The sequence below is a fragment of the Petromyzon marinus genome, unplaced genomic scaffold (genome assembly GCF_048934315.1).
Source record: "Petromyzon marinus isolate PM22_M1 ecotype Great Lakes invasive population unplaced genomic scaffold, UKy_Petmar_22M1.pri1.0 PM_Scaffold_2, whole genome shotgun sequence".
Taxonomy (NCBI): Eukaryota; Metazoa; Chordata; class Hyperoartia; order Petromyzontiformes; family Petromyzontidae; genus Petromyzon; species Petromyzon marinus.
The window spans coordinates 310,070-382,158 of NW_027423168.1; positions in this window are offsets into that span (position 1 = coordinate 310,070).

Consider the following 72,089-nt stretch of genomic DNA (forward strand, 5'->3'; position numbering starts at 1 on the left):
TAGTTTCACATATGTCCCATTAGTTGCACAGATGTCCCCATAGTTTCACAGATGTCCCAATAGTTTCACAGATGTCCCAATAGTTTCACAGATGTCCCAATAAGTTCACATATGTCCCACTAGTGTCACAGATCACCCAGTCGTTTCACAGATGCCCCAATAGTTTCACATATGTCCCATTAGTTTCACAGATGTCCCCATAGTTTTACAGATGTCCCAATAATTTAACAGATGTACCAGTAGTTTAACATATGTCCCAATAGTTTAACAGATGTCCCAGTTGTTTCACAGATGTCTCAATAGTTTCACAGATGTCCCAATAGATTCACATATGTCCCAGTAGTTTTACAGATGTCCCAGTAGATTCACAGATGTCCCAATAGTTTCACAGATGTCCCAATAGGTTCACATATGTCCCAGTAGTTTAACAGATGCCCCAGGAATTTTACAGATATTCCAGTAGGTTAACAGATGTCCCCATAGTTTCACAGATGTCCCAATAGTTTCAAAGATGTCCCAGTAGTTTTACAGATGTCCCAGTAGTTTCACAGATGATCCCAGTAGTTTCACAGATGCCCCAATAGTTTCACATATGTCCCATTAGTTGCACATGTCCCCATAGTTTCACAAATGTCCCAATAGTTTCACAGATGTCCCAATAGTTTCACAGATGTCCCAATAAGTTCACATATGTCCCACTAGTGTCACAGATCACCCAGTCCTTTCACAGATGCCCCAATAGTTTCACATATGTCCCATTAGTTTCACAGATGTCCCCATAGTTTTACAGATGTCCCAATAATTTAACAGATGTACCAGTAGTTTCACAGATGTCCCAATAGTTTCACATATGTCCCATTAGTTTCACAGATGTCCCCATAGTTTCACAGATGTCCCAATAGTTTCACAGATGTCCCAATAGTCTCACAGATGTCCCAATAAGTTCACATATGTCCCAGTAGTTTCACAGATCACCCAGTCGTTTCACAGATGCCCCAATAGTTTCACATTTGTCCCATTAGTTTCACAGATGTCCCCATAGTTTCACAGATGTCCCAATAATTTAACAGATGTATCAGTAGTTTCACAGATGTCCCAATAGTTTAACAGATGTCCCAAATAGTTTCACAGATGTCCCAATAGTTTCACAGATGTCCCAGTTGTTTCACAGATGTCTCAATAGTTTCACAGATGTCCCAATAGTTTCACAGATGTCCCAATAGATTCACATATGTCCCAGTAGTTTTACAGATGTCCCAGTAGATTCACAGATGTCCCAATAGTTCAACAGATGTCCCAGTAGTTTAACAGATGTCCCAGTAGTTTCACAGATGTCCCAGTAGGTAAACAGATGTCCCCATAGTTTCACAGATGTCCCAAAAGTTTCACAGATGTCCCAATAGGTTCACATATGTCCCAGTAGTTTCACAGATGCCCCAATAGTTTCACATATTTCCCATTAGTTTCACAGATGTCCCCATAGTTTCACAGATGTCCCAATAATTTCACAGATGTACCAGTAGTTTCACAGATGTCCCAATAGTTTAACAGATGTCCCAAATAGTTTCACAGATGTCCCAATAGATTCACAGATGTCCCAATAGTTTCACAGATTTCCCAATAGTTTCACAGATGTCCCAATAGTTTCACAGATTTCCCAGAAGTTTTACAGATATTCCAGTAGGTTAACAGATGTCCCCATAGTTTCACAGATGTTCCAATAGTTTCAAAGATGTCCCAGTAGTTTTACAGATGTCCCGCTAGTTTCACAGATGATCCCAGTAGTTTCACAGATGCCCCAATAGTTTCACATATGTCCCATTAGTTGCACAGATGTCCCCATAGTTTCACAGATGTCCCAATAGTTTCACAGATGTCCCAATAGTTTCACAGATGTCCCAATAAGTTCACATATGTCCCACTAGTGTCACAGATCACCCAGTCGTTTCACAGATGCCCCAATAGTTTCACATATGTCCCATTAGTTTCACAGATGTCCCCATAGTTTTACAGATGTCCCAATAATTTAACAGATGTACCAGTAGTTTAACAGATGTCCCAATAGTTTAACAGATGTCCCAGTTGTTTCACAGATCTCTCAATAGTTTCAAAGATGTCCCAATAGATTCACATATGTCCCAGTAGTTTTACAGATGTCCCAGTAGATTCACAGATGTCCCAATAGTTTCACAGATGTCCCAATAGGTTCACATATGTCCCAGTAGTTTCACAGATGCCCCAATAGTTTCACATATGTCCCATTAGTTTCACAGATGTCCCCATAGTTTCACAGATGTCCCAATAATTTCACAGATGTACCAGTAGTTTCACAGATGTCCCAATAGTTTCACAGATGTCCCAATAGTTTCACAGATGTCCCAGAAGTTTTACAGATATTCCAGTAGGTTAACAGATGTCCCCATAGTTTCACAGATGTCCCAATAGTTTCACAGATGTCCCAGTAAGTTCACATATGTCCCAGTAGTTTCACAGATCACCCAGTCGTTTCACAGATGCCCCAATAGTTTCACATATGTCCCATTAGTTTCACAGATGTCCCCATAGTTTCACAGATGTCCCAATAATTTCACAGATGTACCAGTAGTTTCACAGATGTCCCAATAGTTTCACAGATGTCCCAATAGTTTCACAGATGTCCCAGGAGTTTTACAGATATTACAGTAGGTTAACAGATGTCCCCATAGTTTCACAGATGTTCCAATAGTTTCAAAGATGTCCCAGTAGTTTTACAGATGTCCCGCTAGTTTCACAGATGATCCCAGTAGTTTCACAGATGCCCCAATAGTTTCACATATGTCCCATTAGTTGCACAGATGTCCCCATAGTTTCACAGATGTCCCAATAGTTTCACAGATGTCCCAATAGTTTCACATATGTCCCATTAGTTTCACAGAAGTCCCCATAGTTTTACAGATGTCCCAATAATTTAACAGATGTACCAGTAGTTTAACAGATGTCCCAATAGTTTAACAGATGTCCCAGTTGTTTCACAGATGTTTCAATAGTTTCACAGATGTCCCAATAGTTTCACAGATGTCCCAGGAGTTTTACAGATATTCCAGTAGGTTAACAGATGTCCCCATAGTTTCACAGATGTTCCAATAGTTTCAAAGATGTCCCAGTAGTTTTACAGATGTCCCGCTAGTTTCACAGATGATCCCAGTAGTTTCACAGATGCCCCAATAGTTTCACATATGTCCCATTAGTTGCACAGATGTCCCCATAGTTTCACAGATGTCCCAATAGTTTCACAGATGTCCCAATAGTTTCACATATGTCCCATTAGTTTCACAGATGTCCCCATAGTTTTACAGATGTCCCAATAATTTAACAGATGTACCAGTAGTTTAACAGATGTCCCAATAGTTTAACAGATGTCCCAGTTGTTTCACAGATGTTTCAATAGTTTCACAGATGTCCCAATAGATTCACATATGTCCCAGTAGTTTTACAGATGTCCCAGTAGATTCACAGATGTCCCAATAGTTTCACAGATGTCCCAATAGGTTCACATATGTCCCAGTAGTTTCACAGATGCCCCAATAGTTTCACATATGTCCCATTAGTTGCACATGTCCCCATAGTTTCACAGATGTCCCAATAGTTTCACAGATGTCCCAATAGTTTCACAGATGTCCCAATAAGTTCACATATGTCCCACTAGTGTCACAGATCACCCAGTCGTTTCACAGATGCCCCAATAGTTTCACATATGTCCCATTAGTTTCACAGATGTCCCCATAGTTTTACAGATGTCCCAATAATTTAACAGATGTACCAGTAGTTTCACAGATGTCCCAATAGTTTCACATATGTCCCATTAGTTTCACAGATGTCCCCATAGTTTCACAGATGTCCCAATAGTTTCACAGATGTCCCAATAGTCTCACAGATGTCCCAATAAGTTCACATATGTCCCAGTAGTTTCACAGATCACCCAGTCGTTTCACAGATGCCCCAATAGTTCCACATATGTCCCATTAGTTTCACAGATGTCCCCATAGTTTCACAGATGTCCCAATAATTTACAGATGTATCAGTAGTTTCACAGATGTCCCAATAGTTTAACAGATGTCCCAAATAGTTTCACAGATGTCCCAATAGTTTCACAGATGTCCCAGTTGTTTCACAGATGTCTCAATAGTTTCACAGATGTCCCAATAGTTTCACAGATGTCCCAATAGATTCACATATGTCCCAGTAGTTTTACAGATGTCCCAGTAGATTCACAGATGTCCCAATAGTTCAACAGATGTCCCAGTAGTTTAACAGATGTCCCAGTAGTTTCACAGATGTCCCAGTAGGTTAACAGATGTCCCCATAGTTTCACAGATGTCCCAAAAGTTTCACAGATGTCCCAATAGGTTCACATATGTCCCAGTAGTTTCACAGATGCCCCAATAGTTTCACATATGTCCCATTAGTTTCACAGATGTCCCCATAGTTTCACAGATGTCCCAATAATTTCACAGATGTACCAGTAGTTTCACAGATGTCCCAATAGTTTAACAGATGTCCCAAATAGTTTCACAGATGTCCCAATAGATTCACAGATGTCCCAATAGTTTCACAGATTTCCCAATAGTTTCACAGATGTCCCAATAGTTTCACAGATTTCCCAGAAGTTTTACAGATATTCCAGTAGGTTAACAGATGTCCCCATAGTTTCACAGATGTTCCAATAGTTTCAAAGATGTCCCAGTAGTTTTACAGATGTCCCGCTAGTTTCACAGATGATCCCAGTAGTTTCACAGATGCCCCAATAGTTTCACATATGTCCCATTAGTTGCACAGATGTCCCCATAGTTTCACAGATGTCCCAATAGTTTCACAGATGTCCCAATAGTTTCACAGATGTCCCAATAGTTTCACAGATGTCCCAATAAGTTCACATATGTCCCACTAGTGTCACAGATCACCCAGTCGTTTCACAGATGCCCCAATAGTTTCACATATGTCCCATTAGTTTCACAGATGTCCCCATAGTTTCACAGATGTACCAATAATTTCACAGATGTACCAGTAGTTTCACAGATGTCCCAATAGTTTCACAGATGTCCCAATAGTTTCACAGATGTCCCAGGAGTTTTACAGATATTCCAGTAGGTTAACAGATGTCCCCATAGTTTCACAGATGTTCCAATAGTTTCAAAGATGTCCCAGTAGTTTTACAGATGTCCCGCTAGTTTCACAGATGATCCCAGTAGTTTCACAGATGCCCCAATAGTTTCACATATGTCCCATTAGTTGCACAGATGTCCCCATAGTTTCACAGATGTCCCAATAGTTTCACAGATGTCCCAATAGTTTCACAGATGTCCCAATAAGTTCACATATGTCCCACTAGTGTCACAGATCACCCAGTCGTTTCACAGTTGCCCCAATAGTTTCACATATGTCCCATTAGTTTCACAGATGTCCCCATAGTTTTACAGATGTCCCAATAATTTAACAGATGTACCAGTAGTTTAACAGATGTCCCAATAGTTTAACAGATGTCCCAGTTGTTTCACAGATGTCTCAATAGTTTCACAGATGTCCCAATAGATTCACATATGTCCCAGTAGTTTTACAGATGTCCCAGTAGATTCACAGATGTCCCAATAGTTTCACAGATGTCCCAATAGGTTCACATATGTCCCAGTAGTTTCACAGATGCCCCAATAGTTTCACATATGTCCCATTAGTTGCACATGTCCCCATAGTTTCACAGATGTCCCAATAGTTTCACAGATGTCCCAATAGTTTCACAGATGTCCCAATAAGTTCACATATGTCCCACTAGTGTCACAGATCACCCAGTCGTTTCACAGATGCCCCAATAGTTTCACATATGTCCCATTAGTTTCACAGATGTCCCCATAGTTTTACAGATGTCCCAATAATTTAACAGATGTACCAGTAGTTTCACAGATGTCCCAATAGTTTCACATATGTCCCATTAGTTTCACAGATGTCCCCATAGTTTCACAGATGTCCCAATAGTTTCACAGATGTCCCAATAGTCTCACAGATGTCCCAATAAGTTCACATATGTCCCAGTAGTTTCACAGATCACCCAGTCGTTTCACAGATGCCCCAATAGTTTCACATATGTCCCATTAGTTTCACAGATGTCCCCATAGTTTCACAGATGTCCCAATAATTTAACAGATGTATCAGTAGTTTCACAGATGTCCCAATAGTTTAACAGATGTCCCAAATAGTTTCACAGATGTCCCAATAGTTTCACAGATGTCCCAGTTGTTTCACAGATGTCTCAATAGTTTCACAGATGTCCCAATAGTTTCACAGATGTCCCAATAGATTCACATATGTCCCAGTAGTTTTACAGATGTCCCAGTAGATTCACAGATGTCCCAATAGTTCAACAGATGTCCCAGTAGTTTAACAGATGTCCCAGTAGTTTCACAGATGTCCCAGTAGGTTAACAGATGTCCCCATAGTTTCACAGATGTCCCAAAAGTTTCACAGATGTCCCAATAGGTTCACATATGTCCCAGTAGTTTCACAGATGCCCCAATAGTTTCACATATGTCCCATTAGTTTCACAGATGTCCCCATAGTTTCACAGATGTCCCAATAATTTCACAGATGTACCAGTAGTTCCACAGATGTCCCAATAGTTTAACAGATGTCCCAAATAGTTTCACAGATGTCCCAATAGATTCACAGATGTCCCAATAGTTTCACAGATTTCCCAATAGTTTCACAGATGTCCCAATAGTTTCACAGATTTCCCAAAGTTTTACAGATATTCCAGTAGGTTAACAGATGTCCCCATAGTTTCACAGATGTTCCAATAGTTTCAAAGATGTCCCAGTAGTTTTACAGATGTCCCGCTAGTTTCACAGATGATCCCAGTAGTTTCACAGATGCCCCAATAGTTTCACATATGTCCCATTAGTTGCACAGATGTCCCCATAGTTTCACAGATGTCCCAATAGTTTCACAGATGTCCCAATAGTTTCACAGATGTCCCAATAAGTTCACATATGTCCCACTAGTGTCACAGATCACCCAGTCGTTTCACAGATGCCCCAATAGTTTCACATATGTCCCATTAGTTTCACAGATGTCCCAATAGTTTTACAGATGTCCCAATAATTTAACAGATGTACCAGTAGTTTAACAGATGTCCCAATAGTTTAACAGATGTCCCAGTTGTTTCACAGATGTCTCAATAGTTTCACAGATGTCCCAATAGATTCACATATGTCCCAGTAGTTTTACAGATGTCCCAGTAGATTCACAGATGTCCCAATAGTTTCACAGATGTCCCAATAGGTTCACATATGTCCCAGTAGTTTCACAGATGCCCCAATAGTTTCACATATGTCCCATTAGTTGCACATGTCCCCATAGTTTCACAGATGTCCCAATAGTTTCACAGATGTCCCAATAGTTTCACAGATGTCCCAATAAGTTCACATATGTCCCACTAGTGTCACAGATCACCCAGTCGTTTCACAGATGCCCCAATAGTTTCACATATGTCCCATTAGTTTCACAGATGTCCCCATAGTTTTACAGATGTCCCAATAATTTAACAGATGTACCAGTAGTTTCACAGATGTCCCAATAGTTTCACATATGTCCCATTAGTTTCACAGATGTCCCCATAGTTTCACAGATGTCCCAATAGTTTCACAGATGTCCCAATAGTCTCACAGATGTCCCAATAAGTTCATATATGTCCCAGTAGTTTCACAGATCACCCAGTCGTTTCACAGATGCCCCAATAGTTTCACATATGTCCCATTAGTTTCACAGATGTCCCCATAGTTTCACAGATGTCCCAATAATTTAACAGATGTATCAGTAGTTTCACAGATGTCCCAATAGTTTAACAGATGTCCCAAATAGTTTCACAGATGTCCCAATAGTTTCACAGATGTCCCAGTTGTTTCACAGATGTCTCAATAGTTTCACAGATGTCCCAATAGTTTCACAGATGTCCCAATAGATTCACATATGTCCCAGTAGTTTTACGGATGTCCCAGTAGATTCACAGATGTCCCAATAGTTCAACAGATGTCCCAGTAGTTTAACAGATGTCCCAGTAGTTTCACAGATGTCCCAGTAGGTTAACAGATGTCCCCATAGTTTCACAGATGTCCCAAAAGTTTCACAGATGTCCCAATAGGTTCACATATGTCCCAGTAGTTTCACAGATGCCCCAATAGTTTCACATATGTCCCATTAGTTTCACAGATGTCCCCATAGTTTCACAGATGTCCCAATAATTTCACAGATGTACCAGTAGTTTCACAGATGTCCCAATAGTTTAACAGATGTCCCAAATAGTTTCACAGATGTCCCAATAGATTCACAGATGTCCCAATAGTTTCACAGATTTCCCAATAGTTTCACAGATGTCCCAATAGTTTCACAGATTTCCCAGATGTTTTACAGATATTCCAGTAGGTTAACAGATGTCCCCATAGTTTCACAGATGTTCCAATAGTTTCAAAGATGTCCCAGTAGTTTTACAGATGTCCCGCTAGTTTCACAGATGATCCCAGTAGTTTCACAGATGCCCCAATAGTTTCACATATGTCCCATTAGTTGCACAGATGTCCCCATAGTTTCACAGATGTCCCAATAGTTTCACAGATGTCCCAATAGTTTCACAGATGTCCCAATAAGTTCACATATGTCCCACTAGTGTCACAGATCACCCAGTCGTTTCACAGATGCCCCAATAGTTTCACATATGTCCCATTAGTTTCACAGATGTCCCCATAGTTTTACAGATGTCCCAATAATTTAACAGATGTACCAGTAGTTTAACAGATGTCCCAATAGTTTAACAGATGTCCCAGTTGTTTCACAGATGTCTCAATAGTTTCACAGATGTCCCAATAGATTCACATATGTCCCAGTAGTTTTACAGATGTCCCAGTAGATTCACAGATGTCCCAATAGTTTCACAGATGTCCCAATAGGTTCACATATGTCCCAGTAGTTTCACAGATGCCCCAATAGTTTCACATATGTCCCATTAGTTTCACAGATGTCCCCATAGTTTCACAGATGTCCCCATAGTTTCACAGATGTCCCAATAGTTTCACAGATGTCCCAATAAGTTCACATATGTCCCAGTAGTTTCACAGATCACCCAGTCGTTTCACAGATGCCCCAATAGTTTCACATATGTCCCATTAGTTTCACAGATGTCCCCATAGTTTCACAGATGTCCCAATAATTTCACAGATGTACCAGTAGTTTAACAGATGTCCCAATAGTTTCACAGATGTCCCAATAGTTTCACAGATGTCCCAGGAGTTTTACAGATATTCCAGTAGGTTAACAGATGTCCCCATAGTTTCACAGATGTCCCAATAGTTTCACAGATGTCCCAATAGTTTCACAGATGTCCCAATAAGTTCACATATGTCCCACTAGTGTCAAAGATCACCCAGTCGTTTCACAGATGCCCCAATAGTTTCACATATGTCCCATTAGTTGCACAGATGTCCCCATAGTTTCACAGATGTCCCAATAGTTTCACAGATGTCCCAATAGTTTCACAGATGTCCCAATAGTTTCACAGATGTCCCAATAGGTTCACATATGTCCCAGTAGTTTCACAGATGCCCCAATAGTTTCACATATGTCCCATTAGTTTCACAGATGTCCCCATAGTTTCACAGATGTCCCAATAATTTCACAGATGTACCAGTAGTTTCACAGATGTCCCAATAGTTTCACAGATGTCCCAATAGTTTCACAGATGTCCCAGAAGTTTTACAGATATTCCAGTAGGTTAACAGATGTCCCCATAGTTTCACAGATGTCCCAATAGTTTCACAGATGTCCCAATAAGTTCACATATGTCCCAGTAGTTTCACAGATCACCCAGTCGTTTCACAGATGCCCCAATAGTTTCACATATGTCCCATTAGTTTCACAGATGTCCCCATAGTTTCACAGATGTCCCAATAATTTCACGGATGTACCAGTAGTTTCACAGATGTCCCAATAGTTTCACAGATGTCCCAATAGTTTCACAGATGTCCCAGGAGTTTTACAGATATTCCAGTAGGTTAACAGATGTCCCCATAGTTTCACAGATGTTCCAATAGTTTCAAAGATGTCCCAGTAGTTTTACAGATGTCCCGCTAGTTTCACAGATGATCCCAGTAGTTTCACAGATGCCCCAATAGTTTCACATATGTCCCATTAGTTGCACAGATGTCCCCATAGTTTCACAGATGTCCCAATAGTTTCACAGATGTCCCAATAGTTTCACAGATGTCCCAATAAGTTCACATATGTCCCACTAGTGTCACAGATCACCCAGTCGTTTCACAGATGCCCCAATAGTTTCACATATGTCCCATTAGTTTCACAGATGTCCCCATAGTTTTACAGATGTCCCAATAATTTAACAGATGTACCAGTAGTTTAACAGATGTCCCAATAGTTTAACAGATGTCCCAGTTGTTTCACAGATGTCTCAATAGTTTCACAGATGTCCCAATAGATTCACATATGTCCCAGTAGTTTTACAGATGTCCCAGTAGATTCACAGATGTCCCAATAGTTTCACAGATGTCCCAATAGGTTCACATATGTCCCAGTAGTTTCACAGATGCCCCAATAGTTTCACATATGTCCCATTAGTTTCACAGATTTCCCCATAGTTTCACAGATGTCCCAATAATTTCACAGATGTACCAGTAGTTTCACAGATGTCCCAATAGTTTCACAGATGTCCCAATAGTTTCACAGATGTCCCAGAAGTTTTACAGATATTCCAGTAGGTTAACAGATGTCCCCATAGTTTCACAGATGTCCCAATAGTTTCACAGATGTCCCAATAAGTTCACATATGTCCCAGTAGTTTCACAGATCACCCAGTCGTTTCACAGATGCCCCAATAGTTTCACATATGTCCCATTAGTTTCACAGATGTCCCCATAGTTTCACAGATGTCCCAATAATTTCACAGATGTACCAGTAGTTTCACAGATGTCCCAATAGTTTCACAGATGTCCCAATAGTTTCACAGATGTCCCAGGAGTTTTACAGATATTCCAGTAGGTTAACAGATGTCCCCATAGTTTCACAGATGTCCCAATAGTTTCAAAGATGTCCCAGTAGTTTTACAGATGTCCCAGTAGTTTCACAGATGATCCCAGTAGTTTCACAGATGCCCCAATAGTTTCACATATGTCCCATTAGTTGCACAGATGTCCCCATAGTTTCACAGATGTCCCAATAGTTTCACAGATGTCCCAATAGTCTCACAGATGTCCCAATAAGTTCACATATGTCCCAGTAGTTTCACAGATCACCCAGTCGTTTCACAGATGCCCGAATAGTTTCACATATGTCCCATTGGTTTCACAGATGTCCCCATAGTTTCACAGATGTCCCAATAATTTAACAGATGTATCAGTAGTTTCACAGATGTCCCAATAGTTTAACAGATGTCCCAAATAGTTTCACAGATGTCCCAATAGTTTCACAGATGTCCCAGTTGTTTCACAGATGTCTCAATAGTTTCACAGATGTCCCAATAGTTTCACAAATGTCCCAATAGATTCACATATGTCCCAGTAGTTTTACAGATGTCCCAGTAGATTCACAGATGTCCCAATAGTTCAACAGATGTCCCAGTAGTTTAACAGATGTCCCAGTAGTTTCACAGATGTCCCAGTAGGTTAACAGATGTCCCCATAGTTTCACAGATGTCCCAAAAGTTTCACAGATGTCCCAATAGGTTCACATATCTCCCAGTAGTTTCACAGATGCCCCAATAGTTTCACATATGTCCCATTAGTTTCATAGATGTCCCCATAGTTTCACAGATGTCCCAATAATTTCACAGATGTACCAGTAGTTTCACAGATGTCCCAATAGTTTAACAGATGTCCCAAATAGTTTCACAGATGTCCCAATAGATTCACAGATGTCCCAATAGTTTCACAGATTTCCCAATAGTTTCACAGATGTCCCAATAGTTTCACAGATGTCCCAGAAGTTTTACAGATATTCCAGTAGGTTAACAGATGTCCCCATAGTTTCACAGATGTTCCAATAGTTTCAAAGATGTCCCAGTAGTTTTACAGATGTCCCGCTAGTTTCACAGATGATCCCAGTAGTTTCACAGATGCCCCAATAGTTTCACATATGTCCCATTAGTTTCACAGATGTCCCCATAGTTTCACCGATGTCCCAATAGTTTCACAGATGTCCCAATAGTTTCACAGATGTCCCAATAAGTTCACATATGTCCCAGTAGTTTCACAGATCACCCAGTCGTTTCACAGATGCCCCAATAGTTTCACATATGTCCCATTAGTTTCACAGATGGCCCCATAGTTTCACAGATGTCCCAATAATTTAACAGATGTACCAGTAGTTTCACAGATGTCCCAATACTTTAACAGATGTCCCAAATAGTTTCACAGATGTCCCAATAGTTTCACAGATGTCCCAGAAGTTTAACAGATGTCCCAATAGTTTCACAGATGTCCCAATAGTTTCAAAGATGTCCCAGTACTTTTACAGATGTCCCAGTAGTTTCGCATATGTCCCAGTAGTTTCACAGATGCCCCAATATTTTCACATATGTCCCATTAGTTTCACAGATGTCTCCATAGTTTCACAGATGTCCCAATAATTTCACAGATGTACCAGTAGTTTCACAGATGTCCCAATAGTTTCACAGATGTCCCAATAATTTCACAGATGTCCCAGAAGTTTTACAGATATTCCAGTAGGTTAACAGATGTCCCCATAGTTTCACAGATGTCCCAATAGTTTCAAAGATTTCCCAGTAGTTTTACAGATGTCCCAGTAGTTTCACAGATGATCCCAGTAGTTTCACAGATGCCCCAATAGTTTCACATATGTCCCATTAGTTGCACAGATGTCCCCATAGTTTCACAGATGTCCCAATAGTTTCACAGATGTCCCAATAGTTTCACAGATGTCCCAATAAGTTCACATATGTCCCACTAGTGTCACAGATCACACAGTCATTTCACAGATGCCCCAATAGTTTCACATATGTCCCATTAGTTTCACAGATGTCCCCATAGTTTTACAGATGTCCCAATAATTTAACAGATGTACCAGTAGTTTCACAGATGTCCCAATAGTTTCACATATGTCCCATTAGTTTCACAGATGTCCCCATAGCTTCACAGATGTCCCAATAGTTTCACAGATGTCACAATAGTTTCACAGATGTCCCAATAAGTTCACATATGTCCCAGTAGTTTGACAGATCACCCAGTCGTTTCACAGATGCCCCAATAGTTTCACATATGTCCCATTAGTTTCACAGATGTCCCCATAGTTTCACAGATGTCCCAATAATTTCACAGATGTACCAGTAGTTTCACAGATGTCCCAATAGTTTCACAGATGTCCCAATAGTTTCACAGATATCCCAGGAGTTTTACTGATATTCCAGTAGGTTAACAGATGTCCCCATAGTTTCACAGATGTCCCAATAGTTTCAAAGATGTCCCAGTAGTTTTACAGATGTCCCAGTAGTTTCACAGATGATCCCAGTAGTTTCACAGATGACCCAATAGTTTCACATATGTCCCATTAGTTGCACAGATGTCCCCATAGTTTCACAGATGTCCCAATAGTTTCACAGATGTCCCAATAGTTTCACAGATGTCCCAGAAGTTTTACAGATATTCCAGTAGGTTAACAGATGTCCCCATAGTTTCACAGATGTCCCAATAGTTTCACAGATGTCCCAATAAGTTCACATATGTCCCAGTAGTTTCACAGATCACCCAGTCGTTTCACAGATGCCCCAATAGTTTCACATATGTCCCATTAGTTTCACAGATGTCCCCATAGTTTCACAGATGTCCCAATAATTTCACAGATGTACCAGTAGTTTCACAGATGTCCCAATAGTTTCACAGATGTCCCAATAGTTTCACAGATGTCCCAGGAGTTTTACAGATATTCCAGTAGGTTAACAGATGTCCCCATAGTTTCACAGATGTCCCAATAGTTTCAAAGATGTCCCAGTAGTTTTACAGATGTCCCAGTAGTTTCACAGATGATCCCAGTAGTTTCACAGATGCCCCAATAGTTTCACATATGTCCCATTAGTTGCACAGATGTCCCCATAGTTTCACAGATGTCCCAATAGTTTCACAGATGTCCCAATAGTCTCACAGATGTCCCAATAAGTTCACATATGTCCCAGTAGTTTCACAGATCACCCAGTCGTTTCACAGATGCCCGAATAGTTTCACATATGTCCCATTAGTTTCACAGATGTCCCCATAGTTTCACAGATGTCCCAATAATTTAACAGATGTATCAGTAGTTTCACAGATGTCCCAATAGTTTAACAGATGTCCCAAATAGTTTCACAGATGTCCCAATAGTTTCACAGATGTCCCAGTTGTTTCACAGATGTCTCAATAGTTTCACAGATGTCCCAATAGTTTCACAAATGTCCCAATAGATTCACATATGTCCCAGTAGTTTTACAGATGTCCCAGTAGATTCACAGATGTCCCAATAGTTCAACAGATGTCCCAGTAGTTTAACAGATGTCCCAGTAGTTTCACAGATGTCCCAGTAGGTTAACAGATGTCCCCATAGTTTCACAGATGTCCCAAAAGTTTCACAGATGTCCCAATAGGTTCACATATCTCCCAGTAGTTTCACAGATGCCCCAATAGTTTCACATATGTCCCATTAGTTTCATAGATGTCCCCATAGTTTCACAGATGTCCCAATAATTTCACAGATGTACCAGTAGTTTCACAGATGTCCCAATAGTTTAACAGATGTCCCAAATAGTTTCACAGATGTCCCAATAGATTCACAGATGTCCCAATAGTTTCACAGATTTCCCAATAGTTTCACAGATGTCCCAATAGTTTCACAGATGTCCCAGAAGTTTTACAGATATTCCAGTAGGTTAACAGATGTCCCCATAGTTTCACAGATGTTCCAATAGTTTCAAAGATGTCCCAGTAGTTTTACAGATGTCCCGCTAGTTTCACAGATGATCCCAGTAGTTTCACAGATGCCCCAATAGTTTCACATATGTCCCATTAGTTTCACAGATGTCCCCATAGTTTCACCGATGTCCCAATAGTTTCACAGATGTCCCAATAGTTTCACAGATGTCCCAATAAGTTCACATATGTCCCAGTAGTTTCACAGATCACCCAGTCGTTTCACAGATGCCCCAATAGTTTCACATATGTCCCATTAGTTTCACAGATGTCCCCATAGTTTCACAGATGTCCCAATAATTTAACAGATGTACCAGTAGTTTCACAGATGTCCCAATACTTTAACAGATGTCCCAAATAGTTTCACAGATGTCCCAATAGTTTCACAGATGTCCCAGAAGTTTAACAGATGTCCCAATAGTTTCACAGATGTCCCAATAGTTTCAAAGATGTCCCAGTACTTTTACAGATGTCCCAGTAGTTTCGCATATGTCCCAGTAGTTTCACAGATGCCCCAATATTTTCACATATGTCCCATTAGTTTCACAGATGTCTCCATAGTTTCACAGATGTCCCAATAATTTCACAGATGTACCAGTAGTTTCACAGATGTCCCAATAGTTTCACAGATGTCCCAATAATTTCACAGATGTCCCAGAAGTTTTACAGATATTCCAGTAGGTTAACAGATGTCCCCATAGTTTCACAGATGTCCCAATAGTTTCAAAGATGTCCCAGTAGTTTTACAGATGTCCCAGTAGTTTCACAGATGATCCCAGTAGTTTCACAGATGCCCCAATAGTTTCACATATGTCCCATTAGTTGCACAGATGTCCCCATAGTTTCACAGATGTCCCAATAGTTTCACAGATGTCCCAATAGTTTCACAGATGTCCCAATAAGTTCACATATGTCCCACTAGTGTCACAGATCACACAGTCATTTCACAGATGCCCCAATAGTTTCACATATGTCCCATTAGTTTCACAGATGTCCCCATAGTTTTACAGATGTCCCAATAATTTAACAGATGTACCAGTAGTTTCACAGATGTCCCAATAGTTTCACATATGTCCCATTAGTTTCACAGATGTCCCCATAGCTTCACAGATGTCCCAATAGTTTCACAGATGTCACAATAGTTTCACAGATGTCCCAATAAGTTCACATATGTCCCAGTAGTTTGACAGATCACCCAGTCGTTTCACAGATGCCCCAATAGTTTCACATATGTCCCATTAGTTTCACAGATGTCCCCATAGTTTCACAGATGTCCCAATAATTTCACAGATGTACCAGTAGTTTCACAGATGTCCCAATAGTTTCACAGATGTCCCAATAGTTTCACAGATATCCCAGGAGTTTTACTGATATTCCAGTAGGTTAACAGATGTCCCCATAGTTTCACAGATGTCCCAATAGTTTCAAAGATGTCCCAGTAGTTTTACAGATGTCCCAGTAGTTTCACAGATGATCCCAGTAGTTTCACAGATGACCCAATAGTTTCACATATGTCCCATTAGTTGCACAGATGTCCCCATAGTTTCACAGATGTCCCAATAATTTCACAGATGTCCCAGAAGTTTTACAGATATTCCAGTAGGTTAACAGATGTCTCCATAGTTTCACAGATGTCCCAATAGTTTCAAAGATGTCCCAGTAGTTTTACAGATGTCCCAGTAGTTTCACAGATGATCCCAGTAGTTTCACAGATGCCCCAATAGTTTCACATATGTCCCATTAGTTGCACAGATGTCCCCATAGTTTCACAGATGTCCCAATAGTTTCACAGATGTCCCAATAGTTTCACAGATGTCCCAATAAGTTCACATATGTCCCACTAGTGTCACAGATCACACAGTCATTTCACAGATGCCCCAATAGTTTCACATATGTCCCATTAGTTTCACAGATGTCCCCATAGTTTTACAGATGTCCCAATAATTTAACAGATGTACCAGTAGTTTCACAGATGTCCCAATAGTTTCACATATGTCCCATTAGTTTCACAGATGTCCCCATAGCTTCACAGATGTCCCAATAGTTTCACAGATGTCACAATAGTTTCACAGATGTCCCAATAAGTTCACATATGTCCCAGTAGTTTGACAGATCACCCAGTCGTTTCACAGATGCCCCAATAGTTTCACATATGTCCCATTAGTTTCACAGATGTCCCCATAGTTTCACAGATGTCCCAATAATTTCACAGATGTACCAGTAGTTTCACAGATGTCCCAATAGTTTCACAGATGTCCCAATAGTTTCACAGATATCCCAGGAGTTTTACTGATATTCCAGTAGGTTAACAGATGTCCCCATAGTTTCACAGATGTCCCAATAGTTTCAAAGATGTCCCAGTAGTTTTACAGATGTCCCAGTAGTTTCACAGATGATCCCAGTAGTTTCACAGATGACCCAATAGTTTCACATATGTCCCATTAGTTGCACAGATGTCCCCATAGTTTCACAGATGTCCCAATAGTTTCACAGATGTCCCAATAGTTTCACAGATGTCCCAATAAGGTCACATATGTCCCACAAGTGTCACAGATCACCCAGTCGTTTCACAGATGCCCCAATAGTTTCACATATGTCCCATTAGTTTCACAGATGTCCCCATAGTTTTACAGATGTCCCAATAATTTAACAGATGTACCAGTAGTTTAACAGATGTCCCAATAGTTTAACAGATGTCCGAGTTGTTTCACAGATGTCTCAATAGTTTCACAGATGTCCCAATAAATTCACATATGTCCCAGTAGTTTTACAGATGTCCCAGTAGATTCACAGATGTCCCAATAGGTTCACATATGTCCCAGTAGTTTCACAGATGCCCCAATAGTTTCACATATGTCCCATTAGTTTCACAGATGTCCCAATAATTTCACAGATGTACCAGTAGTTTCACAGATGTCCCAATAGTTTCACAGATGTCCCAATAGTTTCACAGATGTCCCAGAAGTTTTACAGATATTCCAGTAGGTTAACAGATGTCCCCATAGTTTCACAGATGTCCCAATAGTTTCAAAGATGTCCCAGTAGTTTTACAGATGTCCCAATAGTTTCACAGATGATCCCAGTAGTTTCACAGATGCCCCAATAGTTTCACATATGTCCCATTAGTTGCACAGATGTCCCCATAGTTTCACAGATGTCCCAATAGTTTCACAGATGTCCCAATAGTTTCACAGATGTCCCAATAAGTTCACATATGTCCCACTAGTGTCACAGATCACCCAGTCGTTTCACAGATGCCCCAATAGTTTCACATATGTCCCATTAGTTTCACAGATGTCCCCATAGTTTTACAGATGTCCCAATAATTTAACAGATGTACCAGTAGTTTAACAGATGTCCCAATAGTTTAACAGATGTCCCAGTTGTTTCACAGATGTCTCAATAGTTTCACAGATGTCCCAATAGATTCACATATGTCCCAGTAGTTTTACAGATGTCCCAGTAGATTCACAGATGTCCCAATAGGTTCACATATGTCCCAGTAGTTTCACAGATGCCCCAATAGTTTCACATATGTCCCATTAGTTTCACAGATGTCCCCATAGTTTCACAGATGTCCCAATAATTTCACAGATGTACCAGTAGTTTCACAGATGTCCCAATAGTTTCACAGATGTCTCAATAGTTTCACAGATGTCCCAGAAGTTTTACAGATATTCCAGTAGGTTAACAGATGTCCCCATAGTTTCACAGATGTCCCAATAGTTTCAAAGATGTCCCAGTAGTTTTACAGATGTCCCAGTAGTTTCACAGATGATCCCAGTAGTTTCACAGATGCCCCAATAGTTTCACATATGTCCCATTAGTTGCACAGATGACCCCATAGTTTCACAGATGTCCCAATAGTTTCACAGATGTCCCAATAGTTTCACAGATGTCCCAATAAGTTCACATATGTCCCACTAGTGTCACAGATCACCCAGTCGTTTCACAGATGCCCCAATAGTTTAACATATGTCCCATTAGTTTCACAGATGTCCCCATAGTTTTACAGATGTCCCAATAATTTAACATGTACCAGTAGTTTCACAGATGTCCTAATAGTTTCACATATGTCCCATTAGTTTCACAGATGTCCCCATAGCTTCACAGATGTCCCAATAGTTTCACAGATGTCCCAATAGTTTCACAGATGTCCCAATAAGTTCACATATGTCCCAGTAGTTTCACAGATCACCCAGTCGTTTCACAGATGCCCCAATAGTTTCACATATGTCCCATTAGTTTCACAGATGTCCCCATAGTTTCACAGATGTCCCAATAATTTAACAGATGTACCAGTAGTTTCACAGATGTCCCAATACTTTAACAGATGTCTCAAATAGTTTCACAGATGTCCCAATAGTTTCACAGATGTCCCAGAAGTTTAACAGATGTCCCAATAGTTTCACAGATGTCCCAATAGTTTCAAAGATGTCCCAGTAGTTTTACAGATGTCCCAGTAGTTTCACATATGTCCAATTAGTTTCACAGATGTCCCCATAGTTTCACAGATGTCCCAATAGTTTCACAGATGTCCCAATAAGTTCACATATGTCCCACTAGTGTCACAGATCACCCAGTCGTTTCACAGATGCCCCAATAGTTTCACATATGTCCCATTAGTTTCACAGATGTCCCCATAGTTTTACAGATGTCCCAATAATTTAACAGATGTACCAGTAGTTTAACAGATGTCCCAATAGTTTAACAGATGTCCCAGTTGTTTCACAGATGTCTCAATAGTTTCACAGATGTCCCAATAGATTCACATATGTCCCAGTAGTTTTACAGATGTCCCAGTAGATTCACAGATGTCCCAATAGTTTCACAGATGTCCCAATAGGTTCACATATGTCCCAGTAGTTTCACAGATGCCCCAATAGTTTCACATATGTCCCATTAGTTGCACATGTCCCCATAGTTTCACAGATGTCCCAATAGTTTCACAGATGTCCCAATAGTTTCACAGATGTCCCAATAAGTTCACATATGTCCCACTAGTGTCACAGATCACCCAGTCGTTTCACAGATGCCCCAATAGTTTCACATATGTCCCATTAGTTTCACAGATGTCCCCATAGTTTTACAGATGTCCCAATAATTTAACAGATGTACCAGTAGTTTCACAGATGTCCCAATAGTTTCACATATGTCCCATTAGTTTCACAGATGTCCCCATAGTTTCACAGATGTCCCAATAGTTTCACAGATGTCCCAATAGTCTCACAGATGTCCCAATAAGTTCACATATGTCCCAGTAGTTTCACAGATCACCCAGTCGTTTCACAGATGCCCCAATAGTTTCACATATGTCCCATTAGTTTCACAGATGTCCCCATAGTTTCACAGATGTCCCAATAATTTAACAGATGTATCAGTAGTTTCACAGATGTCCCAATAGTTTAACAGATGTCCCAAATAGTTTCACAGATGTCCCAATAGTTTCACAGATGTCCCAGTTGTTTCACAGATGTCTCAATAGTTTCACAGATGTCCCAATAGTTTCACAGATGTCCCAATAGATTCACATATGTCCCAGTAGTTTTACAGATGTCCCAGTAGATTCACAGATGTCCCAATAGTTCAACAGATGTCCCAGTAGTTTAACAGATGTCCCAGTAGTTTCACAGATGTCCCAGTAGGTTTACAGATGTCCCCATAGTTTCACAGATGTCCCAAAAGTTTCACAGATGTCCCAATAGGTTCACATATGTCCCAGTAGTTTCACAGATGCCCCAATAGTTTCACATATGTCCCATTAGTTTCACAGATGTCCCCATAGTTTCACAGATGTCCCAATAATTTCACAGATGTACCAGTAGTTTCACAGATGTCCCAATAGTTTAACAGATGTCCCAAATAGTTTCACAGATGTCCCAATAGATTCACAGATGTCCCAAAAGTTTCACAGATTTCCCAATAGTTTCACAGATGTCCCAATAGTTTCACAGATTTCCCAGATGTTTTACAGATATTCCAGTAGGTTAACAGATGTCCCCATAGTTTCACAGATGTTCCAATAGTTTCAAAGATGTCCCAGTAGTTTTACAGATGTCCCGCTAGTTTCACAGATGATCCCAGTAGTTTCACAGATGCCCCAATAGTTTCACATATGTCCCATTAGTTGCACAGATGTCCCCATAGTTTCACAGATGTCCCAATAGTTTCACAGATGTCCCAATAGTTTCACAGATGTCCCAATAAGTTCACATATGTCCCACTAGTGTCACAGATCACCCAGTCGTTTCACAGATGCCCCAATAGTTTCACATATGTCCCATTAGTTTCACAGATGTCCCCATAGTTTTACAGATGTCCCAATAATTTAACAGATGTACCAGTAGTTTAACAGATGTCCCAATAGTTTAACAGATGTCCCAGTTGTTTCACAGATGTCTCAATAGTTTCACAGATGTCCCAATAGATTCACATATGTCCCAGTAGTTTTACAGATGTCCCAGTAGATTCACAGATGTTCCAATAGTTTCACAGATGTCCCAATAGGTTCACATATGTCCCAGTAGTTTCACAGATGCCCCAATAGTTTCACATATGTCCCATTAGTTTCACAGATGTCCCCATAGTTTCACAGATGTCCCAATAATTTAACAGATGTACCAGTAGTTTCACAGATGTCCCAATAGTTTCACAGATGTCCCAATAAGTTCACATATGTCCCAGTAGTTTCACAGATCACCCAGTCGTTTCACAGATGCCCCAATAGTTTCACATATGTCCCATTAGTTTCACAGATGTCCCCATAGTTTCACAGATGTCCCAATAATTTCACAGATGTCCCCATAGTTTCACAGATGTCCCAATAGTTTCACAGATGTCCCAATAGTTTCACAGATGTCCCAATAAGTTCACATATGTCCCACTAGTGTCACAGATCACCCAGTCGTTTCACAGATGCCCCAATAGTTTCACATATGTCCCATTAGTTTCACAGATGTCCCCATAGTTTTACAGATGTCCCAATAATTTAACAGATGTACCAGTAGTTTAACAGATGTCCCAATAGTTTAACAGATGTCCCAGTTGTTTCACAGATGTCTCAATAGTTTCACAGATGTCCCAATAGATTCACATATGTCCCAGTAGTTTTACAGATGTCCCAGTAGATTCACAGATGTTCCAATAGTTTCACAGATGTCCCAATAGGTTCACATATGTCCCAGTAGTTTCACAGATGCCCCAATAGTTTCACATATGTCCCATTAGTTTCACAGATGTCCCCATAGTTTCACAGATGTCCCAATAATTTAACAGATGTACCAGTAGTTTCACAGATGTCCCAATAGTTTCACAGATGTCCCAATAAGTTCACATATGTCCCAGTAGTTTCACAGATCACCCAGTCGTTTCACAGATGCCCCAATAGTTTCACATATGTCCCATTAGTTTCACAGATGTCCCCATAGTTTCACAGATGTCCCAATAATTTCACAGATGTCCCCATAGTTTCACAGATGTCCCAATAGTTTCACAGATGTCCCAATAGTTTCACAGATGTCCCAATAAGTTCACATATGTCCCACTAGTGTCACAGATCACCCAGTCGTTTCACAGATGCCCCAATAGTTTCACATATGTCCCATTAGTTGCACAGATGTCCCCATAGTTTCACAGATGTCCCAATAGTTTCACAGATGTCCCAATAGTTTCACAGATGTCCCAATAGTTTCACAGATGTCCCAATAGGTTCACATATGTCCCAGTAGTTTGACAGATGCCCCAATAGTTTCACATATGTCCCATTAGTTTCACAGATGTCCCCATAGTTTCACAGATGTCCCAATAATTTCACAGATGTACCAGTAGTTTCACAGATGTCCCAATAGTTTCAAAGATGTCCCAATAGTTTCACAGATGTCCCAGAAGTTTTACAGATATTCCAGTAGGTTAACAGATGTCCCCATAGTTTCACAGATGTCCCAATAGTTTCACAGATGTCCCAATAAGTTCACATATGTCCCAGTAGTTTCACAGATCACCCAGTCGTTTCACAGATGCCCCAATAGTTTCACATATGTCCCATTAGTTTCACAGATGTCCCCATAGTTTCACAGATGTCCCAATAATTTCACAGATGTACCAGTAGTTTCACAGATGTCCCAATAGTTTCACAGATGTCCCAATAGTTTCACAGATGTCCCAGGAGTTTTACAGATATTCCAGTAGGTTAACAGATGTCCCCATAGTTTCACAGATGTTCCAATAGTTTCAAAGATGTCCCAGTAGTTTTACAGATGTCCCGCTAGTTTCACAGATGATCCCAGTAGTTTCACAGATGCCCCAATAGTTTCACATATGTCCCATTAGTTGCACAGATGTCCCCATAGTTTCACAGATGTCCCAATAGTTTCACAGATGTCCCAATAGTTTCACAGATGTCCCAATAAGTTCACATATGTCCCACTAGTGTCACAGATCACCCACTCGTTTCACAGATGCCCCAATAGTTTCACATATGTCCCATTAGTTTCACAGATGTCCCCATAGTTTTACAGATGTCCCAATAATTTAACAGATGTACCAGTAGTTTAACAGATGTCCCAATAGTTTAACAGATGTCCCAGTTGTTTCACAGATGTCTCAATAGTTTCACAGATGTCCCAATAGATTCACATATGTCCCAGTAGTTTTACAGATGTCCCAGTAGATTCACAGATGTCCCAATAGTTTCACAGATGTCCCAATAGGTTCACATATGTCCCAGTAGTTTCACAGATGCCCCAATAGTTTCACATATGTCCCATTAGTTTCACAGATGTCCCCATAGTTTCACAGATGTCCCAATAATTTCACAGATGTACCAGTAGTTTCTCAGATGTCCCAATAGTTTCACAGATGTCCCAATAGTTTCACAGATGTCCCAGAAGTTTTACAGATATTCCAGTAGGTTAACAGATGTCCCCATAGTTTCACAGATGTCCCAATAGTTTCACAGATGTCCCAATAAGTTCACATATGTCCCAGTAGTTTCACAGATCACCCAGTCGTTTCACAGATGCCCCAATAGTTTCACATATGTCCCATTAGTTTCACAGATGTCCCCATAGTTTCACAGATGTCCCAATAATTTCACAGATGTACCAGTAGTTTCACAGATGTCCCAATAGTTTCACAGATGTCCCAATAGTTTCACAGATGTCCCAGGAGTTTTACAGATATTCCAGTAGGTTAACAGATGTCCCCATAGTTTCACAGATGTCCCAATAGTTTCAAAGATGTCCCAGTAGTTTTACAGATGTCCCAGTAGTTTCACAGATGATCCCAGTAGTTTCACAGATGCCCCAATAGTTTCACATATGTCCCATTAGTTGCACAGATGTCCCCATAGTTTCACAGATGTCCCAATAGTTTCACAGATGTCCCAATAGTCTCACAGATGTCCCAATAAGTTCACATATGTCCCAGTAGTTTCACAGATCACCCAGTCGTTTCACAGATGCCCGAATAGTTTCACATATGTCCCATTAGTTTCACAGATGTCCCCATAGTTTCACAGATGTCCCAATAATTTAACAGATGTATCAGTAGTTTCACAGATGTCCCAATAGTTTAACAGATGTCCCAAATAGTTTCACAGATGTCCCAATAGTTTCACAGATGTCCCAGTTGTTTCACAGATGTCTCAATAGTTTCACAGATGTCCCAATAGTTTCACAAATGTCCCAATAGATTCACATATGTCCCAGTAGTTTTACAGATGTCCCAGTAGATTCACAGATGTCCCAATAGTTCAACAGATGTCCCAGTAGTTTAACAGATGTCCCAGTAGTTTCACAGATGTCCCAGTAGGTTAACAGATGTCCCCATAGTTTCACAGATGTCCCAAAAGTTTCACAGATGTCCCAATAGGTTCACATATCTCCCAGTAGTTTCACAGATGCCCCAATAGTTTCACATATGTCCCATTAGTTTCACAGATGTCCCCATAGTTTCACAGATGTCCCAATAATTTCACAGATGTACCAGTAGTTTCACAGATGTCCCAATAGTTTAACAGATGTCCCAAATAGTTTCACAGATGTCCCAATAGATTCACAGATGTCCCAATAGTTTCACAGATTTCCCAATAGTTTCACAGATGTCCCAATAGTTTCACAGATGTCCCAGAAGTTTTACAGATATTCCAGTAGGTTAACAGATGTCCCCATAGTTTCACAGATGTTCCAATAGTTTCAAAGATGTCCCAGTAGTTTTACAGATGTCCCGCTAGTTTCACAGATGATCCCAGTAGTTTCACAGATGCCCCAATAGTTTCACATATGTCCCATTAGTTTCACAGATGTCCCCATAGTTTCACCGATGTCCCAATAGTTTCACAGATGTCCCAATAGTTTCACAGATGTCCCAATAAGTTCACATATGTCCCAGTAGTTTCACAGATCACCCAGTCGTTTCACAGATGCCCCAATAGTTTCACATATGTCCCATTAGTTTCACAGATGTCCCCATAGTTTCACAGATGTCCCAATAATTTAACAGATGTACCAGTAGTTTCACAGATGTCCCAATACTTTAACAGATGTCCCAAATAGTTTCACAGATGTCCCAATAGTTTCACAGATGTCCCAGAAGTTTAACAGATGTCCCAATAGTTTCACAGATGTCCCAATAGTTTCAAAGATGTCCCAGTACTTTTACAGATGTCCCAGTAGTTTCGCATATGTCCCAGTAGTTTCACAGATGCCCCAATATTTTCACATATGTCCCATTAGTTTCACAGATGTCTCCATAGTTTCACAGATGTCCCAATAATTTCACAGATGTACCAGTAGTTTCACAGATGTCCCAATAGTTTCACAGATGTCCCAATAATTTCACAGATGTCCCAGAAGTTTTACAGATATTCCAGTAGGTTAACAGATGTCCCCATAGTTTCACAGATGTCCCAATAGTTTCAAAGATGTCCCAGTAGTTTTACAGATGTCCCAGTAGTTTCACAGATGATCCCAGTAGTTTCACAGATGCCCTAATAGTTTCACATATGTCCCATTAGTTGCACAGATGTCCCCATAGTTTCACAGATGTCCCAATAGTTTCACAGATGTCACAATAGTTTCACAGATGTCCCAATAAGTTCACATATGTCCCAGTAGTTTGACAGATCACCCAGTCGTTTCACAGATGCCCCAATAGTTTCACATATGTCCCATTAGTTTCACAGATGTCCCCATAGTTTCACAGATGTCCCAATAATTTCACAGATGTACCAGTAGTTTCACAGATGTCCCAATAGTTTCACAGATGTCCCAATAGTTTCACAGATATCCCAGGAGTTTTACTGATATTCCAGTAGGTTAACAGATGTCCCCATAGTTTCACAGATGTCCCAATAGTTTCAAAGATGTCCCAGTAGTTTTACAGATGTCCCAGTAGTTTCACAGATGATCCCAGTAGTTTCACAGATGCCCCAATAGTTTCACATATGTCCCATTAGTTGCACAGATGTCCCCATAGTTTCACAGATGTCCCAAAAGTTTCACAGATGTCCCAATAGTTTCACAGATGTCCCAATAAGGTCACATATGTCCCACTATTGTCACAGATCACCCAGTCGTTTCACAGATGCCCCAATAGTTTCACATATGTCCCATTAGTTTCACAGATGTCCCCATAGTTTTACAGATGTCCCAATAATTTAACAGATGTACCAGTAGTTTAACAGATGTCCCAATAGTTTAACAGATGTCCGAGTTGTTTCACAGATGTCTCAATAGTTTCACAGATGTCCCAATAGATTCACATATGTCCCAGTAGTTTTACAGATGTCCCAGTAGATTCACAGATGTCCCAATAGGTTCACATATGTCCCAGTAGTTTCACAGATGCCCCAATAGTTTCACATATGTCCCATTAGTTTCACAGATGTCCCAATAATTTCACAGATGTACCAGTAGTTTCACAGATGTCCCAATAGTTTCACAGATGTCCCAATAGTTTCACAGATGTCCCAGAAGTTTTACAGAAATTCCAGTAGGTTAACAGATGTCCCCATAGTTTCACAGATGTCCCAATAGTTTCAAAGATGTCCCAGTAGTTTTACAGATGTCCCAGTAGTTTCACAGATGATCCCAGTAGTTTCACAGATGCCCCAATAGTTTCACATATGTCCCATTAGTTGCACAGATGTCCCCATAGTTTCACAGATGTCCCAATAGTTTCACAGATGTCCCAATAGTTTCACAGATGTCCCAATAAGTTCACATATGTCCCACTAGTGTCACAGATCACCCAGTCGTTTCACAGATGCCCCAATAGTTTCACATATGTCCCATTAGTTTCACAGATGTCCCCATAGTTTTACAGATGTCCCAATAATTTAACAGATGTACCAGTAGTTTAACAGATGTCCCAATAGTTTAACAGATGTCCCAGTTGTTTCACAGATGTCTCAATAGTTTCACAGATGTCCCAATAGATTCACATATGTCCCAGTAGTTTTACAGATGTCCCAGTAGATTCACAGATGTCCCAATAGGTTCACATATGTCCCAGTAGTTTCACAGATGCCCCAATAGTTTCACATATGTCCCATTAGTTTCACAGATGTCCCCATAGTTTCACAGATGTCCCAATAATTTCACAGATGTACCAGTAGTTTCACAGATGTCCCAATAGTTTCACAGATGTCCCAATAGTTTCACAGATGTCCCAGAAGTTTTACAGATATTCCAGTAGGTTAACAGATGTCCCCATAGTTTCACAGATGTCCCAATAGTTTCAAAGATGTCCCAGTAGTTTTACAGATGTCCCAGTAGTTTCACAGATGATCCCAGTAGTTTCACAGATGCCCCAATAGTTTCACATATGTCCCATTAGTTGCACAGATGACCCCATAGTTTCACAGATGTCCCAATAGTTTCACAGATGTCCCAATAGTTTCACAGATGTCCCAATAAGTTCACATATGTCCCACTAGTGTCACAGATCACCCAGTCGTTTCACAGATGCCCCAATAGTTTAACATATGTCCCATTAGTTTCAAAGATGTCCCCATAGTTTCACAGATGTCCCAATAGTTTCACAGATGTCCCAATAGTTTCACAGATGTCCCAGAAGTTTTACAGATATTCCAGTAGGTTAACAGATGTCCCCATAGTTTCACAGATGTCCCAATAGTTTCAAAGATGTCCCAGTAGTTTTACAGATGTCCCAGTAGTTTCACAGATGATCCCAGTAGTTTCACAGATGCCCCAATAGTTTCACATATGTCCCATTAGTTGCACAGATGTCCCCATAGTTTCACAGATGTCCCAATAGTTTCACAGATGTCCCAATAGTTTCACAGATGTCCCAATAAGTTCACATATGTCCCACTAGTGTCACAGATCACCCAGTCGTTTCACAGATGCCCCAATAGTTTCACATATGTCCCATTAGTTTCACAGATGTCCCCATAGTTTTACAGATGTCCCAATAATTTAACAGATGTACCAGTAGTTTAACAGATGTCCCAATAGTTTAACAGATGTCCCAGTTGTTTCACAGATGTCTCAATAGTTTCACAGATGTCCCAATAGATTCACATATGTCCCAGTAGTTTTACAGATGTCCCAGTAGATTCACAGATGTCCCAATAGGTTCACATATGTCCCAGTAGTTTCACAGATGCCCCAATAGTTTCACATATGTCCCATTAGTTTCACAGATGTCCCCATAGTTTCACAGATGTCCCAATAATTTCACAGATGTACCAGTAGTTTCACAGATGTCCCAATAGTTTCACAGATGTCCCAATAGTTTCACAGATGTCCCAGAAGTTTTACAGATATTCCAGTAGGTTAACAGATGTCCCCATAGTTTCACAGATGTCCCAATAGTTTCAAAGATGTCCCAGTAGTTTTACAGATGTCCCAGTAGTTTCACAGATGATCCCAGTAGTTTCACAGATGCCCCAATAGTTTCACATATGTCCCATTAGTTGCACAGATGACCCCATAGTTTCACAGATGTCCCAATAGTTTCACAGATGTCCCAATAGTTTCACAGATGTCCCAATAAGTTCACATATGTCCCACTAGTGTCACAGATCACCCAGTCGTTTCACAGATGCCCCAATAGTTTAACATATGTCCCATTAGTTTCACAGATGTCCCCATAGTTTTACAGATGTCCCAATAATTTAACATGTACCAGTAGTTTCACAGATGTCCTAATAGTTTCACATATGTCCCATTAGTTTCACAGATGTCCCCATAGCTTCACAGATGTGCCAATAGTTTCACAGATGTCCCAATAGTTTCACAGATGTCACAATAAGTTCACATATGTCCCAGTAGTTTCACAGATCACCCAGTCGTTTCACAGATGCCCCAATAGTTTCACATATGTCCCATTAGTTTCACAGATGTCCCCATAGTTTCACAGATGTCCCAATAATTTAACAGATGTACCAGTAGTTTCACAGATGTCCCAATACTTTAACAGATGTCCCAAATAGTTTCACAGATGTCCCAATAGTTTCACAGATGTCCCAGAAGTTTAACAGATGTCCCAATAGTTTCACAGATGTCCCAATAGTTTCAAAGATGTCTCAGTAGTTTTACAGATGTCCCAGAAGTTTTACAGATATTCCAGTAGGTTAACAGATGTCCCCATAGTTTCACAGATGTCCCAATAGTTTCAAAGATGTCCCAGTAGTTTTACAGATGTCCCAGTAGTTTCACAGATGATCCCAGTAGTTTCACAGATGCCCCAATAGTTTCACATATGTCCCATTAGTTGCACAGATGACCCCATAGTTTCACAGATGTCCCAATAGTTTCACAGATGTCCCAATAGTTTCACAGATGTCCCAATAAGTTCACATATGTCCCACTAGTGTCACAGATCACCCAGTCGTTTCACAGATGCCCCAATAGTTTAACATATGTCCCATTAGTTTCAAAGATGTCCCCATAGTTTCACAGATGTCCCAATAGTTTCACAGATGTCCCAATAGTTTCACAGATGTCCCAGAAGTTTTACAGATATTCCAGTAGGTTAACAGATGTCCCCATAGTTTCACAGATGTCCCAATAGTTTCAAAGATGTCCCAGTAGTTTTACAGATGTCCCAGTAGTTTCACAGATGATCCCAGTAGTTTCACAGATGCCCCAATAGTTTCACATATGTCCCATTAGTTGCACAGATGTCCCCATAGTTTCACAGATGTCCCAATAGTTTCACAGATGTCCCAATAGTTTCACAGATGTCCCAATAAGTTCACATATGTCCCACTAGTGTCACAGATCACCCAGTCGTTTCACAGATGCCCCAATAGTTTCACATATGTCCCATTAGTTTCACAGATGTCCCCATAGTTTTACAGATGTCCCAATAATTTAACAGATGTACCAGTAGTTTAACAGATGTCCCAATAGTTTAACAGATGTCCCAGTTGTTTCACAGATGTCTCAATAGTTTCACAGATGTCCCAATAGATTCACATATGTCCCAGTAGTTTTACAGATGTCCCAGTAGATTCACAGATGTCCCAATAGGTTCACATATGTCCCAGTAGTTTCACAGATGCCCCAATAGTTTCACATATGTCCCATTAGTTTCACAGATGTCCCCATAGTTTCACAGATGTCCCAATAATTTCACAGATGTACCAGTAGTTTCACAGATGTCCCAATAGTTTCACAGATGTCCCAATAGTTTCACAGATGTCCCAGAAGTTTTACAGATATTCCAGTAGGTTAACAGATGTCCCCATAGTTTCACAGATGTCCCAATAGTTTCAAAGATGTCCCAGTAGTTTTACAGATGTCCCAGTAGTTTCACAGATGATCCCAGTAGTTTCACAGATGCCCCAATAGTTTCACATATGTCCCATTAGTTGCACAGATGACCCCATAGTTTCACAGATGTCCCAATAGTTTCACAGATGTCCCAATAGTTTCACAGATGTCCCAATAAGTTCACATATGTCCCACTAGTGTCACAGATCACCCAGTCGTTTCACAGATGCCCCAATAGTTTAACATATGTCCCATTAGTTTCACAGATGTCCCCATAGTTTTACAGATGTCCCAATAATTTAACATGTACCAGTAGTTTCACAGATGTCCTAATAGTTTCACATATGTCCCATTAGTTTCACAGATGTCCCCATAGCTTCACAGATGTGCCAATAGTTTCACAGATGTCCCAATAGTTTCACAGATGTCACAATAAGTTCACATATGTCCCAGTAGTTTCACAGATCACCCAGTCGTTTCACAGATGCCCCAATAGTTTCACATATGTCCCATTAGTTTCACAGATGTCCCCATAGTTTCACAGATGTCCCAATAATTTAACAGATGTACCAGTAGTTTCACAGATGTCCCAATACTTTAACAGATGTCCCAAATAGTTTCACAGATGTCCCAATAGTTTCACAGATGTCCCAGAAGTTTAACAGATGTCCCAATAGTTTCACAGATGTCCCAATAGTTTCAAAGATGTCTCAGTAGTTTTACAGATGTCCCAGTAGTTTCACATATGTCCAATTAGTTTCACAGATGTCCCCATAGTTTCACAGATGTCCCAATAATTTCACAGATGTACCAGTAGTTTCACAGATGTCCCAATAGTTTCACAGATGTCCCAATAATTTCACAGATGTCCCAGAAGTTTTACAGATATTCCAGTAGGTTAACAGATGTCCCCATAGTTTCACAGATGTCCCAATAGTTTCAAAGATGTCCCAGTAGTTTTACAGATGTCCCAGTAGTTTCACAGATGATCCCAGTAGTTTCACAGATGCCCCAATAGTTTCACCTATGTCCCATTAGTTTCACAGATGTCCCCATAGCTTCACAGATGTCCCAATAGTTTCACAGATGTCACAATAGTTTCACAGATGTCCCAATAAGTTCACATATGTCCCAGTAGTTTCACAGATCACCCAGTCGTTTCACAGATGCCCCAATAGTTTCACATATGTCCCATTAGTTTCACAGATGTCCCCATAGTTTCACAGATGTCCCAATAATTTCACAGATGTACCAGTAGTTTCACAGATGTCCCAATAGTTTCACAGATGTCCCAATAGTTTCACAGATGTCCCAGGAGTTTTACTGAAATTCCAGTAGGTTAACAGATGTCCCCATAGTTTCACAGATGTCCCAATAGTTTCAAAGATGTCCCAGTAGTTTTACAGATGTCCCAGTAGTTTCACAGATGATCCCAGTAGTTTCACAGATGCCCCAATAGTTTCACATATGTCCCATTAGTTGCACAGATGTCCCCATAGTTTCACAGATGTCCCAATAGTTTCACAGATGTCCCAATAGTTTCACAGATGTCCCAATAAGGTCACATATGTCCCACTAGTGTCACAGATCACCCAGTCGTTTCACAGATGCCCCAATAGTTTCACATATGTCCCATTAGTTTCACAGATGTCCCCATAGTTTTACAGATGTCCCAATAATTTAACAGATGTACCAGTAGTTTAACAGATGTCCCAATAGTTTAACAGATGTCCCAGTTGTTTCACAGATGTCTCAATAGTTTCACAGATATCCCAATAGATTCACATATGTCCCAGTAGTTTTACAGATGTCCCAGTAGATTCACAGATGTCCCAATAGGTTCACATATGTCCCAGTAGTTTCACAGATGCCCCAATAGTTTCACATATGTCCCATTAGTTTCACAGATGTCCCCATAGTTTCACAGATGTCCCAATAATTTCACAGATGTACCAGTAGTTTCACAGATGTCCCAATAGTTTCACAGATGTCCCAATAGTTTCACAGATGTCCCAGAAGTTTTACAGATATTCCAGTAGGTTAACAGATGTCCCCATAGTTTCACAGATGTCCCAATAGTTTCAAAGATGTCCCAGTAGTTTTACAGATGTCCCAGTAGTTTCACAGATGATCCCAGTAGTTTCGCAGATGCCCCAATAGTTTCACATATGTCCCATTAGTTGCACAGATGTCCCCATAGTTTCACAGATGTCCCAATAGTTTCACAGATGTCCCAATAGTTTCACAGATGTCCCAATAAGTTCACATATGTCCCACTAGTGTCACAGATCACCCAGTCGTTTCACAGATGCCCCAATAGTTTCACATATGTCCCATTAGTTTCACAGATGTCCCCATAGTTTTACAGATGTTCCAATAATTTAACAGATGTACCAGTAGTTTAACAGATGTCCCAATAGTTTAACAGATGTCCGAGTTGTTTCACAGATGTCTCAATAGTTTCACAGATGTCCCAATAGATTCACATATGTCCCAGTAGTTTTACAGATGTCCCAGTAGATTCACAGATGTCCCAATAGGTTCACATATGTCCCAGTAGTTTCACAGATGCCCCAATAGTTTCACATATGTCCCATTAGTTTCACAGATGTCCCAATAATTTCACAGATGTACCAGTAGTTTCACAGATGTCCCAATAGTTTCACAGATGTCCCAATAGTTTCACAGATGTCCCAGAAGTTTTACAGATATTCCAGTAGGTTAACAGATGTCCCCATAGTTTCACAGATGTCCCAATAGTTTCAAAGATGTCCCAGTAGTTTTACAGATGTCCCAGTAGTTTCACAGATGATCCCAGTAGTTTCACAGATGCCCCAATAGTTTCACATATGTCCCATTAGTTGCACAGATGTCCCCATAGTTTCACAGATGTCCCAATAGTTTCACAGATGTCCCAATAGTTTCACAGATGTCCCAATAAGTTCACATATGTCCCACTAGTGTCACAGATCACCCAGTCGTTTCACAGATGCCCCAATAGTTTCACATATGTCCCATTAGTTTCACAGATGTCCCCATAGTTTTACAGATGTCCCAATAATTTAACAGATGTACCAGTAGTTTAACAGATGTCCCAATAGTTTAACAGATGTCCCAGTTGTTTCACAGATGTCTCAATAGTTTCACAGATGTCCCAATAGATTCACATATGTCCCAGTAGTTTTACAGATGTCCCAGTAGATTCACAGATGTCCCAATAGGTTCACATATGTCCCAGTAGTTTCACAGATGCCCCAATAGTTTCACATATGTCCCATTAGTTTCACAGATGTCCCCATAGTTTCACAGATGTCCCAATAATTTCACAGATGTACCAGTAGTTTCACAGATGTCCCAATAGTTTCACAGATGTCCCAATAGTTTCACAGATGTCCCAGAAGTTTTACAGATATTCCAGTAGGTTAACAGATGTCCCCATAGTTTCACAGATGTCCCAATAGTTTCAAAGATGTCCCAGTAGTTTTACAGATGTCCCAGTAGTTTCACAGATGATCCCAGTAGTTTCACAGATGCCCCAATAGTTTCACATATGTCCCATTAGTTGCACAGATGACCCCATAGTTTCACAGATGTCCCAATAGTTTCACAGATGTCCCAATAGTTTCACAGATGTCCCAATAAGTTCACATATGTCCCACTAGTGTCACAGATCACCCAGTCGTTTCACAGATGCCCCAATAGTTTAACATATGTCCCATTAGTTTCACAGATGTCCCCATAGTTTTACAGATGTCCCAATAATTTAACATGTACCAGTAGTTTCACAGATGCCCCAATAGTTTCACATATGTCCCATTAGTTTCACAGATGTCCCCATAGTTTCACCGATGTCCCAATAGTTTCACAGATGTCCCAATAGTTTCACAGATGTCCCAATAAGTTCACATATGTCCCAGTAGTTTCACAGATCACCCAGTCGTTTCACAGATGCCCCAATAGTTTCACATATGTCCCATTAGTTTCACAGATGTCCCCATAGTTTCACAGATGTCCCAATAATTTAACAGATGTACCAGTAGTTTCACAGATGTCCCAATACTTTAACAGATGTCCCAAATAGTTTCACAGATGTCCCAATAGTTTCACAGATGTCCCAGAAGTTTAACAGATGTCCCAATAGTTTCACAGATGTCCCAATAGTTTCAAAGATGTCCCAGTACTTTTACAGATGTCCCAGTAGTTTTGCATATGTCCCAGTAGTTTCACAGATGCCCCAATATTTTCACATATGTCCCATTAGTTTCACAGATGTCTCCATAGTTTCACAGATGTCCCAATAATTTCACAGATGTACCAGTAGTTTCACAGATGTCCCAATAGTTTCACAGATGTCCCAATAATTTCACAGATGTCCCAGAAGTTTTACAGATATTCCAGTAGGTTAACAGATGTCCCCATAGTTTCACAGATGTCCCAATAGTTTCAAAGATGTCCCAGTAGTTTTACAGATGTCCCAGTAGTTTCACAGATGATCCCAGTAGTTTCACAGATGCCCCAATAGTTTCACATATGTCCCATTAGTTGCACAGATGTCCCCATAGTTTCACAGATGTCCCAATAGTTTCACAGATGTCCCAATAGTTTCACAGATGTCCCAATAAGTTCACATATGTCCCACTAGTGTCACAGATCACACAGTCATTTCACAGATGCCCCAATAGTTTCACATATGTCCCATTAGTTTCACAGATGTCCCCATAGTTTTACAGATGTCCCAATAATTTAACAGATGTACCAGTAGTTTCACAGATGTCCCAATAGTTTCACATATGTCCCATTAGTTTCACAGATGTCCCCATAGCTTCACAGATGTCCCAATAGTTTCACAGATGTCACAATAGTTTCACAGATGTCCCAATAAGTTCACATATGTCCCAGTAGTTTGACAGATCACCCAGTCGTTTCACAGATGCCCCAATAGTTTCACATATGTCCCATTAGTTTCACAGATGTCCCCATAGTTTCACAGATGTCCCAATAATTTCACAGATGTACCAGTAGTTTCACAGATGTCCCAATAGTTTCACAGATGTCCCAATAGTTTCACAGATATCCCAGGAGTTTTACTGATATTCCAGTAGGTTAACAGATGTCCCCATAGTTTCACAGATGTCCCAATAGTTTCAAAGATGTCCCAGTAGTTTTACAGATGTCCCAGTAGTTTCACAGATGATCCCAGTAGTTTCACAGATGACCCAATAGTTTCACATATGTCCCATTAGTTGCACAGATGTCCCCATAGTTTCACAGATGTCCCAATAGTTTCACAGATGTCCCAATAGTTTCACAGATGTCCCAATAAGGTCACATATGTCCCACAAGTGTCACAGATCACCCAGTCGTTTCACAGATGCCCCAATAGTTTCACATATGTCCCATTAGTTTCACAGATGTCCCCATAGTTTTACAGATGTCCCAATAATTTAACAGATGTACCAGTAGTTTAACAGATGTCCCAATAGTTTAACAGATGTCCGAGTTGTTTCACAGATGTCTCAATAGTTTCACAGATGTCCCAATAGATTCACATATGTCCCAGTAGTTTTACAGATGTCCCAGTAGATTCACAGATGTCCCAATAGGTTCACATATGTCCCAGTAGTTTCACAGATGCCCCAATAGTTTCAGATATGTCCCATTAGTTTCACAGATGTCCCAATAATTTCACAGATGTACCAGTAGTTTCACAGATGTCCCAATAGTTTCACAGATGTCCCAATAGTTTCACAGATGTCCCAGAAGTTTTACAGATATTCCAGTAGGTTAACAGATGTCCCCATAGTTTCACAGATGTCCCAATAGTTTCAAAGATGTCCCAGTAGTTTTACAGATGTCCCAATAGTTTCACAGATGATCCCAGTAGTTTCACAGATGCCCCAATAGTTTCACATATGTCCCATTAGTTGCACAGATGTCCCCATAGTTTCACAGATGTCCCAATAGTTTCACAGATGTCCCAATAGTTTCACAGATGTCCCAATAAGTTCACATATGTCCCACTAGTGTCACAGATCACCCAGTCGTTTCACAGATGCCCCAATAGTTTCACATATGTCCCATTAGTTTCACAGATGTCCCCATAGTTTTACAGATGTCCCAATAATTTAACAGATGTACCAGTAGTTTAACAGATGTCCCAATAGTTTAACAGATGTCCCAGTTGTTTCACAGATGTCTCAATAGTTTCACAGATGTCCCAATAGATTCACATATGTCCCAGTAGTTTTACAGATGTCCCAGTAGATTCACAGATGTCCCAATAGGTTCACATATGTCCCAGTAGTTTCACAGATGCCCCAATAGTTTCACATATGTCCCATTAGTTTCACAGATGTCCCCATAGTTTCACAGATGTCCCAATAATTTCACAGATGTACCAGTAGTTTCACAGATGTCCCAATAGTTTCACAGATGTCTCAATAGTTTCACAGATGTCCCAGAAGTTTTACAGATATTCCAGTAGGTTAACAGATGTCCCCATAGTTTCACAGATGTCCCAATAGTTTCAAAGATGTCCCAGTAGTTTTACAGATGTCCCAGTAGTTTCACAGATGATCCCAGTAGTTTCACAGATGCCCCAATAGTTTCACATATGTCCCATTAGTTGCACAGATGACCCCATAGTTTCACAGATGTCCCAATAGTTTCACAGATGTCCCAATAGTTTCACAGATGTCCCAATAAGTTCACATATGTCCCACTAGTGTCACAGATCACCCAGTCGTTTCACAGATGCCCCAATAGTTTAACATATGTCCCATTAGTTTCACAGATGTCCCCATAGTTTTACAGATGTCCCAATAATTTAACATGTACCAGTAGTTTCACAGATGTCCTAATAGTTTCACATATGTCCCATTAGTTTCACAGATGTCCCCATAGCTTCACAGATGTCCCAATAGTTTCACAGATGTCCCAATAGTTTCACAGATGTCCCAATAAGTTCACATATGTCCCAGTAGTTTCACAGATCACCCAGTCGTTTCACAGATGCCCCAATAGTTTCACATATGTCCCATTAGTTTCACAGATGTCCCCATAGTTTCACAGATGTCCCAATAATTTAACAGATGTACCAGTAGTTTCACAGATGTCCCAATACTTTAACAGATGTCTCAAATAGTTTCACAGATGTCCCAATAGTTTCACAGATGTCCCAGAAGTTTAACAGATGTCCCAATAGTTTCACAGATGTCCCAATAGTTTCAAAGATGTCCCAGTAGTTTTACAGATGTCCCAGTAGTTTCACATATGTCCAATTAGTTTCACAGATGTCCCCATAGTTTCACAGATGTCCCAATAGTTTCACAGATGTCCCAATAAGTTCACATATGTCCCACTAGTGTCACAGATCACCCAGTCGTTTCACAGATGCCCCAATAGTTTCACATATGTCCCATTAGTTTCACAGATGTCCCCATAGTTTTACAGATGTCCCAATAATTTAACAGATGTACCAGTAGTTTAACAGATGTCCCAATAGTTTAACAGATGTCCCAGTTGTTTCACAGATGTCTCAATAGTTTCACAGATGTCCCAATAGATTCACATATGTCCCAGTAGTTTTACAGATGTCCCAGTAGATTCACAGATGTCCCAATAGTTTCACAGATGTCCCAATAGGTTCACATATGTCCCAGTAGTTTCACAGATGCCCCAATAGTTTCACATATGTCCCATTAGTTGCACATGTCTCCATAGTTTCACAGATGTCCCAATAGTTTCACAGATGTCCCAATAGTTTCACAGATGTCCCAATAAGTTCACATATGTCCCACTAGTGTCACAGATCACCCAGTCGTTTCACAGATGCCCCAATAGTTTCACATATGTCCCATTAGTTTCACAGATGTCCCCATAGTTTTACAGATGTCCCAATAATTTAACAGATGTACCAGTAGTTTCACAGATGTCCCAATAGTTTCACATATGTCCCATTAGTTTCACAGATGTCCCCATAGTTTCACAGATGTCCCAATAGTTTCACAGATGTCCCAATAGTCTCACAGATGTCCCAATAAGTTCACATATGTCCCAGTAGTTTCACAGATCACCCAGTCGTTTCACAGATGCCCCAATAGTTTCACATATGTCCCATTAGTTTCACAGATGTCCCCATAGTTTCACAGATGTCCCAATAATTTAACAGATGTATCAGTAGTTTCACAGATGTCCCAATAGTTTAACAGATGTCCCAAATAGTTTCACAGATGTCCCAATAGTTTCACAGATGTCCCAGTTGTTTCACAGATGTCTCAATAGTTTCACAGATGTCCCAATAGTTTCACAGATGTCCCAATAGATTCACATATGTCCCAGTAGTTTTACAGATGTCCCAGTAGATTCACAGATGTCCCAATAGTTCAACAGATGTCCCAGTAGTTTAACAGATGTCCCAGTAGTTTCACAGATGTCCCAGTAGGTTAACAGATGTCCCCATAGTTTCACAGATGTCCCAAAAGTTTCACAGATGTCCCAATAGGTTCACATATGTCCCAGTAGTTTCACAGATGCCCCAATAGTTTCACATATGTCCCATTAGTTTCACAGATGTCCCCATAGTTTCACAGATGTCCCAATAATTTCACAGATGTACCAGTAGTTTCACAGATGTCCCAATAGTTTAACAGATGTCCCAAATAGTTTCACAGATGTCCCAATAGATTCACAGATGTCCCAAAAGTTTCACAGATTTCCCAATAGTTTCACAGATGTCCCAATAGTTTCACAGATTTCCCAGATGTTTTACAGATATTCCAGTAGGTTAACAGATGTCCCCATAGTTTCACAGATGTTCCAATAGTTTCAAAGATGTCCCAGTAGTTTTACAGATGTCCCGCTAGTTTCACAGATGATCCCAGTAGTTTCACAGATGCCCCAATAGTTTCACATATGTCCCATTAGTTGCACAGATGTCCCCATAGTTTCACAGATGTCCCAATAGTTTCACAGATGTCCCAATAGTTTCACAGATGTCCCAATAAGTTCACATATGTCCCACTAGTGTCACAGATCACCCAGTCGTTTCACAGATGCCCCAATAGTTTCACATATGTCCCATTAGTTTCACAGATGTCCCCATAGTTTTACAGATGTCCCAATAATTTAACAGATGTACCAGTAGTTTAACAGATGTCCCAATAGTTTAACAGATGTCCCAGTTGTTTCACAGATGTCTCAATAGTTTCACAGATGTCCCAATAGATTCACATATGTCCCAGTAGTTTTACAGATGTCCCAGTAGATTCACAGATGTCCCAATAGTTTCACAGATGTCCCAATAGGTTCACATATGTCCCAGTAGTTTCACAGATGCCCCAATAGTTTCACATATGTCCCATTAGTTTCACAGATGTCCCCATAGTTTCACAGATGTCCCAATAATTTAACAGATGTACCAGTAGTTTCACAGATGTCCCAATAGTTTCACAGATGTCCCAATAAGTTCACATATGTCCCAGTAGTTTCACAGATCACCCAGTCGTTTCACAGATGCCCCAATAGTTTCACATATGTCCCATTAGTTTCACAGATGTCCCCATAGTTTCACAGATGTCCCAATAATTTCACAGATGTCCCCATAGTTTCACAGATGTCCCAATAGTTTCACAGATGTCCCAATAGTTTCACAGATGTCCCAATAAGTTCACATATGTCCCACTAGTGTCACAGATCACCCAGTCGTTTCACAGATGCCCCAATAGTTTCACATATGTCCCATTAGTTGCACAGATGTCCCCATAGTTTCACAGATGTCCCAATAGTTTCACAGATGTCCCAATAGTTTCACAGATGTCCCAATAGTTTCACAGATGTCCCAATAGGTTCACATATGTCCCAGTAGTTTGACAGATGCCCCAATAGTTTCACATATGTCCCATTAGTTTCACAGATGTCCCCATAGTTTCACAGATGTCCCAATAATTTCACAGATGTACCAGTAGTTTCACAGATGTCCCAATAGTTTCAAAGATGTCCCAATAGTTTCACAGATGTCCCAGAAGTTTTACAGATATTCCAGTAGGTTAACAGATGTCCCCATAGTTTCACAGATGTCCCAATAGTTTCACAGATGTCCCAATAAGTTCACATATGTCCCAGTAGTTTCACAGATCACCCAGTCGTTTCACAGATGCCCCAATAGTTTCACATATGTCCCATTAGTTTCACAGATGTCCCCATAGTTTCACAGATGTCCCAATAATTTCACAGATGTACCAGTAGTTTCACAGATGTCCCAATAGTTTCACAGATGTCCCAATAGTTTCACAGATGTCCCAGGAGTTTTACAGATATTCCAGTAGGTTAACAGATGTCCCCATAGTTTCACAGATGTTCCAATAGTTTCAAAGATGTCCCAGTAGTTTTACAGATGTCCCGCTAGTTTCACAGATGATCCCAGTAGTTTCACAGATGCCCCAATAGTTTCACATATGTCCCATTAGTTGCACAGATGTCCCCATAGTTTCACAGATGTCCCAATAGTTTCACAGATGTCCCAATAGTTTCACAGATGTCCCAATAAGTTCACATATGTCCCACTAGTGTCACAGATCACCCACTCGTTTCACAGATGCCCCAATAGTTTCACATATGTCCCATTAGTTTCACAGATGTCCCCATAGTTTTACAGATGTCCCAATAATTTAACAGATGTACCAGTAGTTTAACAGATGTCCCAATAGTTTAACAGATGTCCCAGTTGTTTCACAGATGTCTCAATAGTTTCACAGATGTCCCAATAGATTCACATATGTCCCAGTAGTTTTACAGATGTCCCAGTAGATTCACAGATGTCCCAATAGTTTCACAGATGTCCCAATAGGTTCACATATGTCCCAGTAGTTTCACAGATGCCCCAATAGTTTCACATATGTCCCATTAGTTTCACAGATGTCCCCATAGTTTCACAGGTGTCCCAATAATTTCACAGATGTACCAGTAGTTTCACAGATGTCCCAATAGTTTCACAGATGTCCCAATAGTTTCACAGATGTCCCAGAAGTTTTACAGATATTCCAGTAGGTTAACAGATGTCCCCATAGTTTCACAGATGTCCCAATAGTTTAACAGATGTCCCAAATAGTTTCACAGATGTCCCAATAGATTCACAGATGTCCCAAAAGTTTCACAGATTTCCCAATAGTTTCACATATGTCCCAATAGTTTCACAGATTTCCCAGATGTTTTACAGATATTCCAGTAGGTTAACAGATGTCCCCATAGTTTCACAGATGTTCCAATAGTTTCAAAGATGTCCCAGTAGTTTTACAGATGTCCCGCTAGTTTCACAGATGATCCCAGTAGTTTCACAGATGCCCCAATAGTTTCACATATGTCCCATTAGTTGCACAGATGTCCCCATAGTTTCACAGATGTCCCAATAGTTTCACAGATGTCCCAATAGTTTCACAGATGTCCCAATAAGTTCACATATGTCCCACTAGTGTCACAGATCACCCAGTCGTTTCACAGATGCCCCAATAGTTTCACATATGTCCCATTAGTTTCACAGATGTCCCCATAGTTTTACAGATGTCCCAATAATTTAACAGATGTACCAGTAGTTTAACAGATGTCCCAATAGTTTAACAGATGTCCCAGTTGTTTCACAGATGTCTCAATAGTTTCACAGATGTCCCAATAGATTCACATATGTCCCAGTAGTTTTACAGATGTCCCAGTAGATTCACAGATGTCCCAATAGTTTCACAGATGTCCCAATAGGTTCACATATGTCCCAGTAGTTTCACAGATGCCCCAATAGTTTCACATATGTCCCATTAGTTTCACAGATGTCCCCATAGTTTCACAGATGTCCCAATAATTTAACAGATGTACCAGTAGTTTCACAGATGTCCCAATAGTTTCACAGATGTCCCAATAAGTTCACATATGTCCCAGTAGTTTCACAGATCACCCAGTCGTTTCACAGATGCCCCAATAGTTTCACATATGTCCCATTAGTTTCACAGATGTCCCCATAGTTTCACAGATGTCCCAATAATTTCACAGATGTCCCCATAGTTTCACAGATGTCCCAATAGTTTCACAGATGTCCCAATAGTTTCACAGATGTCCCAATAAGTTCACATATGTCCCACTAGTGTCACAGATCACCCAGTCGTTTCACAGATGCCCCAATAGTTTCACATATGTCCCATTAGTTGCACAGATGTCCCCATAGTTTCACAGATGTCCCAATAGTTTCACAGATGTCCCAATAGTTTCACAGATGTCCCAATAGTTTCACAGATGTCCCAATAGGTTCACATATGTCCCAGTAGTTTGACAGATGCCCCAATAGTTTCACATATGTCCCATTAGTTTCACAGATGTCCCCATAGTTTCACAGATGTCCCAATAATTTCACAGATGTACCAGTAGTTTCACAGATGTCCCAATAGTTTCAAAGATGTCCCAATAGTTTCACAGATGTCCCAGAAGTTTTACAGATATTCCAGTAGGTTAACAGATGTCCCCATAGTTTCACAGATGTCCCAATAGTTTCACAGATGTCCCAATAAGTTCACATATGTCCCAGTAGTTTCACAGATCACCCAGTCGTTTCACAGATGCCCCAATAGTTTCACATATGTCCCATTAGTTTCACAGATGTCCCCATAGTTTCACAGATGTCCCAATAATTTCACAGATGTACCAGTAGTTTCACAGATGTCCCAATAGTTTCACAGATGTCCCAATAGTTTCACAGATGTCCCAGGAGTTTTACAGATATTCCAGTAGGTTAACAGATGTCCCCATAGTTTCACAGATGTTCCAATAGTTTCAAAGATGTCCCAGTAGTTTTACAGATGTCCCGCTAGTTTCACAGATGATCCCAGTAGTTTCACAGATGCCCCAATAGTTTCACATATGTCCCATTAGTTGCACAGATGTCCCCATAGTTTCACAGATGTCCCAATAGTTTCACAGATGTCCCAATAGTTTCACAGATGTCCCAATAAGTTCACATATGTCCCACTAGTGTCACAGATCACCCACTCGTTTCACAGATGCCCCAATAGTTTCACATATGTCCCATTAGTTTCACAGATGTCCCCATAGTTTTACAGATGTCCCAATAATTTAACAGATGTACCAGTAGTTTAACAGATGTCCCAATAGTTTAACAGATGTCCCAGTTGTTTCACAGATGTCTCAATAGTTTCACAGATGTCCCAATAGATTCACATATGTCCCAGTAGTTTTACAGATGTCCCAGTAGATTCACAGATGTCCCAATAGTTTCACAGATGTCCCAATAGGTTCACATATGTCCCAGTAGTTTCACAGATGCCCCAATAGTTTCACATATGTCCCATTAGTTTCACAGATGTCCCCATAGTTTCACAGATGTCCCAATAATTTCACAGATGTACCAGTAGTTTCACAGATGTCCCAATAGTTTCACAGATGTCCCAATAGTTTCACAGATGTCCCAGAAGTTTTACAGATATTCCAGTAGGTTAACAGATGTCCCCATAGTTTCACAGATGTCCCAATAGTTTCACAGATGTCCCAATAAGTTCACATATGTCCCAGTAGTTTCACAGATCACCCAGTCGTTTCACAGATGCCCCAATAGTTTCACATATGTCCCATTAGTTTCACAGATGTCCCCATAGTTTCACAGATGTCCCAATAATTTCACAGATGTACCAGTAGTTTCACAGATGTCCCAATAGTTTCACAGATGTCCCAATAGTTTCACAGATGTCCCAGGAGTTTTACAGATATTCCAGTAGGTTAACAGATGTCCCCATAGTTTCACAGATGTCCCAATAGTTTCAAAGATGTCCCAGTAGTTTTACAGATGTCCCAGTAGTTTCACAGATGATCCCAGTAGTTTCACAGATGCCCCAATAGTTTCACATATGTCCCATTAGTTGCACAGATGTCCCCATAGTTTCACAGATGTCCCAATAGTTTCACAGATGTCCCAATAGTCTCACAGATGTCCCAATAAGTTCACATATGTCCCAGTAGTTTCACAGATCACCCAGTCGTTTCACAGATGCCCGAATAGTTTCACATATGTCCCATTAGTTTCACAGATGTCCCCATAGTTTCACAGATGTCCCAATAATTTAACAGATGTATCAGTAGTTTCACAGATGTCCCAATAGTTTAACAGATGTCCCAAATAGTTTCACAGATGTCCCAATAGTTTCACAGATGTCCCAGTTGTTTCACAGATGTCTCAATAGTTTCACAGATGTCCCAATAGTTTCACAAATGTCCCAATAGATTCACATATGTCCCAGTAGTTTTACAGATGTCCCAGTAGATTCACAGATGTCCCAATAGTTCAACAGATGTCCCAGTAGTTTAACAGATGTCCCAGTAGTTTCACAGATGTCCCAGTAGGTTAACAGATGTCCCCATAGTTTCACAGATGTCCCAAAAGTTTCACAGATGTCCCAATAGGTTCACATATCTCCCAGTAGTTTCACAGATGCCCCAATAGTTTCACATATGTCCCATTAGTTTCACAGATGTCCCCATAGTTTCACAGATGTCCCAATAATTTCACAGATGTACCAGTAGTTTCACAGATGTCCCAATAGTTTAACAGATGTCCCAAATAGTTTCACAGATGTCCCAATAGATTCACAGATGTCCCAATAGTTTCACAGATTTCCCAATAGTTTCACAGATGTCCCAATAGTTTCACAGATGTCCCAGAAGTTTTACAGATATTCCAGTAGGTTAACAGATGTCCCCATAGTTTCACAGATGTTCCAATAGTTTCAAAGATGTCCCAGTAGTTTTACAGATGTCCCGCTAGTTTCACAGATGATCCCAGTAGTTTCACAGATGCCCCAATAGTTTCACATATGTCCCATTAGTTTCACAGATGTCCCCATAGTTTCACCGATGTCCCAATAGTTTCACAGATGTCCCAATAGTTTCACAGATGTCCCAATAAGTTCACATATGTCCCAGTAGTTTCACAGATCACCCAGTCGTTTCACAGATGCCCCAATAGTTTCACATATGTCCCATTAGTTTCACAGATGTCCCCATAGTTTCACAGATGTCCCAATAATTTAACAGATGTACCAGTAGTTTCACAGATGTCCCAATACTTTAACAGATGTCCCAAATAGTTTCACAGATGTCCCAATAGTTTCACAGATGTCCCAGAAGTTTAACAGATGTCCCAATAGTTTCACAGATGTCCCAATAGTTTCAAAGATGTCCCAGTACTTTTACAGATGTCCCAGTAGTTTCGCATATGTCCCAGTAGTTTCACAGATGCCCCAATATTTTCACATATGTCCCATTAGTTTCACAGATGTCTCCATAGTTTCACAGATGTCCCAATAATTTCACAGATGTACCAGTAGTTTCACAGATGTCCCAATAGTTTCACAGATGTCCCAATAATTTCACAGATGTCCCAGAAGTTTTACAGATATTCCAGTAGGTTAACAGATGTCCCCATAGTTTCACAGATGTCCCAATAGTTTCAAAGATGTCCCAGTAGTTTTACAGATGTCCCAGTAGTTTCACAGATGATCCCAGTAGTTTCACAGATGCCCTAATAGTTTCACATATGTCCCATTAGTTGCACAGATGTCCCCATAGTTTCACAGATGTCCCAATAGTTTCACAGATGTCACAATAGTTTCACAGATGTCCCAATAAGTTCACATATGTCCCAGTAGTTTGACAGATCACCCAGTCGTTTCACAGATGCCCCAATAGTTTCACATATGTCCCATTAGTTTCACAGATGTCCCCATAGTTTCACAGATGTCCCAATAATTTCACAGATGTACCAGTAGTTTCACAGATGTCCCAATAGTTTCACAGATGTCCCAATAGTTTCACAGATATCCCAGGAGTTTTACTGATATTCCAGTAGGTTAACAGATGTCCCCATAGTTTCACAGATGTCCCAATAGTTTCAAAGATGTCCCAGTAGTTTCACAGATGTCCCAGTAGTTTCACAGATGATCCCAGTAGTTTCACAGATGCCCCAATAGTTTCACATATGTCCCATTAGTTGCACAGATGTCCCCATAGTTTCACAGATGACCCAATAGTTTCACAGATGTCCCAATAGTTTCACAGATGTCCCAATAAGGTCACATATGTCCCACTAGTGTCACAGATCACCCAGTAGTTTCACAGATGCCCCAATAGTTTCACATATGTCCCATTAGTTTCACAGATGTCCCCATAGTTTTACAGATGTCCCAATAATTTAACAGATGTACCAGTAGTTTAACAGATGTCCCAATAGTTTAACAGATGTCCGAGTTGTTTCACAGATGTCTCAATAGTTTCACAGATGTCCCAATAGATTCACATATGTCCCAGTAGTTTTACAGATGTCCCAGTAGATTCACAGATGTCCCAATAGGTTCACATATGTCCCAGTAGTTTCACAGATGCCCCAATAGTTTCACATATGTCCCATTAGTTTCACAGATGTCCCAATAATTTCACAGATGTACCAGTAGTTTCACAGATGTCCCAATAGTTTCACAGATGTCCCAATAGTTTCACAGATGTCCCAGAAGTTTTACAGATATTCCAGTAGGTTAACAGATGTCCCCATAGTTTCACAGATGTCCCAATAGTTTCAAAGATGTCCCAGTAGTTTTACAGATGTCCCAGTAGTTTCACAGATGATCCCAGTAGTTTCACAGATGCCCCAATAGTTTCACATATGTCCCATTAGTTGCACAGATGTCCCCATAGTTTCACAGATGTCCCAATAGTTTCACAGATGTCCCAATAGTCTCACAGATGTCCCAATAAGTTCACATATGTCCCAGTAGTTTCACAGATCACCCAGTCGTTTCACAGATGCCCGAATAGTTTCACATATGTCCCATTAGTTTCACAGATGTCCCCATAGTTTCACAGATGTCCCAATAATTTAACAGATGTATCAGTAGTTTCACAGATGTCCCAATAGTTTAACAGATGTCCCAAATAGTTTCACAGATGTCCCAATAGTTTCACAGATGTCCCAGTTGTTTCACAGATGTCTCAATAGTTTCACAGATGTCCCAATAGTTTCACAAATGTCCCAATAGATTCACATATGTCCCAGTAGTTTTACAGATGTCCCAGTAGATTCACAGATGTCCCAATAGTTCAACAGATGTCCCAGTAGTTTAACAGATGTCCCAGTAGTTTCACAGATGTCCCAGTAGGTTAACAGATGTCCCCATAGTTTCACAGATGTCCCAAAAGTTTCACAGATGTCCCAATAGGTTCACATATCTCCCAGTAGTTTCACAGATGCCCCAATAGTTTCACATATGTCCCATTAGTTTCACAGATGTCCCCATAGTTTCACAGATGTCCCAATAATTTCACAGATGTACCAGTAGTTTCACAGATGTCCCAATAGTTTAACAGATGTCCCAAATAGTTTCACAGATGTCCCAATAGATTCACAGATGTCCCAATAGTTTCACAGATTTCCCAATAGTTTCACAGATGTCCCAATAGTTTCACAGATGTCCCAGAAGTTTTACAGATATTCCAGTAGGTTAACAGATGTCCCCATAGTTTCACAGATGTTCCAATAGTTTCAAAGATGTCCCAGTAGTTTTACAGATGTCCCGCTAGTTTCACAGATGATCCCAGTAGTTTCACAGATGCCCCAATAGTTTCACATATGTCCCATTAGTTTCACAGATGTCCCCATAGTTTCACCGATGTCCCAATAGTTTCACAGATGTCCCAATAGTTTCACAGATGTCCCAATAAGTTCACATATGTCCCAGTAGTTTCACAGATCACCCAGTCGTTTCACAGATGCCCCAATAGTTTCACATATGTCCCATTAGTTTCACAGATGTCCCCATAGTTTCACAGATGTCCCAATAATTTAACAGATGTACCAGTAGTTTCACAGATGTCCCAATACTTTAACAGATGTCCCAAATAGTTTCACAGATGTCCCAATAGTTTCACAGATGTCCCAGAAGTTTAACAGATGTCCCAATAGTTTCACAGATGTCCCAATAGTTTCAAAGATGTCCCAGTACTTTTACAGATGTCCCAGTAGTTTCGCATATGTCCCAGTAGTTTCACAGATGCCCCAATATTTTCACATATGTCCCATTAGTTTCACAGATGTCTCCATAGTTTCACAGATGTCCCAATAATTTCACAGATGTACCAGTAGTTTCACAGATGTCCCAATAGTTTCACAGATGTCCCAATAATTTCACAGATGTCCCAGAAGTTTTACAGATATTCCAGTAGGTTAACAGATGTCCCCATAGTTTCACAGATGTCCCAATAGTTTCAAAGATGTCCCAGTAGTTTTACAGATGTCCCAGTAGTTTCACAGATGATCCCAGTAGTTTCACAGATGCCCTAATAGTTTCACATATGTCCCATTAGTTGCACAGATGTCCCCATAGTTTCACAGATGTCCCAATAGTTTCACAGATGTCACAATAGTTTCACAGATGTCCCAATAAGTTCACATATGTCCCAGTAGTTTGACAGATCACCCAGTCGTTTCACAGATGCCCCAATAGTTTCACATATGTCCCATTAGTTTCACAGATGTCCCCATAGTTTCACAGATGTCCCAATAATTTCACAGATGTACCAGTAGTTTCACAGATGTCCCAATAGTTTCACAGATGTCCCAATAGTTTCACAGATATCCCAGGAGTTTTACTGATATTCCAGTAGGTTAACAGATGTCCCCATAGTTTCACAGATGTCCCAATAGTTTCAAAGATGTCCCAGTAGTTTCACAGATGTCCCAGTAGTTTCACAGATGATCCCAGTAGTTTCACAGATGCCCCAATAGTTTCACATATGTCCCATTAGTTGCACAGATGTCCCCATAGTTTCACAGATGACCCAATAGTTTCACAGATGTCCCAATAGTTTCACAGATGTCCCAATAAGGTCACATATGTCCCACTAGTGTCACAGATCACCCAGTAGTTTCACAGATGCCCCAATAGTTTCACATATGTCCCATTAGTTTCACAGATGTCCCCATAGTTTTACAGATGTCCCAATAATTTAACAGATGTACCAGTAGTTTAACAGATGTCCCAATAGTTTAACAGATGTCCGAGTTGTTTCACAGATGTCTCAATAGTTTCACAGATGTCCCAATAGATTCACATATGTCCCAGTAGTTTTACAGATGTCCCAGTAGATTCACAGATGTCCCAATAGGTTCACATATGTCCCAGTAGTTTCACAGATGCCCCAATAGTTTCACATATGTCCCATTAGTTTCACAGATGTCCCAATAATTTCACAGATGTACCAGTAGTTTCACAGATGTCCCAATAGTTTCACAGATGTCCCAATAGTTTCACAGATGTCCCAGAAGTTTTACAGATATTCCAGTAGGTTAACAGATGTCCCCATAGTTTCACAGATGTCCCAATAGTTTCAAAGATGTCCCAGTAGTTTTACAGATGTCCCAGTAGTTTCACAGATGATCCCAGTAGTTTCACAGATGCCCCAATAGTTTCACATATGTCCCATTAGTTGCACAGATGTCCCCATAGTTTCACAGATGTCCCAATAAGTTCACATATGTCCCACTAGTGTCACAGATCACCCAGTCGTTTCACAGATGCCCCAATAGTTTCACATATGTCCCATTAGTTTCACAGATGTCCCCATAGTTTTACAGATGTCCCAATAATTTAACAGATGTACCAGTAGTTTAACAGATGTCCCAATAGTTTAACAGATGTCCCAGTTGTTTCACAGATGTCTCAATAGTTTCACAGATGTCCCAATAGATTCACATATGTCCCAGTAGTTTTACAGATGTCCCAGTAGATTCACAGATGTCCCAATAGGTTCACATATGTCCCAGTAGTTTCACAGATGCCCCAATAGTTTCACATATGTCCCATTAGTTTCACAGATGTCCCCATAGTTTCACAGATGTCCCAATAATTTCACAGATGTACCAGTAGTTTCACAGATGTCCCAATAGTTTCACAGATGTCCCAATAGTTTCACAGATGTCCCAGAAGTTTTACAGATATTCCAGTAGGTTAACAGATGTCCCCATAGTTTCACAGATGTCCCAATAGTTTCAAAGATGTCCCAGTAGTTTTACAGATGTCCCAGTAGTTTCACAGATGATTCCAGTAGTTTCACAGATGCCCCAATAGTTTCACATATGTCCCATTAGTTGCACAGATGACCCCATAGTTTCACAGATGTCCCAATAGTTTCACAGATGTCCCAATAGTTTCACAGATGTCCCAATAAGTTCACATATGTCCCACTAGTGTCACAGATCACCCAGTCGTTTCACAGATGCCCCAATAGTTTAACATATGTCCCATTAGTTTCACAGATGTCCCCATAGTTTTACAGATGTCCCAATAATTTAACATGTACCAGTAGTTTCACAGATGTCCTAATAGTTTCACATATGTCCCATTAGTTTCACAGATGTCCCCATAGCTTCACAGATGTCCCAATAGTTTCACAGATGTCCCAATAGTTTCACAGATGTCCCAATAAGTTCACATATGTCCCAGAAGTTTCACAGATCACCCAGTCGTTTCACAGATGCCCCAATAGTTTCACATATGTCCCATTAGTTTCACAGATGTCCCCATAGTTTCACAGATGTCCCAATAATTTAACAGATGTACCAGTAGTTTCACAGATGTCCCAATACTTTAACAGATGTCCCAAATAGTTTCACAGATGTCCCAATAGTTTCACAGATGTCCCAGAAGTTTAACAGATGTCCCAATAGTTTCACAGATGTCCCAATAGTTTCAAAGATGTCCCAGTAGTTTTACAGATGTCCCAGTAGTTTCACATATGTCCAATTAGTTTCACAGATGTCCCCATAGTTTCACAGATGTCCCAATAATTTCACAGATGTACCAGTAGTTGCACAGATGTCCCAATAGTTTCACAGATGTCCCAATAATTTCACAGATGTCCCAGAAGTTTTACAGATATTCCAGTAGGTTAACAGATGTCCCCATAGTTTCACAGATGTCCCAATAGTTTCAAAGATGTCCCAGTAGTTTTACAGATGTCCCAGTAGTTTCACAGATGATCCCAGTAGTTTCACAGATGCCCCAATAGTTTCACCTATGTCCCATTAGTTTCACAGATGTCCCCATAGCTTCACAGATGTCCCAATAGTTTCACAGATGTCACAATAGTTTCACAGATGTCCCAATAAGTTCACATATGTCCCAGTAGTTTCACAGATCACCCAGTCGTTTCACAGATGCCCCAATAGTTTCACATATGTCCCATTAGTTTCACAGATGTCCCCATAGTTTCACAGATGTCCCAATAATTTCACAGATGTACCAGTAGTTTCACAGATGTCCCAATAGTTTCACAGATGTCCCAATAGTTTCACAGATGTCCCAGGAGTTTTACTGAAATTCCAGTAGGTTAACAGATGTCCCCATAGTTTCACAGATGTCCCAATAGTTTCAAAGATGTCCCAGTAGTTTTACAGATGTCCCAGTAGTTTCACAGATGATCCCAGTAGTTTCACAGATGCCCCAATAGTTTCACATATGTCCCATTAGTTGCACAGATGTCCCCATAGTTTCACAGATGTCCCAATAGTTTCACAGATGTCCCAATAGTTTCACAGATGTCCCAATAAGGTCACATATGTCCCACTAGTGTCACAGATCACCCAGTCGTTTCACAGATGCCCCAATAGTTTCACATATGTCCCATTAGTTTCACAGATGTCCCCATAGTTTTACAGATGTCCCAATAATTTAACAGATGTACCAGTAGTTTAACAGATGTCCCAATAGTTTAACAGATGTCCCAGTTGTTTCACAGATGTCTCAATAGTTTCACAGATGTCCCAATAGATTCACATATGTCCCAGTAGTTTTACAGATGTCCCAGTAGATTCACAGATGTCCCAATAGGTTCACATATGTCCCAGTAGTTTCACAGATGCCCCAATAGTTTCACATATGTCCCATTAGTTTCACAGATGTCCCCATAGTTTCACAGATGTCCCAATAATTTCACAGATGTACCAGTAGTTTCACAGATGTCCCAATAGTTTCACAGATGTCCCAATAGTTTCACAGATGTCCCAGAAGTTTTACAGATATTCCAGTAGGTTAACAGATGTCCCCATAGTTTCACAGATGTCCCAATAGTTTCAAAGATGTCCCAGTAGTTTTACAGATGTCCCAGTAGTTTCACAGATGATCCCAGTAGTTTCGCAGATGCCCCAATAGTTTCACATATGTCCCATTAGTTGCACAGATGTCCCCATAGTTTCACAGATGTCCCAATAGTTTCACAGATGTCCCAATAGTTTCACAGATGTCCCAATAAGTTCACATATGTCCCACTAGTGTCACAGATCACCCAGTCGTTTCACAGATGCCCCAATAGTTTCACATATGTCCCATTAGTTTCACAGATGTCCCCATAGTTTTACAGATGTTCCAATAATTTAACAGATGTACCAGTAGTTTAACAGATGTCCCAATAGTTTAACAGATGTCCGAGTTGTTTCACAGATGTCTCAATAGTTTCACAGATGTCCCAATAGATTCACATATGTCCCAGTAGTTTTACAGATGTCCCAGTAGATTCACAGATGTCCCAATAGGTTCACATATGTCCCAGTAGTTTCACAGATGCCCCAATAGTTTCACATATGTCCCATTAGTTTCACAGATGTCCCAATAATTTCACAGATGTACCAGTAGTTTCACAGATGTCCCAATAGTTTCACAGATGTCCCAATAGTTTCACAGATGTCCCAGAAGTTTTACAGATATTCCAGTAGGTTAACAGATGTCCCCATAGTTTCACAGATGTCCCAATAGTTTCAAAGATGTCCCAGTAGTTTTACAGATGTCCCAGTAGTTTCACAGATGATCCCAGTAGTTTCACAGATGCCCCAATAGTTTCACATATGTCCCATTAGTTGCACAGATGTCCCCATAGTTTCACAGATGTCCCAATAGTTTCACAGATGTCCCAATAGTTTCACAGATGTCCCAATAAGTTCACATATGTCCCACTAGTGTCACAGATCACCCAGTCGTTTCACAGATGCCCCAATAGTTTCACATATGTCCCATTAGTTTCACAGATGTCCCCATAGTTTTACAGATGTCCCAATAATTTAACAGATGTACCAGTAGTTTAACAGATGTCCCAATAGTTTAACAGATGTCCCAGTTGTTTCACAGATGTCTCAATAGTTTCACAGATGTCCCAATAGATTCACATATGTCCCAGTAGTTTTACAGATGTCCCAGTAGATTCACAGATGTCCCAATAGGTTCACATATGTCCCAGTAGTTTCACAGATGCCCCAATAGTTTCACATATGTCCCATTAGTTTCACAGATGTCCCCATAGTTTCACAGATGTCCCAATAATTTCACAGATGTACCAGTAGTTTCACAGATGTCCCAATAGTTTCACAGATGTCCCAATAGTTTCACAGATGTCCCAGAAGTTTTACAGATATTCCAGTAGGTTAACAGATGTCCCCATAGTTTCACAGATGTCCCAATAGTTTCAAAGATGTCCCAGTAGTTTTACAGATGTCCCAGTAGTTTCACAGATGATCCCAGTAGTTTCACAGATGCCCCAATAGTTTCACATATGTCCCATTAGTTGCACAGATGACCCCATAGTTTCACAGATGTCCCAATAGTTTCACAGATGTCCCAATAGTTTCACAGATGTCCCAATAAGTTCACATATGTCCCACTAGTGTCACAGATCACCCAGTCGTTTCACAGATGCCCCAATAGTTTAACATATGTCCCATTAGTTTCACAGATGTCCCCATAGTTTTACAGATGTCCCAATAATTTAACATGTACCAGTAGTTTCACAGATGTCCTAATAGTTTCACATATGTCCCATTAGTTTCACAGATGTCCCCATAGCTTCACAGATGTCCCAATAGTTTCACAGATGTCCCAATAGTTTCACAGATGTCCCAATAAGTTCACATATGTCCCAGTAGTTTCACAGATCACCCAGTCGTTTCACAGATGCCCCAATAGTTTCACATATGTCCCATTAGTTTCACAGATGTCCCCATAGTTTCACAGATGTCCCAATAATTTAACAGATGTACCAGTAGTTTCACAGATGTCCCAATACTTTAACAGATGTCCCAAATAGTTTCACAGATGTCCCAATAGTTTCACAGATGTCCCAGAAGTTTAACAGATGTCCCAATAGTTTCACAGATGTCCCAATAGTTTCAAAGATGTCCCAGTAGTTTTACAGATGTCCCAGTAGTTTCACATATGTCCAATTAGTTTCACAGATGTCCCCATAGTTTCACAGATGTCCCAATAATTTCACAGATGTACCAGTAGTTTCACAGATGTCCCAATAGTTTCACAGATGTCCCAATAATTTCACAGATGTCCCAGAAGTTTTACAGATATTCCAGTAGGTTAACAGATGTCCCCATAGTTTCACAGATGTCCCAATAGTTTCAAAGATGTCCCAGTAGTTTTACAGATGTCCCAGTAGTTTCACAGATGATCCCAGTAGTTTCACAGATGCCCCAATAGTTTCACCTATGTCCCATTAGTTTCACAGATGTCCCCATAGCTTCACAGATGTCCCAATAGTTTCACAGATGTCACAATAGTTTCACAGATGTCCCAATAAGTTCACATATGTCCCAGTAGTTTCACAGATCACCCAGTCGTTTCACAGATGCCCCAATAGTTTCACATATGTCCCATTAGTTTCACAGATGTCCCCATAGTTTCACAGATGTCCCAATAATTTCACAGATGTACCAGTAGTTTCACAGATGTCCCAATAGTTTCACAGATGTCCCAATAGTTTCACAGATGTCCCAGGAGTTTTACTGAAATTCCAGTAGGTTAACAGATGTCCCCATAGTTTCACAGATGTCCCAATAGTTTCAAAGATGTCCCAGTAGTTTTACAGATGTCCCAGTAGTTTCACAGATGATCCCAGTAGTTTCACAGATGCCCCAATAGTTTCACATATGTCCCATTAGTTGCACAGATGTCCCCATAGTTTCACAGATGTCCCAATAGTTTCACAGATGTCCCAATAGTTTCACAGATGTCCCAATAAGGTCACATATGTCCCACTAGTGTCACAGATCACCCAGTCGTTTCACAGATGCCCCAATAGTTTCACATATGTCCCATTAGTTTCACAGATGTCCCCATAGTTTTACAGATGTCCCAATAATTTAACAGATGTACCAGTAGTTTAACAGATGTCCCAATAGTTTAACAGATGTCCCAGTTGTTTCACAGATGTCTCAATAGTTTCACAGATGTCCCAATAGATTCACATATGTCCCAGTAGTTTTACAGATGTCCCAGTAGATTCACAGATGTCCCAATAGGTTCACATATGTCCCAGTAGTTTCACAGATGCCCCAATAGTTTCACATATGTCCCATTAGTTTCACAGATGTCCCCATAGTTTCACAGATGTCCCAATAATTTCACAGATGTACCAGTAGTTTCACAGATGTCCCAATAGTTTCACAGATGTCCCAATAGTTTCACAGATGTCCCAGAAGTTTTACAGATATTCCAGTAGGTTAACAGATGTCCCCATAGTTTCACAGATGTCCCAATAGTTTCAAAGATGTCCCAGTAGTTTTACAGATGTCCCAGTAGTTTCACAGATGATCCCAGTAGTTTCGCAGATGCCCCAATAGTTTCACATATGTCCCATTAGTTGCACAGATGTCCCCATAGTTTCACAGATGTCCCAATAGTTTCACAGATGTCCCAATAGTTTCACAGATGTCCCAATAAGTTCACATATGTCCCACTAGTGTCACAGATCACCCAGTCGTTTCACAGATGCCCCAATAGTTTCACATATGTCCCATTAGTTTCACAGATGTCCCCATAGTTTTACAGATGTTCCAATAATTTAACAGATGTACCAGTAGTTTAACAGATGTCCCAATAGTTTAACAGATGTCCCAGTTGTTTCACAGATGTCTCAATAGTTTCACAGATGTCCTAATAGATTCACATATGTCCCAGTAGTTTTACAGATGTCCCAGTAGATTCACAGATGTCCCAATAGGTTCACATATGTCCCAGTAGTTTCACAGATGCCCCAATAGTTTCACATATGTCCCATTAGTTTCACAGATGTCCCCATAGTTTCACAGATGTCCCAATAATTTCACAGATGTACCAGTAGTTTCACAGATGTCCCAATAGTTTCACAGATGTCCCAATAGTTTCACAGATGTCCCAGAAGTTTTACAGATATTCCAGTAGGTTAACAGATGTCCCCATAGTTTCACAGATGTCCCAATAGTTTCAAAGATGTCCCAGTAGTTTTACAGATGTCCCAGTAGTTTCACAGATGATCCCAGTAGTTTCACAGATGCCCCAATAGTTTCACATCTGTCCCATTAGTTGCACAGATGACCCCATAGTTTCACAGATGTCCCAATAGTTTCACAGATGTCCCAATAGTTTCACAGATGTCCCAATAAGGTCACATATGTCCCACTAGTGTCACAGATCACCCAGTCGTTTCACAGATGCCCCAATAGTTTCACATATGTCCCATTAGTTTCACAGATGTCCCCATAGTTTTACAGATGTCCCAATAATTTAACAGATGTACCAGTAGTTTAACAGATGTCCCAATAGTTTAACAGATGTCCCAGTTGTTTCACAGATGTCTCAATAGTTTCACAGATGTCCCAATAGATTCACATATGTCCCAGTAGTTTTACAGATGTCCCAGTAGATTCACAGATGTCCCAATAGGCTCACATATGTCCCAGTAGTTTCACAGATGCCCCAATAGTTTCACATATGTCCCATTAGTTTCACAGATGTCCCCATAGTTTCACAGATGTCCCAATAATTTCACAGATGTACCAGTAGTTTCACAGATGTCCCAATAGTTTCACAGATGTCCCAATAGTTTCACAGATGTCCCAGAAGTTTTACAGATATTCCAGTAGGTTAACAGATGTCCCCATAGTTTCACAGATGTCCCAATAGTTTCAAAGATGTCCCAGTAGTTTTACAGATGTCCCAGTAGTTTCACAGATGATCCCAGTAGTTTCACAGATGCCCCAATAGTTTCACATATGTCCCATTAGTTGCACAGATGTCCCCATAGTTTCACAGATGTCCCAATAGTTTCACAGATGTCCCAATAGTTTCACAGATGTCCCAATAAGTTCACATATGTCCCACTAGTGTCACAGATCACCCAGTCGTTTCACAGATGCCCCAATAGTTTCACATATGTCCCATTAGTTTCACAGATGTCCCCATAGTTTTACAGATGTCCCAATAATTTAACAGATGTACCAGTAGTTTAACAGATGTCCCAATAGTTTAACAGATGTCCCAGTTGTTTCACAGATGTCTCAATAGTTTCACAGATGTCCCAATAGATTCACATATGTCCCAGTAGTTTTACAGATGTCCCAGTAGATTCACAGATGTCCCAATAGGTTCACATATGTCCCAGTAGTTTCACAGATGCCCCAATAGTTTCACATATGTCCCATTAGTTTCACAGATGTCCCCATAGTTTCACAGATGTCCCAATAATTTCACAGATGTACCAGTAGTTTCACAGATGTCCCAATAGTTTCACAGATGTCCCAATAGTTTCACAGATGTCCCAGAACTTTTACAGATATTCCAGTAGGTTAACAGATGTCCCCATAGTTTCACAGATGTCCCAATAGTTTCAAAGATGTCCCAGTAGTTTTACAGATGTCCCAGTAGTTTCACAGATGATCCCAGTAGTTTCACAGATGCCCCAATAGTTTCAAATATGTCCCATTAGTTGCACAGATGACCCCATAGTTTCACAGATGTCCCAATAGTTTCACAGATGTCCCAATAGTTTCACAGATGTCCCAATAAGTTCACATATGTCCCACTAGTGTCACAGATCACCCAGTCGTTTCACAGATGCCCCAATAGTTTCACATATGTCCCATTAGTTTCACAGATGTCCCCATAGTTTTACAGATGTCCCAATAATTTAACATGTACCAGTAGTTTCACAGATGTCCTAATAGTTTCACATATGTCCCATTAGTTTCACAGATGTCCCCATAGCTTCACAGATGTCCCAATAGTTTCACAGATGTCCCAATAGTTTCACAGATGTCCCAATAAGTTCACATATGTCCCAGTAGTTTCACAGATCACCCAGTCGTTTCACAGATGCCCCAATAGTTTCACATATGTCCCATTAGTTTCACAGATGTCCCCATAGTTTCACAGATGTCCCAATAATTTAACAGATGTACCAGTAGTTTCACAGATGTCCCAATACTTTAACAGATGTCCCAAATAGTTTCACAGATGTCCCAATAGTTTCACAGATGCCCCAATAGTTTCACATATGTCCCATTAGTTTCACAGATGTCCCCATAGTTTCACAGATGTCCCAATAATTTCACAGATGTACCAGTAGTTTCACAGATGTCCCAATAGTTTCACAGATTTCCCAATAGTTTCACAGATGTCCCAGAAGTTTTACAGATATTCCAGTAGGTTAACAGATGTCCCCATAGTTTCACAGATGTCCCAATAGTTTCAAAGATGTCACAGTAGTTTTACAGATGTCCTAGTAGTTTCACAGATGATCCCAGTAGTTTCACAGATGCCCCAATAGTTTCACATATGTCCCATTAGTTGCACAGATGACCCCATAGTTTCACAGATGTCCCAATAGTTTCACAGATGTCCCAATAGTTTCACAGATGTCCCAATAAGTTCACATATGTCCCACTAGTGTCACAGATCACCCAGTCGTTTCACAGATGCCCCAATAGTTTAACATATGTCCCATTAGTTTCACAGATGTCCCCATAGTTTTACAGATGTCCCAATAATTTAACATGTACCAGTAGTTTCACAGATGTCCCCATAGTTTCACAGATGTCCCACTAATTTAACAGATGTACCAGTAGTTTCACAGATGTCCCAATACTTTAACAGATGTCCCAAATAGTTTCACAGATGTCCCAATAGTTTCACAGATGTCCCAGAAGTTTAACAGATGTCCCAATAGTTTCACAGATGTCCCAATAGTTTCAAAGATGTCCCAGTAGTTTTACAGATGTCCCAGTAGTTTCACATATGTCCCAGTAGTTTCACAGATGCCCCAATATTTTCACATATGTCCCATTAGTTTCACAGATGTCCCCATAGTTTCACAGATGTCCCAATAATTTCACAGATGTACCAGTAGTTTCACAGATGTCCCAATAGTTTCACAGATGTCCCAATAATTTCACAGATGTCCCAGAAGTTTTACAGATATTCCAGTAGGTTAACAGATGTCCCCATAGTTTCACAGATGTCCCAATAGTTTCAAAGATGTCCCAGTAGTTTTACAGATGTCCCAGTAGTTTCACAGATGATCCCAGTAGTTTCACAGATGCCCCAATAGTTTCACCTATGTCCCATTAGTTGCACAGATGTCCCCATAGTTTCACAGATGTCCCAATAGTTTCACAGATGTCCCAATAGTTTCACAGATGTCCCAATAAGTTCACATATGTCCCACTAGTGTCACAGATCACCCAGTCGTTTCACAGATGCCCCAATAGTTTCACATATGTCCCATTAGTTTCACAGATGTCCCCATAGTTTTACAGATGTCCCAATAATTTAACAGATGTACCAGTAGTTTCACAGATGTCCCAATAGTTTCACATATGTCCCATTAGTTTCACAGATGTCCCCATAGCTTCACAGATGTCCCAATAGTTTCACAGATGTCCCAATAGTTTCACAGATGTCCCAATAAGTTCACATATGTCCCAGTAGTTTCACAGATCACCCAGTCGTTTCACAGATGCCCCAATAGTTTCACATATGTCCCATTAGTTTCACAGATGTCCCCATAGTTTCACAGATGTCCCAATAATTTCACAGATGTAACAGTAGTTTCACAGATGTCCCAATAGTTTCACAGATGTCCCAATAGTTTCACAGATGTCCCAGGAGTTTTACAGATATTCCAGTAAGTTAACAGATGTCCCCATAGTTTCACAGATGTCCCAATAGTTTCAAAGATGTCCCAGTAGTTTTACAGATGTCCCAGTAGTTTCACAGATGATCCCAGTAGTTTCACAGATGCCCCAATAGTTTCACATATGTCCCATTAGTTGCACAATGTCCCCATAGTTTCACAGATGTCCCAATAATTTCACAGATGTCCCAGAAGTTTTACAGATATTCCAGTAGGTTAACAGATGTCCCCATAGTTTCACAGATGTCCCAATAGTTTCAAAGATGTCCCAGTAGTTTTACAGATGTCCCAGTAGTTTCACAGATGATCCCAGTAGTTTCACAGATGCCCCAATAGTTTCACCTATGTCCCATTAGTTGCACAGATGTCCCCATAGTTTCACAGATGTCCCAATAGTTTCACAGATGTCCCAATAGTTTCACAGATGTCCCAATAAGTTCACATATGTCCCACTAGTGTCACAGATCACCCAGTCGTTTCACAGATGCCCCAATAGTTTCACATATGTCCCATTAGTTTCACAGATGTCCCCATAGTTTTACAGATGTCCCAATAATTTAACAGATGTACCAGTAGTTTCACAGATGTCCCAATAGTTTCACATATGTCCCATTAGTTTCACAGATGTCCCCATAGCTTCGCAGATGTCCCAATAGTTTCACAGATGTCCCAATAAGTTCACATATGTCCCAATAAGTTCACATATGTCCCACTAGTGTCACAGATCACCCAGTCGTTTCACAGATGCCCCAATAGTTTCACATATGTCCCATTAGTTTCACAGATGTCCCCATAGTTTTACAGATGTCCCAATAATTTAACATGTACCAGTAGTTTCACAGATGTCCTAATAGTTTCACATATGTCCCATTAGTTTCACAGATGTCCCCATAGCTTCACAGATGTCCCAATAGTTTCACAGATGTCCCAATAGTTTCACAGATGTCCCAATAAGTTCACATATGTCCCAGTAGTTTCACAGATCACCCAGTCGTTTCACAGATGCCCCAATAGTTTCACATATGTCCCATTAGTTTCACAGATGTCCCCATAGTTTCACAGATGTCCCAATAATTTCACAGATGTAACAGTAGTTTCACAGATGTCCCAATAGTTTCACAGATGTCCCAATAGTTTCACAGATGTCCCAGGAGTTTTACAGATATTCCAGTAAGTTAACAGATGTCCCCATAGTTTCACAGATGTCCCAATAGTTTCAAAGATGTCCCAGTAGTTTTACAGATGTCCCAGTAGTTTCACAGATGATCCCAGTAGTTTCACAGATGCCCCAATAGTTTCACATATGTCCCATTAGTTGCACAATGTCCCCATAGTTTCACAGATGTCCCAATAATTTCACAGATGTCCCAGAAGTTTTACAGATATTCCAGTAGGTTAACAGATGTCCCCATAGTTTCACAGATGTCCCAATAGTTTCAAAGATGTCCCAGTAGTTTTACAGATGTCCCAGTAGTTTCACAGATGATCCCAGTAGTTTCACAGATGCCCCAATAGTTTCAAATATGTCCCATTAGTTGCACAGATGACCCCATAGTTTCACAGATGTCCCAATAGTTTCACAGATGTCCCAATAGTTTCACAGATGTCCCAATAAGTTCACATATGTCCCACTAGTGTCACAGATCACCCAGTCGTTTCACAGATGCCCCAATAGTTTCACATATGTCCCATTAGTTTCACAGATGTCCCCATAGTTTTACAGATGTCCCAATAATTTAACATGTACCAGTAGTTTCACAGATGTCCTAATAGTTTCACATATGTCCCATTAGTTTCACAGATGTCCCCATAGCTTCACAGATGTCCCAATAGTTTCACAGATGTCCCAATAGTTTCACAGATGTCCCAATAAGTTCACATATGTCCCAGTAGTTTCACAGATCACCCAGTCGTTTCACAGATGCCCCAATAGTTTCACATATGTCCCATTAGTTTCACAGATGTCCCCATAGTTTCACAGATGTCCCAATAATTTAACAGATGTACCAGTAGTTTCACAGATGTCCCAATACTTTAACAGATGTCCCAAATAGTTTCACAGATGTCCCAATAGTTTCACAGATGCCCCAATAGTTTCACATATGTCCCATTAGTTTCACAGATGTCCCCATAGTTTCACAGATGTCCCAATAATTTCACAGATGTACCAGTAGTTTCACAGATGTCCCAATAGTTTCACAGATTTCCCAATAGTTTCACAGATGTCCCAGAAGTTTTACAGATATTCCAGTAGGTTAACAGATGTCCCCATAGTTTCACAGATGTCCCAATAGTTTCAAAGATGTCACAGTAGTTTTACAGATGTCCCAGTAGTTTCACAGATGATCCCAGTAGTTTCACAGATGCCCCAATAGTTTCACATATGTCCCATTAGTTGCACAGATGACCCCATAGTTTCACAGATGTCCCAATAGTTTCACAGATGTCCCAATAGTTTCACAGATGTCCCAATAAGTTCACATATGTCCCACTAGTGTCACAGATCACCCAGTCGTTTCACAGATGCCCCAATAGTTTAACATATGTCCCATTAGTTTCACAGATGTCCCCATAGTTTTACAGATGTCCCAATAATTTAACATGTACCAGTAGTTTCACAGATGTCCCCATAGTTTCACAGATGTCCCACTAATTTAACAGATGTACCAGTAGTTTCACAGATGTCCCAATACTTTAACAGATGTCCCAAATAGTTTCACAGATGTCCCAATAGTTTCACAGATGTCCCAGAAGTTTAACAGATGTCCCAATAGTTTCACAGATGTCCCAATAGTTTCAAAGATGTCCCAGTAGTTTTACAGATGTCCCAGTAGTTTCACATATGTCCCAGTAGTTTCACAGATGCCCCAATATTTTCACATATGTCCCATTAGTTTCACAGATGTCCCCATAGTTTCACAGATGTCCCAATAATTTCACAGATGTACCAGTAGTTTCACAGATGTCCCAATAGTTTCACAGATGTCCCAATAATTTCACAGATGTCCCAGAAGTTTTACAGATATTCCAGTAGGTTAACAGATGTCCCCATAGTTTCACAGATGTCCCAATAGTTTCAAAGATGTCCCAGTAGTTTTACAGATGTCCCAGTAGTTTCTCAGATGATCCCAGTAGTTTCACAGATGCCCCAATAGTTTCACCTATGTCCCATTAGTTGCACAGATGTCCCCATAGTTTCACAGATGTCCCAATAGTTTCACAGATGTCCCAATAGTTTCACAGATGTCCCAATAAGTTCACATATGTCCCACTAGTGTCACAGATCACCCAGTCGTTTCACAGATGCCCCAATAGTTTCACATATGTCCCATTAGTTTCACAGATGTCCCCATAGTTTTACAGATGTCCCAATAATTTAACAGATGTACCAGTAGTTTCACAGATGTCCCAATAGTTTCACATATGTCCCATTAGTTTCACAGATGTCCCCATAGCTTCACAGATGTCCCAATAGTTTCACAGATGTCCCAATAGTTTCACAGATGTCCCAATAAGTTCACATATGTCCCAGTAGTTTCACAGATCACCCAGTCGTTTCACAGATGCCCCAATAGTTTCACATATGTCCCATTAGTTTCACAGATGTCCCCATAGTTTCACAGATGTCCCAATAATTTCACAGATGTAACAGTAGTTTCACAGATGTCCCAATAGTTTCACAGATGTCCCAATAGTTTCACAGATGTCCCAGGAGTTTTACAGATATTCCAGTAAGTTAACAGATGTCCCCATAGTTTCACAGATGTCCCAATAGTTTCAAAGATGTCCCAGTAGTTTTACAGATGTCCCAGTAGTTTCACAGATGATCCCAGTAGTTTCACAGATGCCCCAATAGTTTCACATATGTCCCATTAGTTGCACAATGTCCCCATAGTTTCACAGATGTCCCAATAATTTCACAGATGTCCCAGAAGTTTTACAGATATTCCAGTAGGTTAACAGATGTCCCCATAGTTTCACAGATGTCCCAATAGTTTCAAAGATGTCCCAGTAGTTTTACAGATGTCCCAGTAGTTTCACAGATGATCCCAGTAGTTTCACAGATGCCCCAATAGTTTCACCTATGTCCCATTAGTTGCACAGATGTCCCCATAGTTTCACAGATGTCCCAATAGTTTCACAGATGTCCCAATAGTTTCACAGATGTCCCAATAAGTTCACATATGTCCCACTAGTGTCACAGATCACCCAGTCGTTTCACAGATGCCCCAATAGTTTCACATATGTCCCATTAGTTTCACAGATGTCCCCATAGTTTTACAGATGTCCCAATAATTTAACAGATGTACCAGTAGTTTCACAGATGTCCCAATAGTTTCACATATGTCCCATTAGTTTCACAGATGTCCCCATAGCTTCGCAGATGTCCCAATAGTTTCACAGATGTCCCAATAAGTTCACATATGTCCCAATAAGTTCACATATGTCCCACTAGTGTCACAGATCACCCAGTCGTTTCACAGATGCCCCAATAGTTTCACATATGTCCCATTAGTTTCACAGATGTCCCCATAGTTTTACAGATGTCCCAATAATTTAACATGTACCAGTAGTTTCACAGATGTCCTAATAGTTTCACATATGTCCCATTAGTTTCACAGATGTCCCCATAGCTTCACAGATGTCCCAATAGTTTCACAGATGTCCCAATAGTTTCACAGATGTCCCAATAAGTTCACATATGTCCCAGTAGTTTCACAGATCACCCAGTCGTTTCACAGATGCCCCAATAGTTTCACATATGTCCCATTAGTTTCACAGATGTCCCCATAGTTTCACAGATGTCCCAATAATTTCACAGATGTAACAGTAGTTTCACAGATGTCCCAATAGTTTCACAGATGTCCCAATAGTTTCACAGATGTCCCAGGAGTTTTACAGATATTCCAGTAAGTTAACAGATGTCCCCATAGTTTCACAGATGTCCCAATAGTTTCAAAGATGTCCCAGTAGTTTTACAGATGTCCCAGTAGTTTCACAGATGATCCCAGTAGTTTCACAGATGCCCCAATAGTTTCACATATGTCCCATTAGTTGCACAATGTCCCCATAGTTTCACAGATGTCCCAATAATTTCACAGATGTCCCAGAAGTTTTACAGATATTCCAGTAGGTTAACAGATGTCCCCATAGTTTCACAGATGTCCCAATAGTTTCAAAGATGTCCCAGTAGTTTTACAGATGTCCCAGTAGTTTCACAGATGATCCCAGTAGTTTCACAGATGCCCCAATAGTTTCACCTATGTCCCATTAGTTGCACAGATGTCCCCATAGTTTCACAGATGTCCCAATAGTTTCACAGATGTCCCAATAGTTTCACAGATGTCCCAATAAGTTCACATATGTCCCACTAGTGTCACAGATCACCCAGTCGTTTCACAGATGCCCCAATAGTTTCACATATGTCCCATTAGTTTCACAGATGTCCCCATAGTTTTACAGATGTCCCAATAATTTAACAGATGTACCAGTAGTTTCACAGATGTCCCAATAGTTTCACATATGTCCCATTAGTTTCACAGATGTCCCCATAGCTTCACAGATGTCCCAATAGTTTCACAGATGTCCCAATAAGTTCACATATGTCCCAATAAGTTCACATATGTCCCACTAGTGTCACAGATCACCCAGTCGTTTCACAGATGCCCCAATAGTTTAACATATGTCCCATTAGTTTCACAGATGTCCCCATAGTTTTACAGATGTCCCAATAATTTAACATGTACCAGTAGTTTCACAGATGTCCTAATAGTTTCACATATGTCCCATTAGTTTCACAGATGTCCCCATAGCTTCACAGATGTCCCAATAGTTTCACAGATGTCCCAATAGTTTCACAGATGTCTCAATAAGTTCACATATGTCCCAGTAGTTTCACAGATCACCCAGTCGTTTCACAGATGCCCCAATAGTTTCACATATGTCCCATTAGTTTCACAGATGTCCCCATAGTTTCACAGATGTCCCAATAATTTAACAGATGTACGAGTAGTTTCACAGATGTCCCAATACTTTAACAGATTTCCCAAATAGTTTCACAGATGTCCCAATAGTTTCACAGATGTCCCAGAAGTTTAACAGATGTCCCAATAGTTTCACAGATGTCCCAATAGTTTCAAAGATGTCCCAGTAGTTTTACAGATGTCCCAGTAGTTTCACATATGTCCCAGTAGTTTCACAGATGCCCCAATATTTTCACATATGTCCCATTAGTTTCACAGATGTCCCCATAGTTTCACAGATGTCCCAATAATTTCACAGATGTACCAGTAGTTTCACAGATGTCCCAATCGTTTCACAGATGTCCCAATAATTTCACAGATGTCCCAGAAGTTTTACAGATATTCCAGTAGGTTAACAGATGTCCCCATAGTTTCACAGATGTCCCAATAGTTTCAAAGATGTCCCAGTAGTTTTACAGATGTCCCAGTAGTTTCACAGATGATCCCAGTAGTTTCACAGATGCCCCAATAGTTTCACCTATGTCACATTAGTTGCACAGATGTCCCCATAGTTTCACAGATGTCCCAATAGTTTCACAGATGTCCCAATAGTTTAACAGATGTCCCAATAAGTTCACATATGTCCCACTAGTGTCACAGATCACCCAGTCGTTTCACAGATGCCCCAATAGTTTCACATATGTCCCATTAGTTTCACAGATGTCCCCATAGTTTTACAGATGTCCCAATAATTTAACAGATGTACCAGTAGTTTCACAGATGTTCCAATAGTTTCACATATGTCCCATTAGTTTCACAGATGTCCCCATAGCTTCACAGATGTCCCAATAGTTTCACAGATGTCCCAATAAGTTAACATATGTCCCAATAAGTTCACATATGTCCCACTAGTGTCACAGATCACCCAGTCGTTTCACAGATGCCCCAATAGTTTCACATATGTCCCATTAGTTTCACAGATGTCCCCATAGTTTTACAGATGTCCCAATAATTTAACATGTACCAGTAGTTTCACAGATGTCCTAATAGTTTCACATATGTCCCATTAGTTTCACAGATGTCCCCATAGCTTCACAGATGTCCCAATAGTTTCACAGATGTCCCAATAGTTTCACAGATGTCCCAATAAGTTCACATATGTCCCAGTAGTTTCACAGATCACCCAGTCGTTTCACAGATGCCCCAATAGTTTCACATATGTCCCATTAGTTTCACAGATGTCCCCATAGTTTCACAGATGTCCCAATAATTTCACAGATGTAACAGTAGTTTCACAGATGTCCCAATAGTTTCACAGATGTCCCAATAGTTTCACAGATGTCCCAGGAGTTTTACAGATATTCCATTAAGTTAACAGATGTCCCCATAGTTTCACAGATGTCCCAATAGTTTCAAAGATGTCCCAGTAGTTTTACAGATGTCCCAGTAGTTTCACAGATGATCCCAGTAGTTTCACAGATGCCCCAATAGTTTCACATATGTCCCATTAGTTGCACAATGTCCCCATAGTTTCACAGATGTCCCAATAGTTTCACAGATGTCCCAATAGTTTCACAGATGTCCCAATAAGTTCACATATGTCCCACTAGTGTCACAGATCACCCAGTCGTTTCACAGATGCCCCAATAGTTTCACATATGTCCCATTAGTTTCACAGATGTCCCCATAGTTTTACAGATGTCCCAATAATTTAACAGATGTACCAGTAGTTTCACAGATGTCCCAATAGTTTCACATATGTCCCATTAGTTTCACAGATGTCCCCATAGTTTCACAGATGTGCCAATAGTTTCACAGATGTCCCAATAGTTTCACAGATGTCCCAATAAGTTCACATATGTCCCAGTAGTTTCACAGATCACCCAGTCGTTTCACAGATGCCCCAATAGTTTCACATATGTCCCATTAGTTTCACAGATGTCCCCATAGTTTCACAGATGTCCCAATAATTTAACAGATGTATCAGTAGTTTCACAGATGTCCCAATAGTTTAACAGATGTCCCAAATAGTTTCACAGATGTCCCAATAGATTCACATATGTCCCAGTAGATTCACAGATGTCCCAATAGTTCAACAGATGTCCCAGTAGTTTAACAGATGTCCCAGTAGTTTCACAGATGTCCCAGTAGGTTTACAGATGTCCCCATAGTTTCACAGATGTCCCAAAAGTTTCACAGATGTCCCAATAGGTTCACATATGTCCCAGTAGTTTCACAGATGCCCCAATAGTTTCACATATGTCCCATTAGTTTCACAGATGTCCCCATAGTTTCACAGATGTCCCAATAATTTCACAGATATACCAGTAGTTTCACAGATGTCCCAATAGTTTAACAGATGTCCCAAATACTTTCACAGATGTCCCAATAGATTCACAGATGTCCCAATAGTTTCACAGATTTCCCAATAGTTTCACAGATGTCCCAATAGTTTCACAGATGTCCCAGAAGTTTTACAGATATTCCAGTAGGTTAACAGATGTCCCCATAGTTTCACAGATGTCCCAATAGTTTCAAAGATGTCCCAGTAGTTTTACAGATGTCCCGCTAGTTTCACAGATGATCCCAGTAGTTTCACAGATGCCCCAATAGTTTCACATATGTCCCATTAGTTTCACAGATGTCCCCATAGTTTCACAGATGTCCCAATAGTTTCACAGATGTCCCAATAGTTTCACAGATGTCCCAATAAGTTCACATATGTCCCAGTAGTTTCACAGATCACCCAGTCGTTTCACAGATGCCCCAATAGTTTCACATATGTCCCATTAGTTTCACAGATGTCCCCATAGTTTCACAGATGTCCCAATAATTTAACAGATGTACCAGTAGTTTCACAGATGTCCCAATACTTTAACAGATGTCCCAAATAGTTTCACAGATGTCCCAATAGTTTCACAGATGTCCCAGAAGTTTAACAGATGTCCCAATAGTTTAACAGATGTCCCAGTTGTTTCACAGATGTCTCAATAGTTTCACAGATGTCCCAATAGTTTCACAGATGTCCCAATAGGTTCACATATGTCCCAGTAGTTTTACAGATGTCCCAGTAGATTCACAGATGTCCCAATAGTTCAACAGATGTCCCAGTAGATTAACAGATGTCCCAATAGTTTCACAGATGTCCCAGTAGGTTAACAGATGTCCCCATAGTTTCACAGATGTCCCAATAGTTTCACAGATGTCCCAGTAGTTTTACAGATATCCCAGTAGGTTAACAGATGTCCCCATAGTTTCACAGATGTACCAGTAGTTTCACAGATGTCCCAATAGTTTCACAGATGTCCCAATAGTTTCACACATTTCCCAATAGTTTCACATATGTCCCAGTAGTTTTACAGATGTCCCAATAGTTTCACAGATGTCCCAATAGTTTCACAGATGTCCCAATAGTTTCACAGATGTCCCAATAAGTTCACATATGTCCCACTAGTGTCACAGATCACCCAGTCGTTTCACAGATGCCCCAATAGTTTCACATATGTCCCATTAGTTTCACAGATGTCCCCATAGTTTTACAGATGTCCCAATAATTTAACAGATGTACCAGTAGTTTCACAGATGTCCCAATAGTTTCACAGATGTCCCAATAAGTTCACATATGTCCCACTAGTGTCACAGATCACCCAGTCGTTTCACAGATGCCCCAATAGTTTCACATATGTCCCATTAGTTTCACAGATGTCCCCATAGTTTTACAGATGTCCCAATAATTTAACATGTACCAGTAGTTTCACAGATGTCCTAATAGTTTCACATATGTCCCATTAGTTTCACAGATGTCCCCATAGCTTCACAGATGTCCCAATAGTTTCACAGATGTCCCAATAGTTTCACAGATGTCCCAATAAGTTCACATATGTCCCAGTAGTTTCACAGATCACCCAGTCGTTTCACAGATGCCCCAATAGTTTCACATATGTCCCATTAGTTTCACAGATGTCCCCATAGTTTCACAGATGTCCCAATAATTTCACAGATGTAACAGTAGTTTCACAGATGTCCCAATAGTTTCACAGATGTCCCAATAGTTTCACAGATGTCCCAGGAGTTTTACAGATATTCCAGTAAGTTAACAGATGTCCCCATAGTTTCACAGATGTCCCAATAGTTTCAAAGATGTCCCAGTAGTTTTACAGATGTCCCAGTAGTTTCACAGATGATCCCAGTAGTTTCACAGATGCCCCAATAGTTTCACATATGTCCCATTAGTTGCACAATGTCCCCATAGTTTCACAGATGTCCCAATAATTTCACAGATGTCCCAGAAGTTTTACAGATATTCCAGTAGGTTAACAGATGTCCCCATAGTTTCACAGATGTCCCAATAGTTTCAAAGATGTCCCAGTAGTTTTACAGATGTCCCAGTAGTTTCACAGATGATCCCAGTAGTTTCACAGATGCCCCAATAGTTTCACCTATGTCCCATTAGTTGCACAGATGTCCCCATAGTTTCACAGATGTCCCAATAGTTTCACAGATGTCCCAATAGTTTCACAGATGTCCCAATAAGTTCACATATGTCCCACTAGTGTCACAGATCACCCAGTCGTTTCACAGATGCCCCAATAGTTTCACATATGTCCCATTAGTTTCACAGATGTCCCCATAGTTTTACAGATGTCCCAATAATTTAACAGATGTACCAGTAGTTTCACAGATGTCCCAATAGTTTCACATATGTCCCATTAGTTTCACAGATGTCCCCATAGCTTCACAGATGTCCCAATAGTTTCACAGATGTCCCAATAAGTTCACATATGTCCCAATAAGTTCACATATGTCCCACTAGTGTCACAGATCACCCAGTCGTTTCACAGATGCCCCAATAGTTTAACATATGTCCCATTAGTTTCACAGATGTCCCCATAGTTTTACAGATGTCCCAATAATTTAACATGTACCAGTAGTTTCACAGATGTCCTAATAGTTTCACATATATCCCATTAGTTTCACAGATGTCCCCATAGCTTCACAGATGTCCCAATAGTTTCACAGATGTCCCAATAGTTTCACAGATGTCCCCATAGTTTTACAGATGTCCCAATAATTTAACATGTACCAGTAGTTTCACAGATGTCCTAATAGTTTCACATATATCCCATTAGTTTCACAGATGTCCCCATAGCTTCACAGATGTCCCAATAGTTTCACAGATGTCCCAATAGTTTCACAGATGTCCCAATAAGTTCACATATGTCCCAGTAGTTTCACAGATCACCCAGTCGTTTCACAGATGCCCCAATAGTTTCACATATGTCCCATTAGTTTCACAGATGTCCCCATAGTTTCACAGATGTCCCAATAATTTAACAGATGTACCAGTAGTTTCACAGATGTCC